This window comes from Argentina silus (assembly GCF_951799395.1).
Source record: "Argentina silus genome assembly, chromosome: 8".
In the NCBI taxonomy this organism is placed as follows: domain Eukaryota; kingdom Metazoa; phylum Chordata; class Actinopteri; order Argentiniformes; family Argentinidae; genus Argentina; species Argentina silus.
Window position 1 is genome coordinate 21071129 of NC_139662.1, and position 69656 is coordinate 21140784.

The window sequence follows — 69656 nt, forward strand, 5'->3', positions numbered from 1 at the left end:
AGCCACAATCTACCAAGACACACCAGCACACCCCGACAGCACTTCCCTTCCTTCCTTCTCAAGGTTCTTTTCCGCTCCTCAGACCCGATCAACTCCCACACTCCTCCTCACTCCAAAGGCCAGACATCCCTATTGATATCTGTCTCCCAGCTCAACCGAACACAATACTCTGTCCCGGACATTAACTCATCTCAGTCTGAACTTTAAAACCTTTCCAATCTCGCTAGACAGCGACGTCTTCATCCAGCTCTCTGGTAAATCCGGTAGAGTAAGAAGGATGATCTGTGCCCTCGCGGTCTCTACTGTAAACAATGGCTGTGTTGTCATCTCAGCAGACAACCGGCCAGGCAGATGTCGAAGTGTCACCACAACATGCCAATATTCAGACAGACTGACAATAGCGCAGAGAAATTACGACAAGCCTCCGATGAATACAACCTCATTAGTAAAGACACGGCCGGCCTGCTTCTGAGTGAAACTAATAGCCGCAACACAATGCGACGTGCCTTCATTTCACCCGGACGTAATGAGAACAACTTTATTAGCGCTGCTCGGGGGCGTGTCTCTGGGGAGTGACAGCCAACAGAGACGAAAGGCATTGTTCCCCGCTGATGGACTCATCAGGGCTGTCACCAATCACAGCCCATCACACCAGACAGGCCTTTGCTCGTCACAGTCCCTAGGGATTGGTTCAGAGGAAGGCTGCACTCTACACATCTACGAGCCTTTTACAGGTGTGTTGGTTTGTATCACTGGATACCTTTGAGACATACGTCCACCTTTAAAGAGAGTAATGGTGACATCCAGGGAGGCTACTTCAGGTTCAGTTTCCAATACTGCTTTTTTTTTTTTTCTGCTCACGAAACAAGATTCCATAAAGGTGGCTCTCAACTTTGTGATTCATAATTGCATTTTTCAGTCATTTGAAACACTGCAGGTTTTAGGACATCTCCCTGTTGAGATTCATTTCCAGCCGTCATGATTTGATTCACATGAGTGTCTCCATCGCCCGGAGTCTGCATCTCTCCAGGCTGTGTCCTGTTTTAGAGCACCGCTTCTGACAACTGATTGTTTCTCTTACTGGGCCGCTCAATGAGCCCGTGTGTGTTTTCTTCCCTACTCCGTGTGTGACGTAAAGCACAGCCACATCTCTCACCTGTTCATGTCCCTGGCGCGGTGTGTGGTGGGTTTGAGAGTGTGTTTTCCCGGTGTGAGCTCAGATCTCAGGACCGAGTCCTGCTCATCAGACCCCCCAGAGTCACCGCGTCTCCCATCGATCACCGGGGCAGGCATAACTAGCCGCTCGCGCTCCGGCCCACACAGACGCAATCAGGGAGCGCTTAGCATGCCTGCCTCCGGTCCGCCGTCTGATTGAGTAAAGAACAAAAAGGCTGCAGAGAGATGGATGAGAAAGAGGAGAGGAGAGAGGGAGGGAGATTATGAGAGAGTACAACTGTGAGGCGCAACTCATGATGAGATTATTGGTCGATGGATAGTATCGATGCAAAGGCCTGGGCATACTCAACAACAGTAACATTTTTATCATCCTAAAACTCTATGCAACATTTTAGTTCTTTGCACAACAGAGATTAGAGTGTGTCACAACTGTGGAGCTCAGCTGAATCTGTCTGTCACCTTCCTCTTCCCATTCAGCTGGTGTTGAGAGGCAGAGAAGAAATGAGGAAATGAGAGGAAGAGAGGCGTTAGAAGCCTACATGAGACACAGCAAACCCATCATGTGTGTGCGAGTGTGTGTTGTGTGAGAGAGACAGAGAGAGAGAGAGAGAGAGAGAGAGATAGAGAGATAAAGAGAGAGAGAGAGAGAGAGAGAGAGAGACAGAGAGAGAGAGAGAGAGAGAGAGAGAGAGAGAGAGAGAGAGAGAGAGAGATAATGAGTTTATATCCTCCTCTGGCTGGCTGGGTGCAGAGTTCAGAGTGTGACCAAAAAGGTTAGACAATTGTCCATAACAGGCTGACACAGCATGGCAGAGGGCAACCAACAAGGCTGAAAATGTTGCTGTTTTTCATCCTTGTTCTTTTCTTTGTTTTTGTATATGGGACTAGAAGGGTCTAGTCCTGCTGTGTGAGGCTGCGGGTTTCTTTACTCTCTTTACCTCTACTCTGTCAGGGGGTCCAGTTTGGTGGGAAGACTTGTTTGTCTGTATTTCTGTGGTCACAAGTGGGTGCTGTAGGTGTGTTTGTCTCTATGTGTACAGCCATAGAGGTGGGTGTGTTCAATTTGTTGGGTGGGTTTGTTTAGTTGTTAAAAGAGTCATTGAATGGTTCCCACAAAAAAAAAATGTGTATGAAATATACTACATTTAAAAAAATAAAAAAAAATAAAAAGAAGATTTTAAACAAGAACATAACAAATCGGAAGAAGAATCGGAAATGACAAATTCTGTAAAAATCCTCCTTCAGTGGAAGAGGGAGGAGGAAGAGGAGGATGAGAAGGAGGAGGAGGAGGATGTTTACCTGTTGTGATTAATGCCCTGCAGGCACATGGGATCTCCAGTATCCCGTTCCTCCCCAGTGAACTTCCTCTGGGCATATAGGGGGGCCGGGGTACAGCCACTGGGCTTATGGGAGGAGGGGGAGGCTGGGGTAGAGTCTCAGTGTCAGTGGGAAGCCTTCATGATCCAAGCCAGAGACGGATGTGTTTCAGCTTCTGGCCAAACGCTTCCCCTGTTTACCTCCCTTCATCTGCAACAGATTCAATGATTCACCCACGGTGGATCATCATCATCCTCCTCTCACACGCCTCCTACTCTCAGTGAGGACTACCAGCAGCTGAACACACGGTAGAGACGGTCCTGAACAAAACCACTGACCTTTCACAAATGGAACGGAGGAGATATTCTGAGGTTTATATGAACGTGGATGACGGGGAGCTGCGGGTTTGTTTCTCATAAAAAAACAGCCTGAGAGGTTGAGTGCTCTGCGTGCCATAAAGATAACCAGTGAGTCAAAAGGCATGAAGTCATAAAGCCCACAGACATACAATGAAGAGGAAGACAGGGGGGGGGCTTAGTGGCGTAGCACACGAATGCGCATACCACACAATTGCAATGTTCCTGGTTCGATTCCGACCCTCGGCACGTCTTGTATGTCATCCCTCCTCTCTCTCCCATCCTTCCTGTCAACATCCTTCCTCCACCATCTACTGCCTATCCCAATAAAGCTGAAATGTCCTAAAAGCATATTTAAAAATAGAGGAAGACAGAATAGACAAGACCTCATGTCTCCATTCATTCTTTTTCTCTGGCCAAGTAACTGTCTGATGCAGCACTAGATTGAAGCATTCGCCACCCTCCCTTTCTCACACACACACACAGACACACAGACAGACACACACACACACACACACACACACACACACACACACACACACACATACACACACAGACATACACACCCACACCCACACCCACACACACACACACACACACACACACACACACACACACACACACACACACACACACACACACACACACACCTCCTGGGGTTAGCTATGACACTCCAAAGGCTCTAAAAGGCCTCTCTGTCCGGGGAGGTCAACCAGGAGGTCACAGAGTTGCAGAGTCATGGGTATGCCTGACTGGCGGTCCTCTGGATGACGGAGTCATGACGGCCACTCTGAGTAGATTTGACCACAGGCACAGATCAGCTCACCATCCCTGAATCCTAACTTTAACCATCAGGGTGAAACCACGAAGCTGAGTGTCCGTGACTGGCTGTGCATCCTTCAGCTGGTTGTGATGTCATGGCTTTGCGCATTACCTCCAGCCTTACTTTATATTCAATCAACACTCATTCTTTCCTATAATCTCAGCAAGCTAAACCCTAACCCTAACCCTAACACCAGGTACACCACATATTAGACATTCTGCCCTCGGTCTAAAAACAAAATAAAACGTCTGAACTTTTTTTTCTCCAAGCGCATTAAGCTGTAAAAAAAAATATAAAAAAATAAAAAATCTCCCATTTGAAAAATCAGCATTTGACTCAGGCGTTGAGAGTGAAAGATCAGCTCAATCTCCCTCCATTACATGTGATCTCGGAGATTACCTGAGTGGAGGGAGGCAGAGGAGATGGAGAGAAGAGACAGAGAGAGAGATGATGGGTGAGCCATAGCTTGCGGTAGCGGTGCACTAATCACGGCCTCCGTCTAGAGAAACACACAGGAGGCTCTCGGGTTATTGAGAGATAATGGGATTCTCACAGAGTCGGGCCACACAGCTAAAGACAGAAATGAAATTTGAAAATAAATAATGCAAACCTCGTTTTTTTTCCACTCACTCTTTATCTCTCTGCGTGGGGATTCTAGTGCACCCTTGGGTGTAATGGAAGATGGAGAGGGATACCAAGTCCAGAAAGAGAGAGAATAACAGCTTTCAGAACGGCACCGGAGCACTGACTTACTTTGACCTCACAGCGAAGACCCGGGGTAAGAGTCTGACATTGTGTGGGCCCGCAAGGGAGTGAGAAGGCCTACCAGGCAAGCAACAGGACAGACAAACTATCACACAACAAAACATACAAGGAAACAGGATAGAGAAAACTAAGCAGATAACAGAAAGGATAACAGTACATTCCATCGCATTTGAGTCTCACCAGCAGTGAAGAAACACTGGACAGCTAAAAGCATTGTTGTGCTTTATCAGAGTTTTCATTTTTTTTGTTGAGACAGACTATTCCTCTCCTTCTGCCAGAGCTCCTTACTGAGTATGTGTGTGTGTGTGTGTGTGTGTGTGTGTGTGTGTGTGTGTGTGTGTGTGTGTGTGTGTGTGTGTGTGTGTGTGCCTATGAGTTACACCTGTGTGTTTCTATCTGTTCATGTGGATCAATGAGACCCCACATGCACCATGGGGGAGGTTTGGGGACACCGGGGACCAACTGTATCCCTGACATTTACCTCCATGCATCCTGCCTAAGAGCATGTCCTATATGACGTACATTTCCCCTGTCCCCCACCCCCCGTCCCCCGTCCCCCGTCCCCCACTCCTGGCACCCAGCAGAGCCTGATGCCCTGTAGGAGAGAGGCACCAGCACCCACATTTGACAGACAGGCCCACCCCTATGATGTCCTCTCAGAGCCCAGCCGTAAACCAAGGCCAGGATTCAAACAATCACAGATTAGACAGGCAGTGTGTTACAGCAGTTCAATGGTTTTAGGGACTGCTACTTCCTCCAAGACTAGACTAGACTTACTACGACTACAGGATTCTCCTCACACAAAGATGTGGACATTTTTCAAAATCGTGCGTGCATGCAGAAATACAACAGCTAATATCCGACACTGCAATTACCCTCCATTTGGGGGGGTTATATTATTATTATTAGGGATGATGTTGTTGTTTGGAACTAGGAACTGAATTTCGCCGCGAGGTGGCAGATTTCCAACACCCTGCTCCACCAACTGCCAAAGAGTTCCGGAACACTCACCACTTAGAGCGCAACGTGTTTTATGTGGTGTTCACCTAGCAACAATACTTTGATTGGCTACAAAATGAAGCATCATCACTGATGCATTTTTGGTGAATAAAGTCACCCCCGGCACTCTAGAATGTTGACAATTTGGGCGACTTTATTCACCCTCTGCACTGAATGAGTTAATAAACCAACATTATGAATAGATTAGATTTAGATACAGTACATCTATTTCACAATCGCACCATTAAGAGATGTAAAAAACAAAAACAAAAATTCAAAAGCTGCCCACTGAAAAACACGGAAAACAAAAGTTCGATAACACATCCTTAGGCAAGGCTGTGGGGACAACAACACAATGATTACAACTCTGGCAAACGCCCTCACTCACAGCCTCTGAACAGTCAATGGTCATTACCTTCAATTAGCCAGTGACTGCCATGGAGCAGAGCTCTTAGACCCGACTGTACAGAGAACACAACAGCCTGTAAACAGAAAACAACAGAGCCTTCCTGACTCACTCTGACCTCGGTGTCCAGAGAATGCCCCGTCACCAACCCCCCACCATGTCACCTCCGTGACCAAGGCCTGTACCCTTCACTCACACCCCAGCCACGATGACCCCTGTCAGGCCAGTGTCAGCGCAGAGGGAGAGGGGGGTGTCACTCCATTCACACACCCACTCATCCGTTTGGTTTGTGCTTGTTTATTTATGTCTCCGTGTTTGATGCTGTCTGCTTTCATCCTGTCTGCCTCTCAGTGGCCAGTCTTAAGCAACTTAGCAGAGAGAGCCTGCTGTCAGCTCATGTGCGTCTTTTTACTCTTATACCTCTGACTGCTTCAATTAGAGATGTCTGCTTCTCTCTATTCTTCTCTCCCTCTGTGAGTGGTGGGTTTCACCTGGCTGCCTGCTGTCTGTTCTCAACCTTACACTCACAGGCTAGACCTCAGTGAACTTTGGGGACACTTCTAGAACTTTGGGGACACCTCTCTTCTAGTCTCTTTGTTTGTGTGTTTGTTTGTTTTTCTCTTACGCTGGTTTAGTCTCAAAGAATTGGAGGGAATTGAGAGAAAACTCAGAACATGAACTTTGAGTAAAACTTTGTAACCCTTGGATCTGGTTTGGGGGGCTGGTGGTCTGTTTCTCTTGTTTCTTCCTCTGTAGGTGATATTTTACTGACACCATTACTGGAGCCGTGAGGAGTCTGGGGGCTGTACCGTACAACCTGAGGGGCTCATTAAGCACTGAGTCAGTGAGGGAAATGTCTCTTTCCTTGAATAGGCCTCAGGACGGAGCTGCGCTCAGAGGCTTTCCTCTGCCAGGATCACATGGGCCCCAGTAGTGAGCTGCACTTGATTTTTATGGACCACCACTGAGTGTCGAGGCTGCCAAAGCCTGATGATGTGTAGGCCCATACTGACAACACAAACATCAACAAAGCTGCGGAAATACTACTGACGAACAACTGAGAAAGGACTACAAATAACCACACAGGAATATACAGCATATAGGGCCACAAAGGCTGTTACAATTACAGTAGCAAAGTACAGTAGCCACACAGTACAGTAGCCACACAAATGAAATAGGCAAAGGTAATACAGTTTTGCTTGACTGTGACCCTAACTCTCTTGATTTAGTCTGTGTGATGAAAGACTTTATCGCGCCTAAAGACAATTAATAATGAATCAAAGGCAGGAAGAGCACTAAATAAACTGGATGGTGAGCAAGAGGAGCATCATTACTGTCTGCCTGCAGAGGGTGTATTTAGGGTGTCCTCTTCATCAGCACATACAGTAGACCTGCTCTCTAATTGTTATGATTGTCTGACTTTCAACAGCCCTGGCAACCAGCCTCCTTTGTATTGGAAGGGCCTGTGTGACGAGAGGGAAAAGGCAGCGCTTGTTTTAATAATAGCCTAGCACAGAGAAGCACCGAATAGGGGAACAGAACTAGGACAGAGCCACCAAAGCAGTGTCGTCACGAAAAAAAAACTGCAACTGCCAAAAACAATATGGAGGCCACGTACCGTAACATGAGGCTAGGACTAGAGAGGAACCATACTGCAACAAGGGACACAGTACATTGAGAGAAAACAGGTTAAACACTTTTACACATTAGAGGCTACTACCTCTTCCAAAAATAGCAGATTCAACGAAACCACGACGCTCTTTTCACAGACTTAATAGGTTAGCGCAGGTTAGCCTCTCACATTGCTGAAAAACCAACAAACGCGCACTTATTTTTCCTGAGTGCCGGTTGCATAATTAATTGGTCCCCGTGTGTATCTCTTTACACACAGCAATTACCGTTGGTGAAGCACATAGATGATGGAGGCAGTTGAGGCGCTTGCAGGTCAGACGTGCCTTGGTGTTAATTGTGCTACTGTCTCTGTCCCTGTTCCTTTACAGCCAAGTACTGTAGCCAGTAAGCACCAGCCATCTGGCCATCTACTAATGTTCCTTTGGATTAAGTGGGAATTGTTCTATCCCTGTTTCACTGCAGGGTTTGACTCTTATTCTGCCAAATGTCTGTGTGTGCTTTAACAAGGGGTAGTTGTAACCTGTGCAGTTCCACAAAGATTTGACTACTGTACAAGTCAGCCAGATGTGTCTCTGCTGTGTGTGTGTGTGTGTGTGTGTGTTAACTGGCGATTGCTTCCTGGTTTGTCAGAGAGCAGCCTGGTAGGACATGTACTGGATGGCTGTCCTCCCGTTGATCATGTGGATGATATGTTGAATGTCTGCTCAACACATAAATACACTCATGGTCATGTATAATATGAATGACTGGCACACAGAGAAACCTCTTCACAGTGTGGTATAAAAGACTACCACTGAGGTGGCCATGTGGTTTTCATATGGTAAGATAACAAGACATTATGATATGTTAGGACAATACACTTCAGGAGAACGGGGGAAGGGGGCACCAGAGGACTGAGGACAAGTTCATAAAGACTTTCATCATACAGTGGAGAGAAAACAATGAACAACCTATGACATAGATCCTCTGTGGCTCGGTCGGTAGAGCATGGCACTAACAATGCTTAGGTTGTGGGTTTGATTCCTGCTGGGACCATATATACTGAAATGTATGCACTCACTGCAATGTAAGTTGCTTTGGAAAAAATGTCAGCTATATGTATAAATAATAGTCATGTGCTAGATGACAATCTGTAACATGGGCCTACAGGTAACCAACCTAATTACTCTGCAGCCTACATGAAGCCTAATCACAACGCAGCAGAACCTAAACCTATTCAGCATAGTGTTGGTGTGTTTAACCGTTATGGTATATTGGGCATTGGCCGGTTTGAAGTATTGGACGTGACAGCACATTTAAAGTAGGTAATTATTCCATTACACGGTTAATTCACACCATCATCTCTTCGCTGCCTGAGACTGGTAGAATGGGGAGTTTGGCAAGAATTTAGAGTGATCTGACGTCGTATAATGAACTCTGCCTAGCCGCTTCGCAGATGAGGGGAATATTGTTTGCTCCCCGTTCCATTAGGGACCTGACGGAATCAGCGAGTCCATTAGAAAATGCGCGCGTGTGGCCTGTCCCTCGTGGGCTCACCTGGCGCCCACACCGGGCAGCTGGCTGTGAGCGAAGAAGCTGATACACAAGCTCCATAATTTGCTCTGAATCTGTTAGAATCAATATGGTTAGAAGAGGTTTTGATATCCTTTGCCTGCGCATTTATCCCTATTGAGTCACAGCCGCATAAAAAGAGATGAAGAGAGGAGAGAGGTTTATATATATATATATATATATATATATATATATATATATATATATATATATATATATATATATATATATATATATATATATATATATGTGCATGTCTACCTATTTTACTGATGAACTACAACTGTGTCTATGTTAGTTTGTCCTGGCACACAACATAATCGCTTACAAAGACGCAAGCATGGAGGCCATTGGACTAGAGAAAATATAGTGACACAAATTATTAATCCAGGCCATATAATCATTGGCATAGCATACATTTATCTAAAAAGGACAGGCTCATGTTGGACAGGCAACTGCTTGAATATAACTAAATAAACCTCCATTTTTTTGCCAATTGACAAATAAATCACGCACTACACACTAACACGATTAGGTCTTCAACATTTATGAATGAATCCTCTCTCACAGTCATCATCATTAGTTGCTTTCCCAGAGTAAGATGGTCGAGAGATTCGCTTACTGTCCAGGAGACGAACCGGACAGCGTCCTCTAGAGTTTAAATTACTTACATCGTATTGCGCACGAATCAACGGAGACGAGGAATCTTATGAAATTACTACGTCGTGGTTGGTGTGACGAGGGTAGCTGGTGACTATAAAAAGTGAGACGCAAAGTATCGGCACATACCTCTAAACTTGGCCTTAACGGGTCACCAACCGCTGCGAGAGGCAGATCATAACTTTTCTAGTTGGTCTGCAGCGATACGAGGCTATCAACGGTGCGGTGTCAAGAGTGACAACAGCCAGGTCACAGGTGAATCTACAGTAGGCTCATAAAGGGTAAGTGTGGCTCCCTTCAAATTGTTATATTACACCACGTGTCTCTGCATTTTGGGTTGGTCTTAATTAGAAAATGCTAATCTAAATCTAGTCAAATATACTTTACGGATTTGCGCACAAGTCACAAGATCCAACACAAGATCAAATTAGATAGAATGCCTGTAATGCCTATATGAATAAGTCATCATGCAGCCTACTAGCCTGTATTCGATATAAATTGGTACGTATTCCTTCTTTTCAGCTGATCTTGATCTCTCTTTTCTACTTATCGAAGGGAACAGCCAAGTTACCATGAAGTCCGCGTGCCTGATCATTCTGGCGTCTTTAACGGTCTGCAACTTGACGGTGTCTCGAGGACAGGGCATCCCCGCCGAGGATGAGACGGGGGACCGACCGACTCTCGACGACATCATACTCCAGAGAGCCGAGAGCCTCCTGATACGCTCAATTCTGAAAAAGCTAGAGGATGAAGATGGCCCGAACGGTGCGTAAAAAAAGATGTTTGGAACGATTTTGGCCGAGCCTAACACTGCCGTGTTTTTCCGTTTGATTATTTTATACAACTCATTACAGTTGCACACAACAACATACATTTAATTTACACATTAGTTGTTTTTAGAGTAGTCAAACTGCACGAAATATCGAAATAATTTAAACATATGTTTCAATGGATGTGCATAAAGACATCAGTAACAAGGTACAATTGACAACGTATCTGATGAGCAGTTCTGTGGATAATATTAGACTTGTCATTCCATGTTGTGCGCGTTATTTCTGTGAAGTGTCGAATGCTAACAGAGGCTTACCATGTTTTCATATTAATGATGTATTTTGAGAATGTAAATGTATGGGACACAAACAGGCTTCCTTAAATGTTTTAAAGAAAAATAATTTGGTGAGGACGGTAAGGATAGCGCGCGTAAAAGCGCACGCATCCACATATTTCCAAGATCATTCCAGTTGAAACTATTTAGTTCATGGCATACAATAATATAAATATAAACATGGAAGTAGGTTTAAACAAAGCTTTCACAAGTATAGGCTTTTAAAAGATTTGCTTCCCCATCTGAATACCTTTAGGCATGGCAGAATAAGTGTCGTCAAATAGACATTTGGCTGAATTGGCAGGAGTTGTCTGAGCATGTTATTTGATATCTTACAGAGGGACTACCCTCTCAACCAGAGTGGGTGATGAAAAGGCAGCACCCCGGTAAGAGATACCATGAGGATGTGGAGAAGCGGCAACACCCAGGGAGGCGTGAGGAGGACGAGGACGAAGACTACGCGGATGTCCAGAAGAGACAGCACCCAGGAAAACGCGAAGACGAGATGGACTCTTTTGTTGAGGTCCAGAGAAGGCAGCATCCTGGCAGGCGTTCGGTTCTGGATCAGATTACGGAGAACCCGGGACTCCTAAGCGAACTCTCCAAACGGCAGCATCCGGGCAAGCGCTACTTGATGATGTACAGCAAACGCCAGCATCCCGGTAAGCGCGACTTTGAGGACGAGGCTGACACAGGGGACCTCCAAGATTTGGAAAAGCGCCAGCACCCCGGCAAACGCTACTGGGATAACACGAGTCCGGATTTGGGCACCAACAGTCCGTGTGATGTGTTGGACCCTACGAGCTGCAGTAAGGCCAACCTGTTGCTCGAGTTTTTAGACAACGTGACCAAGAGTCGCGCTGAGGAGAAGAGACAGCACCCGGGCAAAAGGCTCACGGCTGAAGAGGATTTGACTGAACAGGAGTAATAGAGTGAGGGACCGATGTGTGTATGAATTACTGTATGTAAAGAATAAAATATATACATTGATATAATTTATCATTTCAAAACCGTTCATGAATGGATAGTATATGGCCCCCTCTATTGAGCCACAGTAGTTTATTTGGCTGCTTTTGTAACAAATCAGAAATTATCTTATTATTTTGAGACGTTTATGCGTAATTACGCACAGGGATACAGACGCTTAGTGTAGGCATTTTGAGTTAATAAATTGATCCTTTGCTGATGTTTATTTTCATGGGCTGCTCAGAAATATGCTGGCGAATCTGATAAAGGTTATGAGACCAACTAATAGATTGACACACTTTCGGGGGGAAAGCGTTTGTCTTCTACAGGTTGCCATTTCTTTCGCTTGAGAGAAGGCTCTTGCCAGTGAGACCACTCACTGTCTGGCCGTGGGTCGACCTGTTTTATAGTTATACGCCTAGACCAAACCTAACTGTAATTTTAAGATTCACCCCTATTATTAGCCTATCCCGATGTAAAATAGTACCCCCTGCGTGGGTCTATGGATTATTTTTCTATACGAAATTATTGCATGGTGTACAATTTTTAGTTATTGTTGTAAATTGTATGTTACCTTTGCCTTAAAGCTCATTATGTATCTACAATTCTGTTGTAAAATAAAACGCATTGGTACGGATGACTGGCGTGTAGATATGACATGAGATTATCCATGCAGAGAGAGCGATATTTGAATGCATGTAACCTTTCCTCATATCCTAATTGAATAGGTAAATTAAATGCTTTTACCCGATTCACTCTGTGATTCCCAGATTCAATGAGCCATCCCTGGGGGACACTAGCAACCAATGTATTCGGATTACAGTAACAAGGCAAAGCGTCATACTCTCCGTTAAATCAATGTCAGACAATCTGCGTGCGTCAGTTACCTTTCCTCCCACTTAATTGGCCTCGTACCATTAGTATCCTACACTTCCCCTGCACGCATTGAATTAAGAAGCAGGAATTCATCAAGACCCTCATTGTGAATGGCATGTTGGTTTAAACCACTCACGCAGGGTGCCTCAAACGCTCCAATGCTGTGCTCTCGATCTCGAGATGCTTTGGTAACATCTGAAATGGACGTAGCAACTCACGACCCACACAACCTCCCACAGTAGCCTAAGAGTGCCCAATTTAGTTGCTAAATCAAGCTAATGTGAGATTTATTTCGAGAGGCTTCCCTGTGCAACATATAGCAGCAATCTGCTGATATCTGCTGCTAATGTTGGGTGAGACTGTCTCCTACTTCCAAAGATCTTCCATCGCTAAACTTAAAGTATACCACTGTAGAGGAGCCATATTTGTACAAATACCAGAGGATAAGTCTCACTTATGCAAAAGAATAGAGAGTAAAATATTAAGCTCAATTCTGTAGACTTTGAGCAAGACACACACACTCCACACACTCCACACACTCCACACACTCCCCAACCCCCCCCCCCCCCCCCCCTCTCTATCCATTAGCCAGTTCTTTTAAACACAAAAACCCCTCATATTTATAACTGGCACGGCTAAAGCAGCTAATAAATAAGGTATAAGTGAATAAACAATGGGACTGGTTGGAGTAAAGCCGGGACAGAATTGAAAAACAACATGTGACCATAAAAGTGGCATGATGTGAAATTGTAAACAGCAATAAAAACTGTTCGCTTAAATCCATAAAAACATGTCACAACAGAACACTGCACTAAAATTGGACAGCCAGAGAAAGATTTTATCCTCTCCATTAAGCTTCAATAATGTTTTATTTTTGTATCGTTATATGAGATACCTTTAGTTGGTCAGTCAGTCATAGTGGATCAGCCATAGACAGAAGGACAGCAGATGGTTCTAAGGACACATAAATGAGGCTATTAATCACATTAACGTAAATCTGCCTGATAAAAACACACACACACACACACACACACACACACACACACACACACACACACACACACACACACACGCACACACGCTGAGTATCATTCTTTAAACCACTCTGTCTCTCTGTCACACACACGCACACATGCACGCACACACACACACACACACACACACACACATACACATTCACACACACACACACACACACACACACACACACACACACACACACACACACACACACACACACACACACACACACACACACACACACGCTGAGTATTTCATTACAAACTCTCCGCTCCACCTCACATAGTGGAGGGAGTGAATAACAGCAGCTGTTCAGTATTCTCATCATCACTATCAAGGCAGTCTCACTAGATAGGCTTTCTGTGTGGTCAATACTTAACTCTGTGTGTGTGTGTGTGTGTGTGTGTGTGTGTGTGTGTGTGTGTGTGTGTGTGTGTGTGTGTGTGTGTGTGTGTGTGTGTGTGTGTGTGTGTGTGTGTGTGTGTGTCAGGACTCAGTTGCAGGACTGCAAATTGCAGGACTGAATTCGGTGAAGTGTCCCGTTCATCTATAAGGCATCCCTTCTGCATTTTTCAAGGTTCTCATGCATCAGACTGAGTGGCATCGCTAAAACGCCAATACTGATTGTAACAGGTCGGTTATTATACGCTTCAGTCGTACCACCTCACAAGAAGCGCTAAGACAAACATGCTCACCCCCGTCAAATAAGATATTACCTGTTCATGACACATGGTACCTGGCTGTTTTCTAGTCGGCTGGAAAGCCGCAAGGAGAAGTACCTGGCTGCGTATTTCCCGATGAATGTGTTTTTATACTGTTTGTCCCTTCTCTCCTGCCATCTCTAGGACCGTATGCAAATCACATGACTAGGCAGGGCTGCTAACCTTTCACCCGTGGAGAGAGTGTTGCAGCTGGAGATTACGAGCTGTCAAAACAGTCGTACTGTCCTAAACTACACTGCCAACAGTTTCACATTGCGATTTGTAAGTGCAGAAATCTCTTATTTGATTGCTTGATCCTGGCCAATCTGTTTGGTGAGCGTAATCGCTGTAATGTTCAAGATTGGGCAAACGACAACACAAGCTAGCTGCTAGTTAGCTCGTTAGCATTTGCTAGCCACCCAGTTTCATTGTTTCTCTGGCTATGAATTGTTACATCCGTCTAGTTAGTGGTTAGCTAGATGGCTAGCTAGATCGACTCGTACCACTCAAATGTTCTGTCTTCTCAACCAGAGAGCTTGACACACCGCTTCTTATTCTAGTGGAGGCAACATCTGGAATATCCCAATTTGTACATAGCTGCCTTCAACAATGAATCATAACACGAATATCCTGTTCACTGATCTGATGATGTCCTCGTCATTTGACAGTTGTCATATTCTAATGGTTTTAAGTGTTGTCAGTCAGTAAGCCTTCCATATAAAAGTAATTTATTGTGCATGATGGTGGTACAGCCTATGTCTGGTTTGCAGCTGGGTTTGGCTGTGTACCATCTCGCTGCTCGTGTTACACACATTCACCCCTACTCATGGCACTGACCACCATCACCTTAACAGGCTACACCCTCAATTATCTCTGCCTTTTGCCTCTCAGGATTTCCCCTTATGCAATGGAGTGTGTAAGGGGTGGGCTGCACACCCAGTCATGTGTGGCATGAGACAGAGACATACCCTGGGTGTCCCTGCCACCGTCCTGCACCCCACCCCACCCCCACCATGGCCTCCAGCTACCCGCCCCCATTCGAGGGCACAGGGGAGGTTAAGGAGGGTTTCTTGTGCCCTCTGTGCCTGAAGGACCTGCAGTCCTTCTACCAGCTCCAGGACCACTATGAGGAGGAGCACTCTGGGGACGACCGCCATGTCAGGGGCCAGCTCAAGAGTGAGTCCACCCTATGGCGCTGGTCCAGTGCTTTTTAAGTGCTGGGACAGTACTTGGTCCAATACTTTCTATCATGTTAATTTTTAAATTGGTATTCTTTATTTTTATTGAAACATATATTTTCCAAGAATACAATTTCATTACATATATATATATATATATAACAACAAGCCTCTTCTCCTTCACTAAATGGTATATATATATTTTCCTTCCACCCTCCCTGGTGGTAATCACTTGTCTCCCATCCGCATGGCTGCAGGTCTGGTCCAGAAGGCCAAGAAAGCCAAAGACAAGCTGTTGAAGAGGGATGGAGAGGACAGGTCAGAGACGGCCAGCTATGAGTCCTTCTACTATGGCGGAGTGGACCCTTTCATGTGGGAGCCCCAGGAGCTGGGTGAGGCTGGGAGCCCAGGGGAAGCTGGGAGGGACAGGATAGTGGTGTTGTTTTTATTGTTATCTGCACCGACACAAAATCTACCCCTCTGATTTCTTTGTATGGTTATTGAGAGATACTTCTTGATAGGCCATTGAAAAAGGCAGTGTCTCAGTGCAGAGAAATGCAGTCCCAATATGTTTTGGATCACCTTGCATGGCCAAACGTCTGAGAGACGTCCTGCCTTTAGAATGATGGCCTCAGTCTCTTTAATCCTTCACTTCGTCTGACCTGTAGGAGCGACCAAGAGTCACCTGGACCTGTTCAAGAAGCACCGGGCTGCCAGGATCGACCACTATGTCATTGAGGTCAACAAGCTCATCATCAGACTGGAGAAGGTGAGCACAGGATACAGGATACTTGCTGCCTTCGTCATTTGTTTTGCTGTTGCTCCCAGGACACGACTCATCATGTTTACTGTACGCCATGTTTGTTTCCTTTCAGCTGACGTCTTTTGACAGGACTAGCTCAGATGCAGGCAAGATCAGAGGTGAGTTGGACGTGTAAGAATGGGTTAGACTCGTGTGTGTTTTGGTGCAGTGAATTGTACATTTAATTGCGTCACATTTTACCGCGTACATTTCTTCTAACCGAGTAAAGCTTGCTCTCCGAATCTTCTCTCTGTGGACTAAATCGCATCCCCTCTCTCCCTCTCTTTAGCAATAGAAAAATCTGTTGTGTCGTGGGTGAGTGATTCGGATGTCCCATTCTGTCCGGACTGTGGGAACAAGTTCAACATCCGGAACAGGCGACACCACTGCCGCCTCTGTGGGTCCATCATGTGCAAGAAGTGCATGGAGTTTGTCCCCCTTCCATTGGCCTGTGAGTTTAAACACACAAACTTGAAACGGACACGGTACAATCAGCTCGATACTCTCTGCAACTCGTATCCTTCCGTGTGGGATACCAACCCTGCTCTCTCTCTCTCTCTCTCTCTCTCCCTCTCTCTCTCTCTCTCTCTCTCCCCCCCACCGGTCCCCAGACAAGCTGACCAGCGGAACGCGGGAGGCTCTGTGTGTTCCAGGCAGCCCAGGCCAGTCCCAGTCCCCGCCAGCAGGGGGCAGTGGCAGCGCGCAGGGTTCCAGGAGAGGCAGCATCAGCAGCATCAGCAGTGTCACCTCCATGCTGGAGGAGAAGGACGACGACCGGATCCGCTGCTGTCGCCACTGCATGGACACGCTGCTGAAGAGGCAGCAGAAACTGGAGGAGATGGACCACGTGCCTGACATCGTCAAGCTGTATGAGGTACGTGCCTGACATCGTCAAGCTGTATGAGGTACAGTACCAGTCAAAAGTTTGGACACACCTTCTCATTCAATGGTTTTTCTTTATTTTTATTATTTTCTTTTTTGAAATATATATTAATTGTAGGTTAATATTGAAGACATCAAAACTATGAAGGAACACATATGGAATTATGTAGTAAACAATAAAAAGTGTTAAACAAACCAGAATATGTTGTATATTATAGATTCTTCAAAGTAGCCACCTTTTGCTTTGATGACAGCTTTGCACACTCTTGGCAAGTTTATGTCCGAACTTTTGACTGGTACTGTAAACACACACACACACACACACACACACACACACACACACACACACACACACACACACACACACACACACATACACACACACACATGCCTGACATCGTCAAGCTGTATGAGGTCGGTTAACCGAGTTGCTATGAGAGGTTACGCTCATTCTGTCTCTCTCTGTGGCGAGGTTTCCTTTCCTTCCTTTCCTTCCTTTCCTCACCCTTTCGTCTTTAGTGCACTTCGAATGGTTTACTCTGTGGTATCCTTCCTGTCATTCACTGGATTCTGCAGTGTATTTCCTGTCATTCATCATCATCACCATCTCTCTCTCTGTCTTCCTGCCAGAGGCTGAGACTGTGCATGGACAAGGTGGATGAGAGGGCTCCGGAGTACATACGAATGGCCGAATCTCTCAAGTAAGCCGCCCTTGCCAGAAAAGTATCTTAAGCAGTAGCGCTCGATGGTGGAACCAACTCAGATCTGGGAGAGGTGTTTTTAGTGATGTGGGGTTTGGTTGTCAAATGTTCCTAATGACCCTTGAACTTCCTCAGTGCTGGAGAGGCCACCTATAATCTGGACACTGCCGGTGGACTGAGATTGGAAGTCATGAAATACTACGAACTGATCGATGCACTGAGGTATGTGCCTGAGCTAACCAGTTTGAGTTTAACTGTACGATATTCACTCCTCGTAGAGCTTTAATTAGGGTCTACTGTATGACTTTCTAGTCCGAGTTGGACTGTACAGTAATCAGAGAAATGTAATCAAGCAATCCTTTTATTCCTGGAAGTAAGAGGATTTTAACACTGGGAATGAAGGAGGAGCCGCCCCCTTTTCCAAAGGCTCTTCAGCTGCAGAGGATGGTGCGATACACAGCCACAATGTTTGTACAGGTAAGACTCAGGGAGCACTGCACATACAGAGGGCACTTATTACTGTTCATCTGAATGATTTGAAAGAAAATGAGCTACATAACCCCTTCCCTTCTCTCTCTCTCTCTCTCCCCCTCTCTCCCCCTCCCTCCCTCCGACAGGAGAAGCTGTTGGGTCTGATGTCTCTGCCCACTAAGGATAAGTATGAGGAGCTGAAGGAGAAGAAGAAGCAGGAGCAGGAAAAGAGACTTCAGCAGGAGAGACTGGTGAGGAGACACACACACACACACACACACAGCATACTACAGCATATAACAGCTGCCTGTACAAGTTCAATCCAGTTTACAAAACCAGTATGAAAAACCACAATGTCCACACTCTCTAAGATTGTCCCTCTATCCTCCTGCCAGGCTTCTCAGGAGATCCTGAAGAAGAGGCAGGAGTCTGAGAAGAACCGTCCCCCTGCCAGCACTAACGGTGAGGCTCCCCTGCCCCCCAGGGCCCCCCGCATGACCAAGGCCGGGGGCTGGCTGCCCTCCTCAGATTCCCTCCACACACGTGGGGAGCTGGAGGATCCCCTGCTGCAGCAGATCGACAACATCCAGTCGTTCCTGCGGCAGGCGAGAGCGGCGGAGCGGGCGGACGAGGTGGCCATGCTCGAGGAGAACCTGAGGCAGCTGCAGGACGAGTACGACCAGCAGCAGACCAGCCTGGCCATCGCCCTCTCCCAGAGGCTGGCCCAGGAGGAGAGCCTGCAGCAGGAGGAGCTCCAACGCCTGGAGGAGAGAGAGAGGGGGGAGAGGGAGCACAGGGCCACGGCACCAAGCTCCACCCAGGCCAACCGCACCTACACCTGGGAGAGCTCACTGGACTTCAGCGAGGCAGGGAGCCTTCACGGCGAGGCTGAGGAGGAGGAGGATGAGGAGGAAGAGGAGCTGACCCCCAAGGCTGACGGAAGCCCCCCATCTGTGAAGGCTTTCCCTGCTCTGACGGGGGAGGAGGAGGAGTCGCCCCCGAGGCTGAGGCGGCTAGGGGGGCAGGTGACGCCCCCCGGTGGCGAGGCACAGAACAGCGCCTCCCTCAACCCCTTTGAGGAGGAAGACTCCACTCCTGTCGAGGAGGATACGTCCAATCCGTTCTTCGAGGAGATCCAGAAGGAGCACAAAGAGGAGGCCAACGGAAAGAAAGAGTACAACCCGTTTGAGGAAGAGGAGGAGGAGGGTGGGCAGGAAGGGCAGGAAGGGCAGGCCGGAGTGGCAGCTAGTAACCCTTTTGAAGAGGATGAGGATAACAATGAAGGTAACCCTTTCAAGGAGGCTTCTGGGACTCCCCCGGGGGCCTCGACCAATCCCTTTGAGGGGGAGGATGACAACGAGGCTATGCCAGATGTTGACATGATCGAAGAGGAGTTACTGCTGCAGCAGATTGATAACATTCGGGCGTATATCTTCGACGCAAAGCTCAACGGTCGTCTGGACGAGGTAGAGCTGCTGTCGGAGAACCTGAGAGAGCTACAGCGCACCCTGCAGGAACAGAAGAGAAAGACACACTGACGCCGTGCCCCGTCTCTATTTCTGTTTTTCAACACATCCACCCCATCATGTGATACCTACTACTACAGGGCTGTCAGGTAGTGCTTGAGGTTCCCTTTACATTGACACCAATGATACCATTGATTCTGGGTTGGGTCAGGTAAGGTGAGGTTAAAGTCCGGGTGGTTGCATCTCAATGGTCTGAAGTGGCTTCCTCTCCTTGTCTCCTCTCCTTATCTCCTCTCCCTTATTGACACGTATGGGAAAGAACTGCATAAAGGATAACGCTAATTCTTGGTTGGTTGACGGGCATCCACCATGTTTTTTTTTTTTTTTTTTTTTTTTTGCCAAAAACGTTAACCCTTACCTCCAGATAAGTGTAGATGAAGGAGATCAGATGAAGAGACAAAGCTTATTTTAAACTGTTTAGATGCACCTCATGACTGGGCAGTCTTGCACTAGATCAAGAGAGGTATTGATAAGTCTCTCATACTTACTAATTCAAACACTCTATGAAAGTGTCATTCAGGAGACTGTAGGACTGTTCTTTTTAAGTATAGATTGTTATGGAAAGAAGCACAAGGGCAGTGTACATAAATCATTGCTTCTAGTTTACACAGGGTTAGCCACAGTAGAGAGCATTCTAAAAAATGAGGCGTCTTTCGGGTGGGGCAGGGTTATTTGGGCTCTGGGAGTCTGGCCTAGGCCTTCAGTCAGATAGTGTACAGAGGATCAGGGTTGCATTCAAGATCGCAACGTTTTTAAAACGTTCTAATCTCGGAAGAGAGAATTCACTCTTGACAGATCACAATGAACAGTGTGTCAAGGAAATGTGTTGGCACTTGAATGCAGCCCTGAATACTAAGCATGTGTAACTTGTTTCTGCTACATTTCACCGGTCAAATCTCCCAAATGCATGTTTGAGTTTGTATGAGGGTTGGACTCATACCAAGTTGTTAGCACTTCATCTTGTCTCTGGCCTCTCTCCGTCAATGCTGGTGGGCAGAGATGGACCCTTTTAGAGAGAGAATGTTTATGAACAAAACATTAAGCCATGATGAGTCAAGCCAACAAAAAATGCTTTTAAAAAATCCCCCTTTTTTGCGAATTCTCCAGCTCCTGTTTGTAGTTTTTTTTTGTCCGATTGCAGTGTCACAGTGGATGAAGCACAGGATAGGTACATTAGCTTTCAGTGAATGTGCATGATTCATGTGTGTATGATGTTGTGAAGCACTGTCCAATGGTCCGAAGTAAGTAGGCTGGTCTCTCAACATAATGATGCGGGTCAGATCTGCACCGCATTGAACAAATACAACACGCTCTTTTCTTTCTACATCCTGTTTATCCTCTCATCTGCCGAGCCTGTAATCTGGGCAGTGGTGTCGTCATCGTTCAAGAGCTGCCTCATCCAATACATTCAGCGTGTATTTACTGGTTATGAAAGATCCAGCAAAGTCTCTCAGCACTTACCATGAACATACATGCCACTGTTGCCATGGGGATGTTTAGACTGTAGATTCACATAGGAAAATGTACCCAGAATGCTCTGGTTGGGGGTCTATAATGTTAAGTCTGTGATAATATCCTATCTGTCATTACATCAGCCTTCTACTCTACTACTACTAATCCATGCAGTCCACAGTAAAATCTGAGATGTAAGAGTTACTGTCTTCTTGTCCTCTCTTGATTAATCTCATGATTCCTTTTCTCATGGGTGAATGAAAATACTAACACTAATCCAATCCAGCGCTACCAAGTATTATTACTTATACTGTTTGCAAAGTCCAGTGTCTCCTGTAAAAAAAAAAATATGTTTTTATGTACTGGTTTCATTGCCATGCGGAATATACTTATTTTGTTGGAACAAAGCAGTATTTTGTGTTCACAGTAGATAATGCACCACTAATTTAGCTTTTACAGCTGAACACGGAATTGAGCATTTTGAAGCAACGTGAATGGAATGATCAATATTGTATTTGTGGCAAATGTGAATGAATTGTTGAGTAGCTTTTTGATAACGTTGCCTGTTCATCTTTAGTTCCATCAGGAGGCACCATCTCTCAGCACTATTAATAAAAAAGGAAGGAATATTGCAGGAAGTGTGTCCTTTTCATTCATCATGCCAGGATAGATTCTGGATGGGTGTGTGAGAGGTGGGTGGCGACAGAAATCACACACACACACACACACTCTCTACAATACACAATGTTACCTGTAGATTTAATGAATCTTGACAATTATAGATCAAAGATTTGATGTTCTGTCTTTGTGTCAACAGAATGACAGTATACAATGTACAACGACTTACTATCATTAGCAATGAAAAGAAAACAGACATTGGTTGACATTGTTTACGAGCGATAACATTGTGATTCACATCCATGTAAAAAAAAAACACCCATAGTATTCCCAGTGAAACATACGGTAATAATATAATAATTCAAGTCCATGATCGCAGCGTCTCCTCTCCCTGTTGGCTCAGTCTCAGTCCTGTGCGGCTGCCATCTGGGCACGGTATTTCCCTGTCATCTCCTTGGGCAACGGCGTGGTGCCAGGACAAGGGACCTGGCCCTCCACCTCACAAATACACTCCTTCAGGCAGTACTTCTTGGGCCCAAAGTTGGCAGGGTTAGCAGCCTCCATCCTGGCTAGAGCCTCAGCTTCCAGCACCTCACTGTGAGGGGAGAACGAATGACAGGGAGATGAATTGAGGGCGAGACCAAATAACTCAATACAGAACTTACCATACGTACACCAATCACAGATACACACAGGTGAGAGAGTAACATCTGACTGACACATCCTCCTTTGTTATTACAGCCAGGTTCTAGTTGCTTATCCACTGATATGACCTCTTGCCTGGGGGGGGGCGCACCAGTTTCTTGAAAAGCACACTGTATCGCAAATACAGATTAACTGATTGGTGGAAAAGTGCCATAAAACTCCCTGGAAGAAGAAGACTGGGTGGCAATGTGTTCTTTATCATGCAAACTCATCTGTTGTCGTACAAATCAAAAACCCAGGTCATATCCTCCGCTATAAAATGTAACCAAGCAATGGGGCTATACCGAGGTTGTCTGGTCTGAGATTTGGGTAAAAGAGGGTACTTACTTTGTCTTGCCAAGAATTGTCTTCACATGATGGGTGATTTCTTTATGGTCCTTACCCTCCATGTCCATCAACACCTGCTCACCATCATCTACATGGAAGACGATTATACCATCAACAGACCTCATAAGGAAAACATTACAGACTTGATAGTAACACATCACAATGGAATCAACCAGGTATTGGTTCACCATGGACATACATGTGATACAAAACGGTACAATAGCTCGTTAAACACTCACGTACCGAGGTAGAACTTGAGGAATGGTGATGGTGTCATGTTCTTGAACATCATGATTTGAACCCATGGATTTTTGTACTGGATTTGCGGGACGTTGAAGAACACAAACTTTCTACAAAACAGGGAAAAGTCTTCGTCATTATTGATGGCTGGACTGTAGTTCCCTCGGGCTCATTTAGTAACTGACCCCGGCTAAGTTTGAATACAATTGTAACAAATAATATGTTGTTGTTGAACTATTCACTACAGCTGTGCATGTACAGTATGACTTCATACAACATCAGCTAGTAGGCTAGCAGAAACTGACCTTGCTCCGTCACCGAGCTCTCCATGTGTGTTGTAATTTACTGTCATAATCTTCACTCTGTTTTTCAAGACGATGTCACCTTTCTGGAGATACTGCAGGGTTCGCCTAATGGGGAACCTTCCTTTCATAGGCATGTTTAACCTTTTATTTATTTACACGCTTATCATCTGGAAATGAGAGCACGGATGCACACAGCTCTCCAGTCAGGCGCGTCTTGGTGACGTCGTGTCTTTGCACTAATTGCACCACGGTAGTTGTAGTTTTTGTGTGTTTCATCGCAACTGATCAATATTGTTGTTTTCTTTTTCTGTGTCGCGTCTCACCATAACGTGTGGTAATATCGAGTGAAACTGATTCAGCAAAATGTGTGGCAAATATGAGGTACGCCATTCAAACCCCAGAATCTTATTTTCCTCATGGACAGATCTTGAAGTCTATACTGAGCAATAGGTCAATACAACTGTTCTATCTCTCTGTGTATAGGCATATGTAGAAAATTCAGAACCAAGACTAGAAGTCTATTCAGCACCCACATATCTTGAAAGAAAAATCACATATCATGAATGCATGAAGATTTGTTTATTTCAGTGGCAGCTGCCGTTTCTGCATTCTGAGAGGGAATGGTGTGATACAGGAATGTCAATCATTGATCCAATTGTTGCAGTTATCACTGTAAAGTACGTTATCCTATGAGGTAAAACGAATATGTAGGCCTACAACAACCAAAAATAAGAAAGTATGAGCCTCATATTCATGTTGGTGAGTGTGAATAGTAAAGGAAGTGCTTAGGCCAGGACACGCCCACACACACAATGTCAGAAACACTCTCACGTTTGACATTAAGAAATACTCATAATCACTTTACAAAATTGACACTTGTTTATGTACTGTATATAAAAAAAAACTATGAACAATTGAAACAAAAGGCAACACAAACCAGAAACATTCCTGTCCATAGGCCTCTCCCCCGGTCTTACATCCAATAACAACTTAATAGAAAACAGGGTATCTTGCATGAAACTGTCAGGGTGATAACATAGTTAAATCACAACATTAAAACATTAAACTCCACATTTTTCGTACTGCATTTAATAAAATGCATAAGGAATTGCATGCATAGCAATGTACTATACAAAAACAACAACAATGCTCCGTGTCTTCAGGGCAGACACTGACAAGAGTATAAAACTCTGGTTAAAAAAGGACATGCACTCATTTTATTGAAATTATATGAAGTACAAAGTTCAGTTCACATAAGAGTCATAAGAAACAGTCCTTGATGGTTTCAAACCCAGAGATTACAATTGTATACATTTCATTTCAGAGAACATACTAATTTAAGACTTTTCTGTATTTTCTACCTAAAACTACGATTAATTTATATTGTTGTTAATGGACAATGTACTGTATGAATATGTGCATGTGGTACTCTAGGAGAGTAGTATAGTACTTTAAGTACACTTAACATGGGACAATAAAATTTGTTCACAACAAATTTCTTCTTCTTTTTCTTATTTTTTTTTTACATTTCTTAAGCTACTCATATATCATATATATATAGCGTGCAAAAATACAAAAAAAGGGGAACACAAGAGCTGGTTTATAATAGAAACTAAATATGAGCTGATGCATGAAACTCAATGGTGTCCAACAACTGGCAGCAAAACAACAGAATCTTTCCATTGAGAGCTTGAAATGTTCATCCCCTTGAGGACACGACAACGGTGAAAACACACACATATAAATAACGCAGCAATTGTAAAGCATGACCGAGTGACGACTAAATCACAAGACAGACCGTGTTAACGCGCGGTATCAACGGGGCACAATAAACAATAAATAAACAGAAAAGACTAAAACAGACAAAATTGCATCATGTCCCACAAGGCTTGATTGTCGTGAGGCCAACAGGACGTGCGGTGTGGTGAATGCACAAACAACACTTGTGATACAGATAATGGTCTTAACGCATTCTCTGTGTAATCTATAAACTCTACCCTGCAACAGACAGCACATTCCATGGACATGGCTGGGGTCAATTCCATTTCAATTGCAATCGATTTAGGAAATGAGCGAAACTGAAAAGGTCTGATACTCATATATATGACATTTAGCTGACGCTTTTATCCAAAATGACTTACATTGCAGTGAGTGCATACATTTCAGCATATATGGTCCCAGCAGGAATCAAACCCACAACCTAAGCGTTGTTAGCGCCACGCTCTACCAACTGAGCCACAGAGGACCATACATTTGTATTTCCTGAATTCACTTGAAATGGAATTGATTCTAACGTCATGCAACGTCATGTGAGTACATCCAATATGTGTCCTGAATGGGATGGCCCAGTACAAAAATGGCTTGTCCGTAGCATTCTTAGTAGATTAAGGATCAAGGTTAGCTGCTATTGAACTGAGAACAAACATTTTTGCACCTGATTTAGAGGAATTGGTCTTCTTTTCAACCACAAAGGTTTAGAGACTAACAAAGCTTGAGGCATAAACTAACGTCCTTACATATTACAATATCCTTAATATTTTCACATTGCGAGAAGATGTTGGTTTGTGTACAACAGAAGCACAATTAACCTTTACACCAATTTAGGCATCAATCTACTCTTGTAATGACATTCAGGCGAGCGTTTCATTGTCAAACTATGTTGGCCAATAGATCAATACAGTTTGTTAAGATTAGAAGCCGAAGCAAGCGGTAACTGGATCGATATATTGATTTTCGAACATGAACGTACAGTAAGGCTTGCATAAGATAAAAGCCTCTTGAAAGGCTTGAGCGAATAGGTAAACTTGATATCAGAGACATTTGCTGAAGTGCTAATGCTATGGATAGAAGGCGGCAGCGTCGGCTACAGGGACTCCTTCCTCACCTGGGGTTAAGTGCTGACAATCACGGGACCTGGACAAGAGAGTCATCGTGCATCTCTTACTGAGGACATTCAAACCCTCGTCCGCAGGGTCTTCACAGTAACTTGCGACACATCACAACCTGGGAGCCACGCTCTCCGAAAGGGCCATGACTTTGCGTTATATGCAAAGACTGCTTGAAAAAACAAAATGTGTGTTTGCGAGGTTATGGACTGGGGGGTGGGAGGGGGGGGGGTTTCAGGAGCTGGAAGTCTAGAGATGTGGGGCGTAGCAGGGCCCTTTAAACAGAACAGCTCCGGGGTGGATGTTTGAGGGACTGGTTCCCTGCTGGCGGAGTGTCACGCTATGGAGCCAGTGAGCTGGCTGTTGTAGTCGGCGGTCTCCATCTTGAGGATGTAGGGGATGATGCTGTCGATTGGCACATTGCCAATCAGCCCGGTGAAGAAGAGCTCCTCCGTGATACTGGAGTTCATCAGACGCAGCGCCGGGAGACGCATCAGGATACGTGTCAATCTAAGGGGACCAATCAGACGAGAGAGGTTAACGACGCTGTCGGGAAAAATCACGGGTCGAAAACACGTTCCATTCCATTCCTTACAATGAGCCCGTCCTCCGATTTCTACCTCCACTGGCCTCCACTGATGGACGACCACAGAAACACAGATGAGGTACAGAGTGACACAAGATTCTGACAGCTAGACAGATACATGTACCTGTAGTTGTCATCAGGGTAGGTCTTCTGCACATAGTCCTGAAGCTCCATCTGGGCTTTCTCCTGGAACTTCTCTATCTGGCTGCAGCTGTTCAGGCCTGGGTGATCTGATCGTTGACATATACAAACATCTCTAACAATATGCTACAGCAAATGTGGGCATGTTATCATGGCCTTTGACTCAGTCAGGTATATTCTCAAATTTGACTTAACTCACTCAATGTACTATCCTTTTCAGACCTAATGTTACTCATAACCATTTACATTTACATTTATGGCATTTAGCAGACGCCTTTATCCAAAGCGACTTACAACAAATACATTTGTTTAAGTAAGTGAATCATCTATCCATCAGTCATCATAAAATAAAATAATCTATGCTCGGACCAGGGGCTATTGGCAGTTACAATGCTAGAAGAAAGGAAGATTTTCTATCTTTATTTCTTTTATTTTTGTTAATGTTATGATGTCACCCAGAACATACTCACCAGGGCTGAAGAGGACAATGGCCTTCAGGTAGGCGTACTCGTAGCTGTCGGCCTCCATCTTTGCCATGCTGTTACAGAACTCCTGCAGCTTCCAGATGTGTTCCATCACCAGTTTGACCCTCTCTCCTGACACCTTCTCTACAGTGTGGAACGAGATGCACAGTTCAGAGACGATAACGATCCCCTTCTTAGAACATAAAAGTTACAACTGACCTTCATGAAAACCGTTCTCTAAAACATGTGTGATTCGACGTTCTGAAGTGACAAATAAACTCCAAAGAATTTGGTGAGTTTAACCTCTTTAGCTGGACGGGCCCATAATTGGGCCCAAATTCTGCTTTAATTTGATTATTAATTTGATTATTGTTTACTTTATCACCTTGTTATGTGTAGTACGTTATTCTGAACTATAATCTGAGCATATCCTCACACAAGGTGTTACCTATAAAATGGCATCCTGCTTTTGCACCCGATCATCACATTTCTAATGTTATAAGCAGTTTAGTTTGGGTCTGGTTTTTAGGCAGAAATTAAGTCAAATAGGGCATTCAGCTTAAACATTAAAAGAAATGTCTGAAAAGTATGATCAAGTACGATTAAAATCCTCCGCTCGAGGCTCAGGCTATCTGGAGAGATGAGGCTTGGTGCCGTACCGTCCTGGATGCTGTTCTGAAGGTGGTTGATGATGGCAGCCAGGATGGTGGAGAGATTCATGACCTGAGCACACTGAGCCAGCCCCAGAGTGAACAGCTCATTCCAGCAGGCCCGCACCAGACTAGTGTTACACTCCTGACTGAGACACACACACACACACACGCAAACGCACACACAAACACACACACACACAAACACACACGCACGCAAACGCACACACAAACACACACGCGCACACACACACGCACGCGCGCACACACGCACACACACACGCACACATACACGCACACATACACACACACACACACGCATACATACACACACACACACACACGCACAGTTAATACCCTCAACAATAGAAAAGCACAAGCTGACAAAGTGACCCACCTACATATCACACATGGGGTACATAGTGCTGATTATAGTCCCTGCACTAAGAAACCACTATAATTGCAGTGCTCTCACCCAAGGGCTGAGAATGCAGTGATGGAGCGTGCCCAGTGCATGGACAGGAAGAGGAGGCGTGACGCTGACTCACAGATGTAGTGCACATTCAGATACTCAGGCATGGGGCTGGGCATAGTCAGCTACCATAGGAAAGAGGGTTGGGGGGGGTGGGGGGTTGGGGGGGGAGGGGGTTGGGAGGTGGGGGGGGAGGGGGTAATATGTGGGATGAAGAAAGGGAAGGGAATGTGAGGGAGAAACATTGGGAGAAAAACAGAACCCATGCTGAGTCCAGGTTTAGAATTCCACATGACGCACTGATCAACCATACGAGGAAACTAGAACATGCTATTGGCTTAGCCGACAGAAAGAGAAACGCTTCACCCACCCTGAAATGGAAATGATATGTCTGCAGTTTGCAGGGCGAAATACCTTGAAGCTGACGTGTGTGTCTGTGAGCAGCGGCCCCTCCACCTCGATGATGGGGGTCACCTGGTCTCGGCTGATCACCTGGATCGTGGCTCCGCCCACACAATCCCCTCCCTCCCCCAGGTTCTGCCCCGCCCCCGTGTCTGATGGGTTCAGGGCTTTGGCCAGGGTGTCAAAGGCACTGCACATAACACACACACACACACACACACACGCACACACACACGCACACACACACACACACACACACACACACACACACACACACGGGCGCACACACACACACGGGCACACACACACACACGCACACACACACACACAGATGACGAGAGCACAGAAACACTTACACATATGTACGTACACGCACACACACACACGCACACACACACACACACACACACACACACACACACACACACACACACACACGCGCACACACACACACACACACACACACACAGATGACGAGAGCACAGAAACACTTACACATATGTACGTACACGCACACACACACACACACACACACACACACACACACACACACACACGGGCGCACACACACACACGGGCACACACACACACACGCACACACACACACACAGATGACGAGAGCACAGAAACACTTACACATATGTACGTACACGCACACACACACACGCACACACACACACACACACACACACACACACACACACGCGCACACACACACACACACACACACACACAGATGACGAGAGCACAGAAACACTTACACATATGTACGTACACGCACACACACACACACACACACAGATGTATCACAAAAATAAATAATGAAATGTCACACAAACTTAAACATACAAACTCAGGATCTTCACACACTACCGTGTTATCTCGCTGGCAGACTGCTCCTCCTGCTGGCTGTCTGAGGTATCACCACTGATCAGAGACTCACTGAGGGTTTCGTTCAGGCTGGCGAGTGACGTCACCACATTGGCCAGCGTCCCCAAGTCCCCCTGCCCCGAGTCCTGGAGAGGACACAACCGGCGAGGACAACCGGTGGGCCATCAATTGAATAATAACACAACCATTCCATCTGATCCACAAAGCAGTGGATGAAGGTATTGTTGATGTTTATATGTGATTTATTACATTCTATTGTTGATGTTTATATGTGATTTATTACATTCTATTGATTATGTTTATATGTGATCTATTACATTCTATTGATGATGATAATTGATGTTGGAGAGCTGCTCTGCCTCATGTTGTCGTTGTGTTCTTGTATTCAATGTAATGACAAATAAACGAGACTTTTGACTTTTTGTTTTTTAAACTTTTGAATAAAACAAAAAGAGGTTGATGAGTTTTTACCTTAGAGTCTGTGGCCAGCAGCAGGGTCCCGTCCGCCTGGATGAGAGGCTGCTGGATGTTCACCAGCATCCCTGGATCCAGCAGGCTGGACCTGCACACAATACACACCACCAATCAGGGCCTTACGTCTAACCCACAGGACCAATCAAAGCCTGGATTCTAACCCACAGGACCAATCAAAGCCTAGACTCTAACCCACAGGACCAATCAAAGCCTAGACTCTAACCCACAGGACCAATCAAAGCCTACACTTTAATCCACAGTAACAATCAAAGCCTAGACTAATCCACAGGACCAATCAAAGCCTAGACTCTAACCCACAGGACCAATCAAAGCCTAGACTCTAACCCACAGGACCAATCAAAGCCTACACTTTAATCCACAGTAACAATCAAAGCCTAGACTAATCCACAGGACCAATCAAAGCCTAGACTCTAACCCACAGGACCAATCAAAGCCTAGACTCTAACCCACAGGACCAATCAAAGCCTACACTTTAATCCACAGTAACAATCAAAGCCTAGACTAATCCACAGGACCAATCAAAGCCTAGACTCTAACCCACAGGACCAATCAAAGCCTAGACTCTAACCCACAGGACCAATCAGAAGGGAACTAACAGGGTAGGCACAGTAAAAGACAGATTTGAGGTTTTAAGTGAACGCCAACTAGCCTCTCACTGTACCTAGAGCCGTCTCTGTCTGTTATGAAGGTTGGCATGGCGATGAGCGGGCTGCGCAGGTCTTTCCTGATGTAGATCTTCTCGGTGGAGGCAGCACAGTTGGCAGGTTTCTCTCTGGGCTGGTCGATGGGCTTCCTCTCACTCTGCACAGCTGAGGGGGCATTCACACACCGTTCAGAACAGAAGCACCTTTCAGAAACACCACCATGTCACAACATCTGTATGGGTTACTGCGGAGAGATGGACCCCTGGGCCAGGACGCACTTAAAAAAAAGAGATGAAAATCTCAATGTAACTTTTCCGGTTAAATAAAATCACTTGAAAAAAAAATTGTTGGAAAACATTTACAAACTGAAATCAAAAACGTAACGTTTTCAAATGAACTATTTTAAGGTGGTTCCTTCTTAGTGTTCTTCGCTCCAGCTCTGTGCTTTTGACATGCGGGTGCAGTTGTGACAGGCAAGGTGCACTACTTGTAATCGACACACATACTATACACAGGAACCATGTGAGTAGATGTGTGTCAGTGGGGGCGCTCAGTGGCGTAGCACACTAAGGCGCATACCATATCATCGCAAGGTCCCTGGTTCGATTCCGGCCCTCGACATATCCTGCATGTCATCCCTCCTCTCTCTCTCTCACCCATCCTTCCTGTCAATCTCTACTCTCTCTATCCCAATGAAGATGTGTGTCAGTGAGTGTGCGCATGTGGGTTCACACGTGTCACACGTGTGGTCCTGTGACAGTGCGAGACTCACAGTCCATTTTCATGCCCATCTCCAGGCACTTGGTCAGACGACAGAACTGACAGCGGTTGCGGTGGTGCTTGTTGACGACACAGTCCTGGTTGCTGCGGCAACTGTAGCTCAGGTTCTTCCTCACGCTCCTCTTGAAGAAGCCTTTACAGCCCTCACAGCTGACAGCTCCATAGTGGCGCCCTGGACACAGAGAGGGAGGGGACAGTGGGTTTGACGTGTGTGTGTGTGTGTGTGTGTGTGTGCATACATACATGCATGCGTGTGTGTATGTGTGTGTGTTTTATTTTTTTACATTCATGGCATTTAGCAGACGCCTTTATCCAAAGCGACTTACAACAACGTGTGTGTGTGTGTGTGTGTATACATTCGTGTGTGTGTGTGTGTGTACCTGAAGCCTTGTCTCCACACACGACACAGTACTCAACAGGCTGAGGCCGGCCCACGTCCCCTGCCTTGGCCAGTAACCGCTCCACTGATGCTGCATCTGTTACAATCTGGAACACAAGCGGGACAACTCATGGTTGACCATCGATGGTGGCTGTTCAGAAACTCTAGCACCACGACTGACCTTTAGTTTAGAGGTACAGTACATGGTGTTACGGGTGCAGAGAGTTCTGTACCTGTATCCTGCCTGGCATCAGGCTGTCTGCGGTGGTGAAGATGAGCTGCTTGGTGCCCTGGTTCTCCGGGGAGGCCAGGATCACTTTGCCTGTGCCTGAGCTGTCGGCCGCAGCCAGGATGAACTGCTGCTTGGGGGCGCTGGAGGGGTCCATTGACGTGACGATCTGGATCTTCTGCCCCGTCTGCTGGTCTGTTACAATCTGAGGGGAAAGGGAGAGATGGGATTCCGCACAAAAGCCTCCCTATCACCAAGCTATTACCAACCAAGTTATTACAAGTTACAAGTTATTATAACCAAGTTATTACTTTCAGTGTAACAGAACTGCTGGTGGGTTGGTTTCTTACGTGCGGGATAGGTGCAGAATGAAAAGCAGACAAGTTTTTTAAATGAAAAACAGCAAAATGTTGCTGTGGATTTAATAAAAATCATAAATGGGGAAGAGGTCGAAAGGTCAGCAGATTAAAATGACGCTTCGGGATAATGTGCATAATTTAAGTCTGCCTTTTTTAAATGTAGTGCTAATGAGCAGAGACGGGTCCCTGTCGTGTGCCCGTGGGGCCCGTGGGGCCAGTGGGGTGCGTATGCCCAATGCCATAGGCACTCAAAATCAAAAGATACATTTAATGCTGTAATAGTAATGCTGTATCAAACGTTAGCGCTGATAATCTAGGGATTCTGTGGCTGAATGAGGTAACTGATTCAATTCATAGACCGTATTTGTGCAAACTATACAAAGAGCATCTGGACCCAAAATGACCCCACATTTTTTTATTTTTTTTAAATGTTGTGCTGCTGATTGAAAACAGTGCTGCTGATTGACTAATGGGGCGTAATGACGCCAGGCTCCAGGAGAGGGAGCATTTTCCCCATAAGCAGCCTCTCTGTGGCCCCTTGCCTGGGGTTCACCCCCTGGCTGTGTCTCATCAGTGACTTCCACTCTTACATCCACACATCCTCATTCATAAACGTAATTGCTTTGCCTAGTTCCATATATAAATCCAAAACAGTCACTGAAACTTCAAACACAGTGTTTAATGGGCTTTGGTGTAAGTGCCAATATGGTGCTAGGCTGCAGTACATAGTATGCTACCAATAGGTGGCAGTAGCTCTGTGTTGTCTCATGTATCAGTGATGTGGGGTAAAGTTACCTGGATGCGCTGCGGTGTGACTGTGGACTCAGTGGAGACGATCTGAAAGCGTTGGGGAGAGCCGCTCATCGCTGAGTCTGAAGGAGACGTCTGTCCCTGGAATCCACAACACAAACACATGAAAACAATCGTATTGAACTATGATCTGTGCTAGTATACAGACAAACGCACAGTAATGCAGTCTAACATAACCAACGTACCTACCAAAACACACACACACACACACACACACACACACACACACACACACTAGAACAAATACACAAGCACTGCGAATAGCATACAGACATACACACTGTACACACGCAGTACAATAGTTCCAATACAGACACACGTCACATGCAACACTTACTTCAGACGCACACTCACACACACAAGCAGGAGAAGCAGGACAGCCCACACAGACAGACGAGGAGCAGCTTCACTGTGCCCTCAGCATGACCCCTCTCCTCTGAAGGTTAAGAGTGGCCTCGGTCTCCACGGTAACCAAGGAGACAGCATCGACCAGCCCTGGCCACAGAGCCCAGCTGCATATCGCCTTTGTCTCACGAAGTGAATCATCTTTCAATGGGGACTTTGGAATGGGTCAGGGTCATGGTCCCCTTACACAAACACACACACTGTACACACACTGTACACACACTGTACACACTGTACACACACACAGATGCATAGGCATGCACACTCTCTCTCACTCTGAAAACGCTTGTATGTTCTCTCCCCCCTCCCCACACACACACACACACACACACACACACACACACACACACACACACACACACACACACACACACACACACACACACACACACACACAGTCTGTCTATGTGGAGTTGAGTGTGTCACTCACCTCTGCCACCTGCTCAGAGGCCACTATCTGCTGAGCAAGCGCCTCCACATTGGTCGTCATGGTGATGTAAGGTCATTAGCGGAGCCTGTTTGGAGGGAAGCCAAATACGTCCATCAACTGGAGAGGAAGGGACGTGCCCAGAGCGCTGGAGGGGCAGGTTGTTGGCAGTTCCATGAGCATGCAGCATTAGGATCAGTTGGGATCAAGGTTCATTTTAGCAACAAATATATAACATATGTAAAGATGTAAAAGTGTCCTTCCTTTTTTTTTTTTTTTTTTTTATATATTATTCTCCTTATCCAACTCAGCACCGAGGACAGCTCCCAAAGCACTTCCCTGTCGTTAATTGTGTCTATTTCTTTAATCTAATCCTTTATTCACCCAGGTTAGTCTCATTGAGATCAAATCTATTCTTCAAGAGACATGGAAATAGAAATTGTACCCAAATCGGTGTCGCATTGAATCCAGCCTTACATGCCACTATTCCATGCTGGAAAACCCTCCGAATAGCATGTTTGTGTTGGGAGACGACAGATATCCTCACTGTCATTAAGAGTATCCTGTCCGGCTGTATAACCGCCTGCTACGGAAGCTGCACCGCCCTCGCCCGTAAGGCCCTGCAGAGGGTGGTGAACTTCACTTCACCATCACGGCCCGTGAGCTCCCAGCCATACAGGACATCTACTCTGGGAGGTGCCTGGGATCATCAAGGACCAGGACCAGGACCAGGACCAGGACCAGGACCAGGACCAGGACCACCACCTTCTTTTCCCGCTTTTCCCAGATATGGTATTCTATTTTTATGCTCCCTTCTCATGGTGATATGAATAACCTCTTCCCATTCTTTGTGCCCCCTCAGTCAAAGATGCACTAATCAATGACCTCCTCCCAAGTCTCCATCCTTGAGTAGCCTACACATAGGTCAGAGGCAATCTTCTGTTTCTTACTTAACAAAGGGATGGATAGTTTCGGAGTCAAATAAATGATTAATCAGGTTTCAAATCACAAATCAAATGTTTACTACTTCTTTACAGAATAATTTGTACTATTCCATAACACTGTCAATAACAATGTAGCTGAAATCTAGAGAAGTAAATAATAGTGTATTTTGCCACAGGTCATACTGTGTGCTAACTGTGGGCAATTTTAACATTCAGGGAAGAAAATGATCTATTCATGCTTTGCCCATTGATAACGTAGGGGCTTTGACCCGCAGTGATGCCTGTCATTGGCTGAAGGATGAAGTAATCGCCTTAGTGCCATTCGCTTATTGGCCAACAACTGATCTGTCAGTGCTTTCTACCGATGGGCAAAATGGAGAACCTGGCAGCTTGCCAACCATACGGCGGGCAGCCATTCATTTATAATGTTTAAAAAATAAATACATATCGGGAGCTGAGATGCTCGTGATTGCATCGCGTTTATTCAGTCCGAAAAAAATAAAATCACGTAAATCTACGGTTCCGCCTAACTGTTTCTGCATGCCGTCCCCTCTAATCATACCACCCCTCTTCCCTGGGAGGCAAAGGTAAAAGGGTCGAGTTCAACTGCGCGATAAACCTCTTTGCGATGGATAAACCGGCTGGCTAACGTTAGCAAGCTATCGTAGATGGGCGGCAGTGCACTGTCGACCGCAGTTCCACTTTCGCTCTCGATTTCTATTTCCATCCGATTATATTTCAAAGCTAAGGTGGAAAGCAGAATGTGCATTTCTCGAAGCTGTTGCTTCTGCATCTACATATAAAGAGATACTTCATCGTGGAGAGCATGACATCTCTGCCCCAGGTTTGATAAACCTCCCTGGCCGACAGTCGCTGAGTGGAGGAGAGCCCGCTGGAAGCACCAGCCAGGCAGTCAGCGTCAGCAAGCCTGACATTACCCCCTTTTTTCTCTTGACTGTCTCCATTAGCTTTTTACGGCTTATAAACGGAACAAAGACTTACCTGTGAGATCAACGATGCCAGATTTGGGGGTCTTCTATAATTTAAAAAATATTTGTTTTTGTTTTTCTCCTGTGAAAGGTCATAGTTCGTGACCCCGTTCCGCCAGCGTGCTGTGATTTTTTTCTCTTCCTCCTCCTCGCCTTCTCTCCTCCTCGCGCACAGCCGACGCGAGCCAGACAGCGGTGACGTCAGCCTGTCTGCCCTCTTCAGATGGGGAGCTCATTGGCAGACTTTGGCGTCAATATTATGTCCTTAATGAATTAACGCGCACTATGAATTGGTTCGATTTAGGTAACAGATATTGGTTTATTGTTAAAGCGACTGCAATAATATTTGAAGGAGAGAGCTGATTATTATAGGTAGCATGCATTCAAAATGTCTTCTCGTCTAGTTTACATCTCTACCTGTATTGAATCTGCATCAGATCTGAATCATAGTTCATTAATGGTAAATTGTGTTGCTAAACAGATGTTGTATTTGAAGGCATTTCTGTTATTAACTCTGTATAAATGTTGTATTCACTGTCAGTGGTTAAACACCTTTTTCTGCACACTCTATATTGTTTAGTTCATGGGTAAACTATTGCACTGTAGTGTCTGTTTATACTCTCTTTGTAATTGTGGATGTCTCTTCTGATGAAAATAAAATGAAACCATCACACCCATAATACCATACCATAACACTCAGAAGCCAGTAGCATCCGACCCATCTAACATAACTTAAGCTACTCTAAAAATGTATTTAACTAGATTACTAAATGAAAGAATAAATTGAATTACACTGAAGCTACCCTTGAGAGAAACATAGTTTGTCAAACTAAAGCTACTTTCACTACATAGAAACTACTTCAACCAACACATGATAGTCAGTGACTGAAAGATGATCAGTCCCATGTGACAGAAAGCATGCGATTGAAATGCTCTGAAATAATTGGGGGGGAGAAAAATGTAGAGGAGGAGCAAAGTGGGGAGACTGCAGGCAGTGAAGTAAGAAACAGTAGGGAAATCGAAGTTCCAGGGCTGGAATAGCTTAATTCCAACCATCTGTTTTGTTTTCTTTTGGAAAAATGTAATGAGTAGTGACAGTAGCTTACTACACCACAGTACTAGACACACTACTAGGATTTAAATTGAGTTTAACTACCACCAAGCTACTGTAAAATGCAATTAAACTGATAGTTGAACTACATGTAGTGGAACTACTGCCCAACACTGGTCTTATTATATTATGTCTAACAGATGCTTTCAATTGCCATAGTCATGTTAATGGTTGCGCTCCTCTGGTCACAGTGAGGAGTTCCCCTGCAGACCTGGGGTGTGCGCCCCCTTAAATCTTCCCAGTCTGTTGAAGCTGTCTTGGCGGTAGGTTGCAGAAGTTGCAAAGCACTACGAATATATTCGTTTTTCATACCTAAATGGTGTCAATGACAACGTTCTCTCACAATAATACTGTAGCGAACGGCGGGGCAGAGCAGCTTGCCTTAAGCGGGTATCGAACTCGCAACCTTCCGCTTACAAACCGGCCGCGCTAGCCACAACACCAAGAGAGTTAACTCACTTGGCGGAGCTGCTAACGGGCCTTACACAGGGTCGTTACAATACATTGTAAGGGGCAAATTAATTTGTGTTATTGCTATGGCTGTTGTTTTAAAAAAAATCTATATCTATATCTATATATATTTTTATTACGTTGTACAGATGTTGTCTAGCTAGCCTCATGAAGCTAGCTGTTTTACCTCAGACCCTGCAGCTATAGCTGCCGTTATTGTCCGCTAGCGCGCATTCTGTCCTGTCATTGATGTCAACTGAGAGGTCATCAATACAAAGTACGGACAGCAATTCAGCTCCCATCACACACCCTCTTATTGCACTATAATGCACTTCAGATACAATTCAGAGGCATCGTGGGTTGTAAGTTGGATTGGTGTGTTAGTAAGGTGTTTTAGACATATTTTCAGAATGAATGCGGTCCTAAAGTGATGAGCAAAATACGTTTCCCTATCTAAGAAGGGGGACTAAATGAAATTCAAACTGTCTTGGGGAATTGACCACAGCCAAGGACCGTGGGAGGTCATTAATTTGTATATTGAGTATACCTTTAAAGATCAAAGGAAACAGCTAATTGTTCTGCAGATAATGTCACATTTGGTACGGTAATTGTACTTGTCCTGCATCCAATTGATGGTGAGAGGAGCACATACATTGAAACAGACTAAAGAGCTAAAAAATGAATTAGATTCAATCACATTAAGTAAGTGTATAGGCTACAATGTGTCATGCACACAAGTATTGGACGAACACAAATACATTATGTCATTCATCACAGTCGTGCTCCACATGCTGAGATGGATGACAAACACTTACTGCGGAAGTCCACCAGAGGTCATTATGATACCATGAACATGGTCATGTAAAATATGCTGTCAGGTTTAACATGATCTGATTTCTAAGCACAAACAATTTCAGAGGAGGACCACTGCAATCACGTACTTCATCAGGAGTGACCTAAACGCATTTTAATTTACGGAGCCATTTTTTCATTTCAAAATGTGCATCTTTTGACAAAGAGCATGCATGGCGCATCCGGAGGAGACGACATGTCTCTTTAAGAAGGCATATGCACCTCATGCACAATGAGGAAGATAACGGAACCATAAGTAAGAAGTGCTGACAATATCATCATCATTACATTCAAGGTTTACTGTGAGTAGACTAATATATTTATTTCATATAGCCTATAATGAGATTATGTTAACCTCTTGGCTATTGGTATTGCATTGTAAAACGGAAATTGTATCCGAGAAATGTATCTGTCGGCATTTCCTTTTATCACAAGAGATGAGCGGTGGCGCATTATGCCTATTTTTGTGGCCACTGGCCAATAATGTGTGTATCCAAACACTACAATTCTTCGAATGTGTGCGTCTTCTCTAGAAGTGGAGCGGTTGTACTTACGTTGTCTGTCATTTGAGTGGTTGGGAGCGGTTTTATTGCTGATATTGAAAATTGATTAAATATGAGCGAACTGTCCATCACGATCGAGGATTATTACTGTTAGAGACATTTTAGAAATCGTATAAACTTCAGAACGGTTTAATCTGCTATAAATTAGAAGCAAATAAACACCGCTCTATTTATCGGATGTAATGTCTATCGGTGGCGGGACCTCTGCGGGGGGGTTTCCAGAAAAAAAAACTAGTTTCACTAACTCATTTGCGGACAACAGCGACAGATGACTTTGACAGTCGCACTTGTTTTGTAGAATAAGGCCACTGACAGCTTCGGGCTAAATGTCAACCTACTGTGTTTCCCCCTTTTAATGCGCAGCTGCATGGTTCCATTGCACAGAGAGAGACCAGTCGTCCTGCACGGAGTGAGAGCGCAGCAGCACCGCGGACACAACTGCCCAGCCTGGAGTGGCTGTAGTGGAGGTTATCCTCCACTCCACAGCGACCGACCAACCGACAGTCCGAATACGAGATAACTGAATGAGCAAAACAAGATCATAATAACAAGGGAATAATTCAAAGAGTGCCAAGGAGCTTATTAAGTGAGAAAGGAACAGAGGATTAGATAAAAGGGTGAGTTGTGGAGTTCTCTGATTGCTGCAGCGTGGAGGTGGTAGGGACGTCATGGTTGGGCGAGGGCTGTGGGTTTGTAAACCCCGCATTGGGAAGCGCGGGGGTAGGTTTGGCGTTGTCCCCACTCTCTGCATGGTGATAGTGAGCGCCGCCCTGTTGGCGCTGCTCTTCGTGGACTCCATTGAGTCGTGGGCCACGTCCATGAACATGAACACAGTTGTGGAGGCGCAGGGTGGGATCATACCCCCCCAGAGCATCCCCTCAACAAAGCCTGAGGAATACCTCCTCATGCCCAGCCCCCTCGTCTGCCAGCGTGCCAAGCCCTACCTCATCGCGATGGTGACCACCTCCCCAGCCAATCAGAGGGCTCGTCAGGCCATCCGGGACACCTGGGGCGGGGAAGTAGAGGTCAGGGGTCATCGGGTCATGACCTTGTTCATTGTGGGAGTGGCCTCTGATCCTGGACTAGCCAAGCTCTTGATAGAGGAGGCACGTGAGCGAGGGGACTTGATCCAGGGTCGCTTCCTGGACACCTACTCCAACCTCACCCTGAAGACCCTCGCCATGCTGGGCTGGGCCCGCCGCTTCTGCCCCCAGGCCCACTTTCTGGTCAAAGTGGACGACGACGTCCTGTTCAACCCCAGTGCCCTCCTGCGCTACCTGAACAAGAGCCGTAGCGTCCACGAACAAGGGGACCTGTACCTGGGGAGGGTCCATCTCCACGTGGCTCCAGATCGCGACCCAGACAGCAAGCACTACCTCCCTGCAGGGGCCTACCCTCCCTCCGTCTTCCCAGACTACTGCAGTGGCACAACCTACGTCTTATCCCGCTCCGCCTTGCTCAAGATCTCCCTGACGGCCGCTGCTTCACCCCTCTCCACCCCTCTGCCCCCCGAGGATGTGTTTGTGGGTCTGTGTGCACGCATGGCTGGGGTGCTGCCCTCCCACTGCCCGCTGTTCTCAGGCGGCCCTGTGGTTCCCTACGGGCGCTGCTGCTACCAGGCGATGGTGTCCATCCACCACGTCTCACCCAGGGAGATGCTCCGGTTCTGGGCTGACGTCCACTCCCCTCCCCTGTGCTCCTGGCTGGGCCAGCGCGTGTCCCTGGGGGTCTGCAAAGTCAGAGCCATGCTGGGAACTGTCCTCGGGATGGAGCCCGGGATGTGAGGGTGTTCCACTCTCCTCGAAAGGAAAGACCACAGTATTATGGGGCTGTATGTCTCCGTCACGCTTTACTCCTATGAAAACCACAAACACTCTGTATACTCTGTATGTGGAATCACCGTGTACTATGAAAATGTACTATTATTTTTATTGATTGATTTGAGAAATACTTGAATGTATTTTTTTTTTTTTTTTTTGCTGATGATACCAACGTGGGCATTTTTGTCTAAGTTAAAAGCAAATTACTCAGTGGATGAAGGAACATGTGAAAAGACTGGTTCGGTGGAAGTGTCATGTGTATATAACGTTCGACACGTACTGTAGATGTGTCGTTACTGACCAGCAGACACAAACACATACAGCACTGTGATATTTGCATGCCACAGCCAAATGCTTGCTCAAAGACTAGGTAGCTAAATTACGGACAGGACTCACACGAGCCTAAGCTTCCTGCCTGGGTAAACACAAACCTTTTTCACTGAATATATGAGGGATTCTCTGTAAAAATGCAAGAAAAACATCTGCCTCCACTTTCTGATATGGTGCTGTAGAATCAGAAGTGTTGTTCCTCGCCACACTCCACCTAATCAGACTCACTCCAGATAATCAGACTCACTCCACCTGATCAGACTCACTCCAGATAATCAGACTCACTCCAGATAATCAGACTCACTCCAGATAATCAGACTCACTCCAGATAATCAGACTCACTCCACCTGATCAGACTCACTCCAGATAATCAGACTCACTCCAGATAATCAGACTCACTCCAGATAATCAGACTCACTCCACCTGATCAGACTCACTCCACCTGATCAGAATCACTCCACCTGATCAGACTCACTCCAGATAATCAGACTCACTCCACCTGATCAGACTCACTCCAGATAATCAGACTCACTCCAGATAATCAGACTACTGTAATTATTTACCTAAAAGTCACTCACTTACGTCTAAAGGTCAGACCATAATATATACGCCATTTAGCTGACACTTTTATCCAAAGCGACTTACATTGCAGTGAGTGCATACATTTCAGTATGTATGGTCCCAGCAGGAGTCAACACAACAGCACTGAGCCACAGAGTATTGAGGTACCAGACATGAGGGATGACGCCATATACAATGTTACAATGTTACAATGTTACGTTTGTGATTCAGAGTTCTAATGAGGATGTGTAGGGAGATGTGCCATATGTCCAGCAGAGAAATAAGGGCTGGAGACAGAGATGTATGATTGGTTGTGTGTCCTAGGGGAGAGATCTGTTACAGTCAGCCTGTCACTCCTAGAGTTTCACCTGTTATGTTCAGTCATCAGTATTCCACCAGACATGAAATAAAACAGAGAAATCGCCACAGACAAACACAGACTGGCAGTATGTTTTAGGCAGGGGCCGCCACAGGGAGATCTTGAGCAAGGTGGAGCAATAAGGTGTATGCTGTGCCTCTGCAGTAGTCTGGGAAGACGGAGGGAGGGTAGGCCCCTGCAGGGGGGTAGAGCTTGCCGTTGGGGTCGCGGTCTGGAGCCACGTGGATGGACCAGAGCCAGACCACAATTAACTAAGCAATGACAAAACCATTTGTGCCATACATTTCAGTATATATGGTCCCGGAGGGAATCAAACCCACAACCTACGCATTGTTAGCGCCATGCTCTACCAACTGAGCCACAGCGGACCACTGACTAATAACTCTCTCCCCCAAAACCAGCAGAGACTGGCCATCTTTGGTCTCTCTCCCTCCAGTTCCTCTCTCTTCAGTTCCCATTTCTACTGGCTCTACCTGCCACTCCATCTGGCCCCCAAGGCTACCGGTTCTACTGCCCGGACTGCATTGTTTCAGTCAGGCTTCCACAGTTCCACCACCACATCTCAGTCCGCAGCTCAGGGCAGAGTGGGTCACGTTGGGCTGTTTCTATTCCTTCTCTCTAACCCCTCCACTATCTCTTCCTTCTCATTATCTCTTCTCTTCACAAATGATGGAGCGATGTCTACAGTCCCCATCTTCATACCACTGGGCTGGCTTATAATATGGTCCTCTGTGGCTCAGTTGGTAGAGCATGGTGTTAACAATGCCAAGGTTGTGGGTTTGATTCCCTCTGGGACTGTATGTATGCACTCACTGCAATGTAAGTCGCTTTGGATAAAACTGTCAGCTATAATAGCTTCATACACACACCTATGTAAACCAGTAGGCTAGATTGTTGTTAATGGAAAAGAACACAATGACTCGGAAAAGACTTTAAAATTCTGGGAAAGAGCTTGTCATGTCAGGACATTCTATTCCGATGATTTCGCAACTTGTGGAAGAATCTTAGCATCAACGTATTTAGTTCTCTCAACATGTCAGGTGGTCTCTTAACATCAGCATGTTTTTATAAAGCAGATTCAGACATTCAGAAAGCAGTCAAAGGTGAAGTGATGGTTTAATATTGGGAAAAGGTAGTGGTGTTAGTTGCTGAGAAAAGTCCAGACGCTGATGGTCTCTATCCAGTTCATTCAGGGTTATTCTTTCATCAACTGAAGATAGAAGTTGAATCCAACTTCTGTCTTTAGCGCAAACATGCGTTAGCAACACTACAATAACTATAATAATCAGGCGATACTTAGTTCCAAGGTGTTGTCATTTTGGGATTGTGACAGATATTTTTATTTCACAAATAACATATTTATATAAAACATTTGAAGTAACATTACTTCACTGGTCTGAAACACATCCACCATTTTAGCAGTCACAACAGAGATTCAAAGGTCATATTTAATTGGAACTCCACAACCAGAAAAAAGCCTGTCCAACTTTCTCTTTTTGTTTGTTCAGCCTGACCTAGTCTCTGTTTGAATACATGATCCGATCTATGAATCACTTTAACCTCCAAACATCCGATCACAAACAGGTCCTTATCACGAAAATAAAGATGAGATAATCTACTGTGTACAGTGCCGAACTCAGGCCAATCCAATAATGTGAACCAGCAGTGATTCTGCATTTGGCTGCTCAGGCCAGCCAAAGAGCTTGATGAGGCAGATCTGAGGCTCAGAATAAGTCCTTTATTCAAAGGCCAGTCCCATAGAGAGCGCACACACAGTGGTCCCTCTTGTCCTACTTCTTGAATCTGTCCAGAGCCGACTTCTGTCCAGCTAAAGCCTTCTGTTTATTGTCCTTCTCTTTCTTCTCCTTTTCTATTTTCATCCTGTCCTCCACCGTTTGCCTGATCACATCCTGAGGAGAGAAAAGCCGCAGTGTTTTTTAGAGAGGAGCAGAGACAAGAGTGTGGAAAAGCATCCTGGGAAATGTACATGTTAATAAAATATTCTAACAGAGTGAAACCGCACTGTCTTTCTCTGAATACTATAACTTACCCTCTGGTCTTCATGCGCCACCTGCTTCTTTCGCTTTTCAACCTTTCCGCTTGAACTCCGACCTTTGGTCTTTAACCTTGGCTTAAACTTCTCCTTGGCCAGTGGGTCATAGCCCTGAGAACAAACCACACGACAACATTTAAATTCAGGATGTTAACACTTCATTAAAACAATTTTAATAAAACATGGTCATTCAAATCAGCTAAAATATTTAAATCAATATTCTCATCATGTAAAAACCCACTGCACCCATTGCTTCTTGGCTGAGTTAACGGAGGCCAGTTCTTGTTGGATTATGGTATAAGGCAGGATAGTGACTAGCAAAATGTTTGTGTTTATATGATTGGGAAGCACTGCTTCCTGGTACTGACCAGTACTTGAACCGTGTCCTGGTGCCTCTGCTCAAAGGTGGCGTGGTCAACCTGGCTCAGCTTGCCGGGGTCCAGACCTATGAGCTCCGGCTGGATCTTCTCCAGCAGGGCCTTGACCTCCCACTCCTGCCTCTGCTTTGCACTGCGGTACGGGTTAGCATCCAGACCGTCAAAGTTGGGCTCTCCAGCACCTACCAGGGCAGAGAGAAGGCAGAGAGAACATGGGAGTCAGGCACACTGCAGAGCGAAAGAAAAATATTCTTTCAAGGTGGCGTGTGAGGCTCTGTTCACCATCATCCTTTGACAGGTCCCAGCCACAGAAAGACTGCCAATTGCCCAGCACAGTCAGACCGTACCATTTCTGCACAATATGATAAAGGTTCAGTTGAAAACATGCTTATGCATTTTATGTATTTATTACTACAATAAATACATAAATATTAATAATAGCTGTAGTGTCTGCAGCGGCCTCAAAGAGAAAGTAAGACAGATCGTAGACTCTGTATCAGCTGGGTATTGATATCAAATATCCTATGGCCTGAATGACTCATAGCACCTCCTGCGGTCTCCTAAATACTCAGATTAACGAGACGAGTTATACCTCTTTTATGGAGGTATAACTTTACCTCCATTATACCAAAATAAACAGTCCTGTTAATACAGTACATTGAGGAGGCGATGTACTATATTAATGAGTGCATGGTAAAACAAAAGAAGTGTTGCCAAAATGAAGGCGCAAACGCACACGCGCGCACACACATACACACACACTCACATACACACATACACACATACACACACTCACACTCAGACACACACACACACACACGAACAGCTTTTTCGTGCCATCTGGAGCCATAAGCTTTCACGTCTCATTTTGTGTCTGAAATAGGTTGTATTTTACAGTGGTTACAATGCTGGTTTTATTTTGGTGTCATTGGCAGCTTCGCCCGCTTGTTTTTGCGATGTCATATCAGCGAGAGTATACCTTTAAAGTATGCTTTTTTAGTTTTTTTTTTTAAACTAGTGTTGAACAGTCATAAAAATGGAATGCTTTGTGAGTTAAGCCTTGTTGTTGTGACTGGCATAACTGTGATTGTTTTTCCAGACAACAATATGTCATCTTAACCCTTCTGAGCCACCTTCTGAAACATCAGAAACATTCCAGCTTAGAGTAAGGAAATGTTTTCATCATGAGATCATGAGAGTTTAAAAGACTAACTACTGTATCCACTATACAGTATGTGAAACCTTTTACCCCTTTACAGGATAGAATTGACAGAACAGAAGTTGTTGACAGACTGTCATTGTGGCTCATAACCAAATCTTGTAGCAACACCTAGGCTTACAGAGATACAGTACCAGTCAAAAGTTTGGACACAAACTTGCCAAGAGTGTGTAAAGCTGTCATCAAAGCAAAAGGTGGCTACTTTGAAGAATCTAAAATATAAAACACATTCTGGTTTGTTTAACACTTTTTAGTTTACTCCATAATTCCGTATGTGTTCCTTCATAGTTTTGATGTCTTCAATATTAATCTACAATGTAGAAAATAATAAAAAATAAAGAAAAACCATTGAATGAGAAGATGTGTCCAAACTTTTGACTGGTACTGTAAGTGCATCTGCGACTTGATCGTCACTCTGCACATTCTACAGAAAGGTCAGTGTTGCATTCTGCTACACAATGAGGTCTGCTGTTCTCCCAGTGGCTTCATCACAGTAATCAGCGGTTTGCTGGTGCTATTCCTCGTGATCTTGTTGGTAGTCATCCATACTTTCAACGGTCTGAAAGTTTTGAAGTCGAACAGAATTTACAAATATAACTACGGTTCTACAAATACCTGGAAGACAGTCAGTTCTTCCTGTCCACTCACACCTCAAAAGCGTGTGGGCATGTGAGAACGGCTTCCAAATGCGTTCTGTAGATCAAAAGCTAGGCATCGCTAGTTTGAGGACATTACCCTGAGTGACATATTGGGGGTAGTCACATGGTTTTGACAACTACAAGGAGCTTTATGGAGGAGTGAGCAGACCGTTCCCAAATTATCTACTGTCTGGTTTGTTTACATCCATAAATGTCCACGCTAGCACACACATCTATTACTTGTGTTTACCAACATGAATGTTAAAGCTTAGACGTGCCTTCATTGCTGGCTGGGAGGCACCAACCACGATGGACGTTGTAGGATTTCATCATGTCTACCTACCGTACAATCACTCACTCAACATCACGCACGCAAATAAAACGTTAGACTGTGTAATTACAAAGGGTGTGTGTGTGTGTGTGTAATTACAAAGGTATGTGAGAAAGTGTGTGTGCGTGTATGTGTGTGCGTGTGTGTGTGCGTGCGTGTGTGTGTGTATGCATTCTGACCTGGTACGACCATGCTGGTGAAGCCCTCTCCGTGGCCCACCCCGAGGACGTCTTCATACGGGCAGAAGTGTAGCCCCGACACCGCCCCGCTCACCCTGTGAGCCATGTAGGGCTTTGTCACTGGGGCTCCCCATACGTCCCTGTACACCTGGGGACGTCACCATGACCACACACAGCATGAGCAGAGGCAGCGGCACAGAAACACACTCAGCACCATTTAAACCAGTGTATACGTGGGGAGAACCACTCTGCTTTACTTCCTCATTTCTGTCCGGATGAATTTGGTTTCAACTGTAATTAATTGCCCCGGTCAATTACCCTGAATGTTGTTTTGGGGGCATTTGTGTTCCTCTCCTCAGAGACATCAGTCCATAAGTTTAATATTGACACCCGCAGTCTTAACCAAGACATTTACATTTACATTTATGGCATTTAGCAGACGCCTTTATCCAAAGTGACTTCCAACAAATATATTTGTTTAAGTAAGTGAATCATCGATCCATCAGTCATCATAAAAAAAAGTAATCTATGGTAGGACCAGGGGCTATTGGCAGTCACAATGCCAGAAGAAGGAAGAATTTTTTATTTATTTTATTTTATTTATTTACAGGAGAAAAACTTGCACAGGGGAGTAGTGGGGATGAAGAGGTCTTTAGGAGGGACAGTTAAGATGTAGCCTGATGAGATGGGTCTTCAATCTATGGCAGAAGATAGGTAGACTGACCTGGACTATGTCTCCCGTGGCAGCGGACAGCAAACCCCTCTGGCTCAGGGACAGACAGGAAGCTCCCGCTGGCAGGAAGTACGACTGCAGGGGCTTGAAGGCTCTGAGGTCATGCACCTTCAGTTTCTTGTCCATGCCGGAGGTCACCATGTACCTGCAGAGACATCAGACATGTGTCACAGGAGCGCCCCCTGCTGGACATCCAACTGAAGACAAGAATACAGCTGTTTGCTGACACTGCAGTTAAACATCACTAATGCTGTCCCATGGGTATGAATTTCATATTGGACGTCAAAAATAGCATTTACCAACAACATTGTAGCGGTACGTCAACCTTTTAATCCGTTCATCAAAGACAGTCTTATGACTTCCCTTACTCAACGCATATCTGGTGAAATGAATTAATTAGACGAAATCTCTTCCCCGTGAAAACACCCGTCCCTTTATGACGTGGCGGCTGCGTGTTCTGGGGGAGTGTGACTCACGTGCCAGTCTTGTCCACAGCGAGCGAGCGCACTCCGCCCTGGTGACACAGCATCTTGACGAGGGGCTCCCTCTGATTGGGCGACCAGAGGGTGACGGTTCCGTTGGCGTGGCCCAGGTGGATCACGGCGTTGTGAGGGTTCTGGGCCATCACGTCCAGGCGGCCGGCCTTGGTGCAGATGGCTTCCACCTCTTTACCCACAGACACATCCAGGTACTGCAGGAAGCCTTTGGCACTCTGGGTATAAGGGGGAGAAGGAGAAAGAATTGTGATCTTGGTATACAGAATAGTTACACATGTATAACATACTTTTTTTTATTATTGAAAAGTTGTCATTTAAAGAAGATTAACGATCAAGTCTCCCACAACATGCATATACATGTAAACTCAACATACATGTATATGTACAAGACATACAGTCAAAAGTTTGGATACACCTTGCCAAGAGTGGGGCAAAGCTGTCATCAAAGCAAAAAGTGGCTACTTTGAAGAATCTAAAATATAAAACATAATCTGGTTTGTTTAACACTTTTTTGTTTACTACATAATTCCATATGTGTTCCTTCATAGTTTTGATGTCTTCAATATTAATCTACAATGTAGAAAACAATAAAGAATAAAGAAAAATCATTGAATGAGAAGGTGTGTCCAAACTTTTGACTGGTAACTGTACACACACACACACACACACACACACACACACACACACACACACACACACACAGTACTGGGCTGTGGTTCTAGAGACTTGGCGCTTCTCTCCTGAAGTCGTTCTACTGTATGCAGTGTTTATGACTATGAGGTGGCAGTTTCCACATCAGTAAGACGTGAAAGCAGAAGTGTGAAAAGTGTGTGGGCTCAACATACATGTATATGTACAAGACACACCCACACAAAAACACACTAGACGTCTGTGGCCCGAGACGGTGTCAAGAGGATAACAGTGGTAGTGTACATACGGCTGTAGCCAGCAGGAAGTGGTAGGGCAGGAACTCCATGCGGAGCACGTCATTGAACTTGCGGATGCAGTGGAGCTCGATGCCTTTGGAGTCATAGATGTACAGCCACTTCTTCTGAGCCACTGCAAACATAGCCTCACTGTGGAGCCACCTAGAGGTTGGAGAGAGAAATGCAGATTAGGACGGTTCAGGAAGAAAGTCAGTAAGCTGTAGTAAGTAAACGTGTTTCCAGGGCACTGGCTCACTTGATGTCATTGACTGTCTCCATCACATTCATCTCACACATCAGCTGTTTGGACTGCCAGTCCAGGCAGGTCACGTGACCTCTCCTCCCACCAAGCACTAGGTGACTGAAGCAGAGAGGAAGACAACAACATCAGACCACATCTCAAGACCAAAACAAACACTCACAATGTAACACTCACACCAAGAGTGAGACATGTACAAACGTACAACTGCAACGCATCCCTTGTGACCAGCTCTGACAAGATAAGTCATATATATATATATGCCATTTAGCTGACGCTTTTATCCAAAATGACTTACATTGCAGTGAGTGCATACATTTCAGTATATATGGTCCCAGCGGGAATCAAACCTACGACCTAAGCGCTGTTAGCGCTATGCTCTACCAACTGAACCACAAGTCACATACTGCACAAAATATCAGCCCAGCATTCACTCACTCTCCTCTCAAACACAAGTATGAGGTGACACTGACCGTCCAGTCTTGCTGTAATCCAATCGATATGGGCCAAACTGAGACAGGGTCAGGTTGAAATACTGAAGAGAAAGAGGGAGGAAGAGAGTAGCTGTAGCTATGGTTACATCATCACAAAAAAGAAGACAGTAGAAATCTGAATCATATCTGCACTTGTAACAACTTCCAATCAACACACTGCAATCCAGTTGCACCTGCTAGTCTTCAGACAGTGCCTCACCTTAGCCCCAGATGTAATATCCACAGCATCGGCTATGTCCTCCTGTGAGATGGTGCATGTGTCCTCATCCTCATCTCCCTCCAGGAACCTAAGAGCAGAGAGAAGAGAGAGAGAGGGGGGGGGGGGGCAGATAGTTACACAAAGATAGATCTTTAAATCATCTTAAAAGGCATCCTCTACTCCTCTCCTCTCTCCCTAAGCTGCGTATGATGGCATGTTGCTTTCACCCATCCCATGTTCTCAGATGACTGCAGAAAGCGGAGGATGAAAAGCTAAATCCACTCTCAGATGCATAAGCAGCGTTGTTACTTAATCCCTATACCATCGGTCCCAGACTGGATGAGTGGTTTTTCCCATGTAGGTTAGGCATGGGTTTACAAGGGATCTCAATCTCCGACTAAAACAGTAATTACCCCGCGTCCTCCGGGAGCAGGAGGTCGTATCGCGCCGCTTTTTTCTGAGCCATGTCCGAGGCTGCTTCTGTACGGTACACGACATCTCTGAGCTTATACTGCGGCCTGGGAGGCTGGAGAGAAGAGATGACACAGAGGAAGAAAGAAGGAGGGGGAGAGAGAGAGAGAGAGAGAGGGTTGGGGGAGAGAGAAAGAGAGAGAGAAAGAAAAGAGAGAGGGTTGGGGGAGAGAGAAAGAGAGAGAAAGAAGAGAGAGAGAGAGAGAGGGTGGGGGAGAGAGAAAGAAAGAGAGAGTGGGGGGGAGAGAAAGAGAGAGAGAGAGGGTTGGGGGAGAGAGAAAGAGAGAGAAAGAAGAGAGAGAGAGAGAGAGGGTGGGGGAGAGAGAAAGAAAGAGAGAGAGTGGGGGGGGAGAGAAAGAGAGAGAGAGAGGGTGGGGGGAGAGAGAGAGAGAGAGAAGGCAAATGATGAGCACACACAATATTGGATTTTAACTCATATGGTCTGTTCCTGTCAGTTCATACAGTCTTACTACCGTTTCACTATTCAGCCAAAGTCCTTTGATAAACTGCCCTCACCAGTTCGCCCTTCTCTCCTCTCTGGAACTTCTTCAGCTTCTCCTCTGGGACTGGGGCTGAGCCCGGGAATGGGTCTGATTTCTGTGGGAGATCAAACAGCAATCAGGTGAGATGTGGAACCAGGCTGTGTGATATTGGTTTATGATAACATTACCCAAAAGCACAGATTTACCTCTGGGTGGTAAACATTTGCAATCTGCAACCGGATAGTATGACATCCAAAAACAAGACAGAAACAAAGCCATGCTTTGTGGCATCTCCATGTCCCCACTCTGGGCAAATGTGTTGGTCACTTACCCCTGATAGGACCTTCTTTCCTCCTCCTCCTCGATGTTTCTTCTTCTTTCCTCCTTCTGTTCTTTTCCCTTTCTGTTCATTCGTGTCTCCTTCATTCTGATCTCTCTTTCCCTCCTTCTCCTCTGTGTCCTGCCAGTATCTCTTTGGAGGCTGGTGTCACAAAACAAACAGATTCACAACGTGTGATGATGGAAGAACACATTCATTGGTGCAGCCATGGCCGTTTGGACCTACGTTTATTGCATACAATGTCACGGTTGGAATTTCAACATACATTTCATCCCACGTATCTCTATTTAAACTGCCTTCGGGATGATATGTTAATGTGACGTTATCGCTCGACTCAGTAACTAAACTAAGGGCCGGTTTCACAGACAAGGCTTAAGCCTAGTCCTGGACTAATTCACAATTTCAATGGCAAATTGCCACTGAGGATGCTTTTTAGTCTAGGACTAGGTTTAAGACTTGTCTGTGAAATCGGCCCGAAGTGTTCTAGCTCGCTACGTAACTAGCTACCGAAACTGTGCAGCAGGGTTCTCCCGTGTCGCTAATCAATGCGATGTTAACGTGTGTGAACGATCACTGGGTTTAAGCATAGCAAGGAGAACAACGTCTTAAGTCAAAGACCCGGTGGTGCTATTCTACTTTTCAAAGTATTTTCGTAATTTCTGAGGTTTACCCTTTTCTTTTTCCCCACGTGTGTAGTTTTCAACGTTGTGTCTTCGGACGCCGCCATGTTTGTTGTGTATGTGTATGGATTAAGTTCCGGATACGTCATCCAGTTCCATGAACCCTTTCCAGACCCTCGGACTCTCTCTGCCCCCCGTCACAGACACCGCTCAGCGGTTCAGCCAGAGACACTGGATATGCTCTATCACCTAGGCCTTCAAAATACTCTATTATGTTGATTAAAGTAATTCAATCTGCTTTTCAAAATCCACATCGTTGATTCCCCCAAGTCATGGGAAATTAATGCAACAATTGAAATTCCAAAGAAATGGTTAATAATGTCCCAGTAGCCTCCACACCAACGGCGCAGCCAAGCTGCAACACTCTGCTGAAGGCTAGCGATGCAAAGCGATCAGTTGAATTAGCACTCTGACAACTGATTTCTAAGGCTTATGAAAAAATAAAGCCAAGTCAGATCATTTTTTATTTCATAACTGACTGAAATATGTTTTGAAATGTATGAAATTAAAGTAATTTCATTTGTGAAATTGTATTTTATTTCATGTTTTTTTTTCTTTTAATTCAAGTAAATGTCATTCTGTCATATGACGATGAATTCTTTCACATGATATGAATGAGCGTGCATGTCATACACGCTGACACTGCAGATCAGCAGATTTATGTTCCTCGCGTGAGAGCAGGGGAAGACTCCCTCGTGCACTTTGCTCCACCTTCTAACTCTCTGTCACGCATACACCACTGTGTCAGACACGCTTTCAGTTTGTGTCATGAATATTGTCGCTATTAATGCACGCTCTTGCATTCCTTGTCTTCCTCTAATTCCCAATGCATATTGTAAGAACACACATACAATCATTCTAACAAATCCTGTATCTGCCGTTCAGCTAATAGATTTGCACACAGCTATGGAGAGTGATTAAGTATGTCAACTATGTGTAATTAAGTGCTTTTTCAAAAGGCGCCAAGAATGTGTCCCAGTGAAATGAGAGAGAGGCCCGAGGGGGCATTAGAGGGGGAGCACAAGGGGATGGATGGAGGGGGAGCCTGAATATTACACTACAGCAAAGTTGATGTTCTCTCCATTGTTCCTCCCCTAACCCTAACCCTAGCCCTAACCCTAACCCTAACACTAACCCTATCCCTAACCCTAACCCTAACGCTAACCCTAACCCTAATGCTGACCCTAACCCTAACTCTAACTCTAACCCTAACCCTAACGCTAACCCTCTAACCCCCTAACCCTAACCCTAACTCTAACCCTAAACCCTAACCCTAACCCTAACCCTAAACCCTAACCCTAACCCTAACCCCTAACGCTGACACATTCTCTCTTCTATCTCCTGTTGTTGTCCTGTTGTTGTCCTGTAATGTTATCATCAGAGGCATGGAAGAGGCGCTGCAGAGGCAGAACTTCAGACTGTGATTTAGAGACACTTTAAGAGAAGGGATTCAACACAAGTGTTGAGGCAAATGTTCAGAGTCAGACCCATGCATACTTTCTGAGAATCGCTCAGGGGATCGTTCCTGCTGCAGTTGAAATCTACTCATATCTGCTGGCCTAAACAAATAGAGCGGGACTGGAAAGAATGGAGAATTCGGGGGAAGCGGTGTTTCCTGGAAAGTGTTGACCCGACACATTGCTCTGTTTCAAAAGAGCCTAAAAAATTCTGATCTCTGGTACGAAAACCAGTTGTTCCTGGTCATGCAGGTTTGTTGTGGCCTAGTTACTTACAGTTCGCTTAAGCACTTTACCCCTTTTGATATAAATCTTCTAAGGGGAGAAAGTACACGCATACCTTTGCACTCATGCACACCTTTGAAGAATGTAGAATTAGGGTTAGTGTAACAGGGGGATTGTGTAACAGGGGGATAAGAGAGGAAGGATACGGTGGGGGTGGCCTGATACAATACAGCCGTCACTACACTAGGACTGCAGTAACCAGAGAGAGGGGGAGAAGGGAGAGAGAGGTTGTCCCGTGTATCTGTAGGACTGCAGTAACCAGAGAGAGAGAGGTTGTCCCGTGGATCTGTAGGACTGCAGTAACCAGAGAGAGAGAGGTTGTCCCGTGTATCTGTAGGACTGCAGTAACCAGAGAGAGAGAGGTTGTCCCGTGGATCTGTAGGACTGCAGTAACCAGAGAGAGAGAGGTTGTCCCGTGTATCTGTGCAAGTAGACGTAAGGAAGGAGGAGAGATCCAAAGTAAACAAGAAACAGAAAGAACAAAACAGAGAGAGAGGGAAAAGAAAGGACAAGAAAGTGACGGCAGAGACGAAGGTGAAGAACTGAGAGTCACAAAGGAGGAGAGAACTGAAATCCACTGCAACAGGATAACGTGAGTCTGCTGTTACTCTCGGTTGGAACCATTTTCTATGACATGGATTATGATTTGTACAATGTATACAATGTAATTAAATGCAGTTTGGTATGACTTAACCTTACCTTTTGTGCAATTTAAATTCCAGTCTCCAGCTGTCTCTGGTTGTCTCTTGTCTTCTCCTGTTGGACAGCTCTACGGGTTACAGTAACTACAGCAATGAGTAACGATGATGTAATACTCATTTGTCTTATTGTTATTTGTAACATCTTGATTTAGTAAGTTGGCTCCTTCTGGCATGTGTCTGTGATCCTCAGTGCAATTATGGTCTGGCTACTGTATTTCAGGAACACCCGCGACCGGAGTTGTTTGACTTCCAAGGGGTCCCTATGGTCCACTATTTCACTGACAACTGGGAGAAGATAAAAAACTTCCAGGCCAGGCCAGATGACATCCTCATTGCCACATACCCAAAAGCAGGTCTGTGTGTATGTGTGTGTGTGTGTGTGTGTGTGTGTGTGTGTGTGTGTGTGTGTGTGTGTGTGTGTGTGTGTGTGTGTGTGTGTTGGCGGGGAAGGCTTCCTTTGTATGAATCAACATGACTGGCCGAATGTTAAACTTCTCTCCATTCGTTCCAGGAACCACATGGGTCTCCTACATCCTGGACCTTCTTTACTTTGGCCAGACTGCTCCTGAGCGTCAGACCTCAATCCCCATCTATGAGAGAGTGCCCTTCCTGGAGATCGCTATCCCTATTATTGACACAGGTAAGGGTACAAGCATTACGGTGCAGAGACAATACTTACGCATAGGAAATGAGTCTACTGTATGCATCACTAACTAGTTGGTAGTGCCTAACTAACTAACTAGTTGACACAGTGCCCTTTGATCATTATTAACATTATTTTTTTCAGTGGGGCAGTCCCACTCTGATATATTTATTTTCATTTTATTGGATAGAGATAGTGGAGAAAGACAGGAAAGGGTATGTCAGCAGGACATGGGCTGGATTCGAATCCATGCTGACATGGGAATGTGTGTGCACTGTAGGCCGTGGTGCTAGACCACTGGAACACCCCAGGCCAACTGCCTTTTGAGCACTATTGTAAGATGTTAACTCATGCAAAACAATCCCTCATCCACATTCACTCCTTAATGACATGTTGGAGCTTAGACATGACTAAGCATGGACGTGACGTAATTCACCTTCACACACTAACCCTAACCCTAACCCTAACCCTAACCCGAACCCTAACCCTTAGGCACATGTCTTAGACATGACTAAAGATTGATGTGAAGTAATTCACCTTTACACACTAACCCTAACCCTAACCCTAACCCTAACCCTTAGGCACATGTCTTAGACATGACTAAAGATTGACGTGAAGTAATTCACCTTTACACACTAACCCTAACCCTAACCCTAACCCGAACCCTAACCCTTAGGCACATGTCTTAGACATGACTAAAGATTGACGTGAAGTAATTCACCTTTACACACTAACCCTAACCCTAACCCTAACCCTTAGGCACATGTCTTAGACATGACTAAAGATTGACGTGAAGTAATTCACCTTTACACACTAACCCTAACCCTAACCCTAACCCTAACCCGAACCCTAACCCTTAGGCACATGTCTTAGACATGACTAAAGATTGACGTAAAGTAATTCACCTTTACACGCTAACCCTAACCCTAACCCTAACCCGAACCCTAACCCTTATCTCATCAAACTGATTTTCTGAAGGTAACACTGGATGATCACCCTTCCATACTTACAGGAACAGAGCTGGCAGACAAGATGACCACCTCTCCTCGCCTCATTAAGACTCACCTGCCAGTCCAGTTAGTACCCAAGTCCTTCTGGGAGCAGAACTGCAGGGTACAGTATGTGCAGCTCCCTGTCTCTCTGCTTGTGTGTGTTGGCTGCATTGGTGCTTCCCCAAGCCTGACCAGAGAGAAATATAGGTAGGGGAATAGTCTTAGTAAGGAGGTTGTTTTCATTTGCTCCATGTGCTCCTTCATTAGCTCTATTTACATTAACCTGAGGATTTCTGTGATTGATTTACAGACCTAGAGTGCCCAGTAGGGGGTAGCATGGTGTTTCCTTACTGTTTTAGGCTGCAGCAAAGTCCAGCAGAGCAAAGACTTTGAAATTGCTTATGTCATGTGGACTGTGCAGAAACAGTTCTTTGAAAAACATTTTTTGTTGCCCTCATTTTGTCTCCTTTTCCGATCTCTTTCAAGTTGTGACATTGTGTTCCACGTGGATTCCGTACTCTTCTTTCTTTTTAAATGAAGTGTTTCTTTCTATACAGACATTATATGGTCAACAATGCCCCCCCCCCCTTCTCTCTCTCTCTCTGCAGGTAGTTTATGTGGCCCGTAATGCCAAGGACAATGCGGTGTCTTATTTCCACTTCAACCGTATGAACAAGGCCCAGCCTGAGCCGGGAGATTGGAGCAACTTCTTACAGGATTTCATGGACGGAAAGAGTGAGTGAACAGGAGAAAGGAGTGAGTGAATGAGTGTGAGTGAATCAGAGAATAAAAGAGTGAATGAGTTTGTGAGTGAGTCATAGTGTGAGGTAGTGAATAACAGTTATCAATGCTAATGATGCTCTGTGATCCTGGTTAACCTGAAATTATCCATCTCCATCCCCACCTCCAATGTCCAACCCTAACCCTAACTCTAACCCATGTGGAAATGGTTGGTGTTCTCAGTGGTGTTTGGGCCCTGGTATGACCATGTGACTGGCTGGTGGGAGAAGAAACAGAACCACTCTAAATTCCTCTACCTCTTCTACGAGGATCTGATTGAGGTGAGTAACTGTTACTGGCAGGGTTTGAACTGGAGACTTCTCACACTGAGGTAAACCGTTATACCAAGAGGACAACCTCTTGGTACTGTACAAGAGCTATATCTGGGCTTAGAAGTCACAGGTAGGGCTACCTCATCCCAAGAGCGTGATTCCAAATCACCACCACTACATAACCATGTTGAGAAGATGACATTATCCCTTGACAGAGCCTTGTATTAGCCTTTAGCAATGAGATGGTTCTATGTGTGTGTGTGTGTGTGTGTGTGTGTGTGTGTGTGTGTGTGTGTGTGTGTGTGTGCGTGTGTGTGTGTGTGTTCCTGCAGGACACTGGCCGAGAGCTGGACCGGCTGTGCTCCTTCCTGGGTTTATCTCCCTCAGCGGAGGAGAAGGAGAGAGTGAGGGGAGGAGTGCAGTTTGACAACATGAAGAAGAACAACATGGCCAACTACTCCACCATCTCAGTCATGGACTTCAAGATCTCTCCCTTCATGAGAAAAGGTCAATTACAAGAGAGATGAGGAATAATAATGGAGGTATAGAAGTAGAGGGGGGCGCTCGGTGGCGTGGGGTCGCGGGGTCCCTGGTTTGATTCCGGCCGTCGGCGTGTCTTGCGTGTCGTCCCTCCTCTCTCTCACCTGTCCTTCCTGTCGGTCTCTGCTGTCTCTGTCCCAGTGAAGCGGAAATGCCCTAAAAATATATTTAAAAAAATAAAAAAAATAATTAGAGGGACTCTTTAACAGTTGCATTCTGTGACCCTCCCACCCTCACCGATGCCCACTTTTTCACTGCTCTCATCTATTGTGTTTGTAGGAAAGGTTGGTGATTGGAAGAACCACTTCACAGTGGCGCAGAATGAGCAGTTTGATGAAGACTATCCGAAGAAGATGAAAAATGACACCCTACGATTCCGTACTGAAGTGTAGAGTTATGGTCCAGCTCTGCTTGGGCGCCATGGTAGCCCTTTGGTCCTGGAAGAAAATAAAAGGAATCTTACAGTGCCCTGTTAACTGAACTCATGGTGCTGAATTACACATTAAGATCATATCCAAGAATAATTGGTCAATATATATATATTGATGTTCTATTTTCCTACTTTTGAACCATTTAATTGTATTCTTGTACTCTCTGTCTTTGACTAAACAATCTGTGGTCTGTATACATATATGTTCAAGGACAGTAAAAAGCACTGAATTCACACTTTCCTCTAATTTGCTGTGGTTTTGTTTTAACACACACACACACACACACACACACACACACACACACACACACACACACACACACACACACCCTTTATTTTGCTGAGTTGTAATACCATATCATAATCTGATACCGACTTAACCAAGGAGCAGTGCATTGCTCATATTTGGCTGTGGGTGTGACTGTTGATCAAGGGTTTAAGCACTAGGTGAAAGTTCTGTGTATAGCCTACTCCCTGTCCCCCATTCACTGCACAGATACACACACAGCTTGACTCAGGAAAGACACAGATCATTGCTGCTGGCTACACAAGTGGGCTACACAACAGGTTGACTCGGCTGTCGTTTGAGATCATTAACAACAACTGGACTTTACAAACTAGTACTACCAACCCCAGGACACTACCCATTTGTTACAAGGTGAGCCAGTGTTTGTGTGCATGCCTGTGTGTGCACACATGTGTGTAAGTGTGTGTTTTTCCATGCTCAACATGTTTTGAAAGGTGGTGGAAGATGTTGGGTCAGAGATGTATAATTTAATTAATCAGTTCAGTGTGACCAGTCTGTCCATCCCCCTAGTGGTGTGCTATGGTTATGTAAGAACTCATGGGTGATATACAATAGCCTGACACATGAGATGACGTGGGAGAAGGAATGTAGAAAGCCCCTCAGCCTGTAGAGCCAAAACAAATCAGATTATGGGTTCTCAAGAGGGGGAGGGGGGGGGGGGGGGGGCAGTGTGAGAGACCCTTGGAGTCATTTTGAATGCAACTACTGCATTCAGCCTGTGTGTCTTTCAAACAGAGCAGGGTAAGCCAGATTCACTTTGTGTTACAATCACAGTTTTTAGTGAAGGAGAAAATAGTCTTTATACATGTTGATTCTCCCATTAGCGTCCCCTGTGGTAGTATCTTCCCCCTGATGTCCATTGTACTCCTGCTTTCACCGAAATTATTACGTTATGCAACAATTGAGAGAACCATGACTTTTACTTTGTTTTCTAGTGAACCACACAGCAGGCCTATAACAACTGCGTTTTCAACAGTTCATGTTTTAACAAAGACAATACAGCACACTCCTTGTTTACACATCCGTTGGTACATATTGTAGGGAGCACATTTTCTCTCCACATACGAATATGGGAAGCAGTGAGATCTGAAAAGGACTTTACTCAAATTTCACACCATAGAATGCTCACAGCGTAATGCTTTAGGCTCTTGAAAAAATACATTTGTCTCTCATTCTTCCAGATGGAACTACCACCTCGGCCCAAACTGATTGACTTCCACGGAGTCTCCATGACCAACTATTTCACAGACAACTGGGAAAATGTACAGAACTTCAAAGCCAGACCAGATGATATTCTCCTAGCTACCTACCCCAAAGCAGGTCTGTATGTGTGTGTGTGTGTGTGTGTGTGTGTGTGTGTGTGTGTGTGTGTGTGTGTGTGTGTGTGTGTGTGCGTGTGTGTGTGCGTGCGTGCGTGCGTGCGTGCGTGCGTGCGTGCGTGCGTGCGTGCGTGCGTGCGTGCGTGTGTGTGTGTGTTTGTGCATGTGTGTGTGTATGCGTGTGTGCATGTGTTTGTGGTTCAAATAATTTACACTGAACTGCTGTAATGCTCTATTCATTTAATCTGCATGATTGGGAGATGTGTAGTGTGTATGAGGCAAACTATATGTTGATGTTTTAGCATAGTGTTGGAGGCAGTGAATGACTGTGTATCTATCCTCACTCTACCTCTCACTCAGGAACCACATGGGTCTCCCACATGCTGGACCTCCTTTACTCTGGCCAGACGTCTCCTGAGCGTCAGACCTCAACCCCAATCCACGGGAAAGTGCCCTTCCTGGAGATGCACATTCCTGGTATCCAGTCAGGTAGAGAACATTCATGTGGTAACCTTGAATCTGTCTCCTGGAGACACCCCTCAGTCAACAATTATCCTACAGTCGTCAAAACTGTTCAACTATTTTAGTCACCGTGAAATACAGCATCGCTATCATAATCAAATATAATCATAATCATAATCAAATAGGCCATTGGTGACAGATGGAGCGATCATAACATAACATTGTATTGTGTCTCTCAGGAGTGGAAGAGTTAGACAAGATGTCCACCTCTCCTCGCCTCATTAAGACTCACCTGCCAATCCAGTTCGTACCCAAGTCCTTCTGGGAGCAGAACTGCAGGGTACAGTTGTGTAACTTCCTATATGATAATGATACAATGACTCTGTAGATATCTCTTTCTTGAAAGACATTATATAGTCAGCAATGCTCCTCTCTCTCTCTCTCTCTCTCTCTCTCTCTCTCTCTGTGTGTCTCTCTCTCTCTTTCCCTCTATCTCTCTCTCTCTCTCTCTCAGGTAGTGTATGTGGCCCGTAATGCCAAGGACAATGCAGTGTCTTATTTCCACTTTGACCGTATGAACAAGGCCCAGCCTGAGCCGGGAGATTGGAGCAGCTTCTTACAGAGATTCATGGAGGGAAAGAGTGAGTGAACAGGAGAAAGGAGTGAGTGAATGAGTCATAGTGTGAGGTAGTGAATAACAGTTATCAATGCTAATGATGCTCTGTGATCCTGGTTAACCTGAAATTATCCATTTATCTCCACCTCCAATGTCCAACCCTAACCCTAACTCTAACCCATGGAAATGGTTGGTGTTCTCAGTGGTGTTTGGGCCCTGGTATGACCATGTGACTGGCTGGTGGGAGAAGAAACAGAACCACTCTAAACTCCTCTACCTCTTCTACGAGGATCTGATTGAGGTGAGTAACTGTTACTGGCAGGGTTTGAACTGGAGACTTCTCACAATGAGGTAAACCGTTATACCAAGAGGACAACCTCTTGGTACTGTACAAGAGCTATATCTGGGCTTAGAAGTCACAGGTGTGTGTGTGTGTGTGTGTGTGTGTGTGTGTGTGTGTGTGTGTGTGTGTGTGTGTGTGTGTGTGTGTGTGTGTGTGTGTGTGTGTGTGTGTGTGTGTGTGTGTGTGTGTGTGTGTGTGTGTGTGTGTGTGTGTGTGTGTGTGTGTGTGTTCCTGCAGGACACTGGCCGAGAGCTGGACCAGCTGTGCTCCTTCCTGGGTTTATCTCCCTCAGCGGAGGAGAAGGAGAGAGTGAGGGGAGGAGTGCAGTTTGACAACATGAAGAAGAACAGCATGGCCAACTACTCCACCATCTCAGTCATGGACTTCAAGATCTCTCCCTTCATGAGAAAAGGTGAATTACTAGAGAGATGAGGAATCATAATGGAGGTATTGAAGTAGAGGGACTCTCTAACAGTTACATTCTGTGACCCTCCCACCCTCACCGATGCCCACTTTTTCACTGCTCTCATCTATTGTGTTTGTAGGAAAGGTTGGTGATTGGAAGAACCACTTCACAGTGGCGCAGAATGAGCAGTTTGATGAAGACTATCCGAAGAAGATGAAAAATGCCACCCTACGATTCCGTACTGAAGTGTAGAGTTATGGTCCAGCTCTGCTTGGGCGCCATGGTAGCCCTTTGGTCCTGGAAGAAAATAAAAGGACAGCGGCGACTTCTGTGTTGGAAAAGGAATCTTTTACTTGGTGTAACCGGCAGCAGAGCAGTCCATGCTCTGGGTCCAGTCGTGTGGTCTGAGTCAAGAACTGAGTTTTTCCCCAGTATACAAAGCCTGTATGTTAATTGTTTGATAGTTCTTATCTTCTAACACATGGCCACCTGTGAACTCGGAGAGACAGAGACACAGACCCTCACACAATTCATGACCAACACCCAATTCTGAGTCTCCTCACAGTCTGAATCTTACAGTGGCCTGTTAACTGGACTCATGGTGCCGAATTTCACATTGTGAGAAATCTATTGCAGAAAAAGAGAATATTACATGACTGATATCATTTACCAAGATTTATCACAACTAATATATATGTGTGAATAGATAGGAGCATGTTTAAGATCATATCCAAGAATAAATTATCTATATAACAGCAATTGTTCTATTTTCCTACTTTTGAACCATTTAATTTTATTCTTGTATTGTCTGTATTTTGACTAAATAATCTGTGGTCTGTATACATGTATGTTCAAAGACAGTAGAAAAGCATTGAATTGACTTTCCTCTGATTTGCTGTGATTTTATTTCACACACACACACACACACACACACACACACACACACACACACACACACACACACACACACACACACACACACACACACACACACACTCTCAAGCATACTCTCACTTACAAACTACATTCTCTACTTTGCTGTGAGACATCATACAGTAATCTCACTATGTGACCTTAGTGATAATAAGTGTTAATTAAGTGTTAATTAAGTGTTAATTGCCTGACTTAAGGTGACCCTGGATCTGACCTGCTGTATGAACCTTAACCAGTGAAGTCTAACATCAGTAGGCGTGGTGCGTAGTTAATATTTGCAATGGTTGTGGACGTGATTGTTGAACAAGGATTTAAACATTCGGTCAAAGTTCTATGTATAGCCTACCTCATCCACAGGTACACACATATCTTGACTCAGGAAAGACACAGACCGGTGCTGCTGGAGAGTGGACTGATCATTACAGTAATAAGAACTGGACATTACAACACTAGTACGACCAACCCCAGAACACTACCCATTTGTTACAAGGTGAGCCAGTGTGCGTGTGTTGTGCATGCCTGCGTGTGTGTGTGTGTGTGTGTGTGTGTGTGTGTGTGTGTGTGTGTGTGTGTGTGTGTGTGTGTGTGTGTGTGTGTGTGTGTGTGTGTGTGTGTGTGTGTTGATGGGTGATATGCAGTAGACAGGGCTATTCAATTGGCGGCCCACGGGTATCCTATCAAGTTAGACCGGCCCTTATATACATTTTTAACGTTAACAAACATCTGCGCCCGTGAGGCCATCGGAGAGGCGTGTCCACGTGAGAGACTTGTATAGTGAAGCGTGAGGGCACGCTCTCCCGAACGGAGGGGATAGTGTAACGACCCTGTGTAAGGCCCGTTAGCAGCTCCGCCAAGGGAGTTAACTCTCTTGGTGTTGTGGCTAGCGCGGCCGGTTTGTAAGCGGAAGGTTGCGAGTTCGATACCCGCTTAAGGCAAGCTACTCTACCCCGCCGTTCGTTACAGATCTGAATCTATGCGAAAATGTCCCTTTCAGCACTCAAGAAACGAAAAGTCGATGATGAAAATCGTCAATACAAAACCAAAAAAATGTTCTGTGTTCATATGTAAATGAGAAAAGTGTTCTTGAAAAGAAAGACAACTATGCACTTATACAGGCCTAATAATAAGAACTTAATTTAAAGGAATGTATTGTATTGGGCATAATTAAAGGTACTTTTATATGTTTTACACGTGTATACAACTATTGGGAAGAATAGCGTAATAGTGAAAAATGTCTGGCCGCCCTGCAAATAACACTTTCAAAATCTGACCCCCTTAAAAATACAGTCGAATAGCTTTGCAATAGACTGACACATGAGATGACGTAGAGAAATGCAGAAGGCGGGACAGTGTGACAGACCCTTGTCATTTCCAGTGCAAAACTACTGTCGAGCATTTAGCCCGTGTGTCTGTCAAAGGGAGCAGGGTAAACCAAATGAATTGTCTGTTACAGTCACTGTTTTTAGTTTATATAGAGAATAGTCTTCATGCCTGTGTTTCTCGCTTTACTGCTGTACTGTATGCTTTAGTCTTTATTTGTTGTGCTTTTTGCAACAGTTGAGCATTTGTCTCTCATTCTTCCAGATGGAACTACCACCTCGGCCCAAACTGATTGACTTCCACGGAGTCTCCATGATCAACTATTTCACAGACAACTGGGAAAATGTACAGAACTTCAAAGCCAGACCAGATGATATTCTCATTGCTACCTACCCCAAAGCAGGTCTGTGTGTGTGTGTGTGCGTGCGTGTCTGTGTGTGTGTCTGTGTCTGTATGTGTGTGTGTGTGTGTGTGTGTGTGTGTGTGTGTGTGTGTGTGTGTGTGTGTGTGTGTGTGTGTGTGTGCAGGGATGTATGTCTGTATGTATGTATGTATGTATGTATATATGCATGTATGTGCCTGTATGTGTGTGTGTGTGGTTCAGTAATTTACAGTGTGCTACTGTAATGCTCTATTCATTTAATTTGTGTTGATTGGGCCTGCATAGTGTGTATAAGCCAGGCAATGGGTATGTTGATGTTTTTAGCATAGTGTTGGAGGCTGAATGACTATGTATCTATCCTCACTCTACCTCTCACTCAGGAACCACATGGGTCTCCTACATGCTGGACCTTCTTTACTTTGGCCAGACATCTCCTGAGCGTCAGACCTCAATCCCCATCACTGAGACAGTGCCCTTCCTGGAGGCTTACTTTCCTCCTACCACTTCAGGTTAGAATAGCAATATGGAAACCTCTTCTTGAGACACACCTCAGACAACAATGATCCTACTGTCATCAAAGCTGTTCAACTATTTTAGTCAAAAGCAGCATCACCATCATAATCTGCTATCAACTAGGCCATTGGTGACAGTGGAAGTGATCCTAATATAACATTCTATTGTGTCTCTCAGGAGTGGAATTGTCAGACAAGATGACCACCTCTCCTCGCCTCATTAAGACTCACCTGCCAGTCCAGTTTGTGCCCAAGTCCTTCTGGGAGCAGAACTGCAGGGTACAGTACAATATAATACATGTAACTTCATATGAAGACAGAGAGTCAATGACTCTGTAGATCTCTCTTTCTCGACAGACTTGATATGGTCAGCAATGCTCCTCTTCTTGCTCTCTCTCTCTCTCTCTCTCTCTCTCTCTCTCTCTCTCTCTCTCTCTCTCTCTCTCTCTCTCTCTCAGGTAGTGTATGTGGCCCGTAATGCCAAGGACAATGCAGTGTCTTTTTTCCACTTTGACCGTATGAACCAGGGCCAGCCTGAGCCGGGAGACTGGAGCAGCTTCTTACAGAGATTCATGGAGGGAAAGAGTGAGTGAACGGGAGAAATGAGAGGAAAGGTTTACACAGGAGGACAGGAAGTGAAGGATGGACGGACGGATGGATGGGTTAGGGTTAGGGCTGCAACTAACGATTATTTTCTTATCGATTAATCTGTAGATTGTTTTATCGATTAGTCTGAACGATTAATTAACCCCAAAAAACATGCTTTTGAACGCAATGACATTGATTTATATAAATGCAATATTTATATTAAAATTGGACTAATAAAGTTTTGTATTTTGAATTGGTAGGAAGGGCAGGGAGGAGGGGTGAAATAATCTGTTTTCCTCTTACGGTACAGAATCAGAATCAGAATTCTGATTCTATCATAATCTGTATTCCTCTTTCGGTACAGCATGCCGTCTTTAGACATAGAAGTCATTTGTCTTCCGTTATCTTGATGAAACTGTACTGTAGCTTTTTCTACCCTCCCTCAGTGGTGTTTGGCTCCTGGTATGACCATGTGACTGGCTGGTGGGAGAAGAAACAGAACCACTCTAAACTCCTCTACCTCTTCTACGAGGATATGGTTGAGGTGAGAAACCTAATGACATCATGTGTGAGATTGTGATGGTTCGATATGTCATTGTGTTCGTCACAGCTGTGGTTCCACCAAAAGCTTCTGGAACTTTCCTGTAACCCACCGAATAAACGAAAGCAATTGTGCTGTCTGAGTAGTGGGACCCAGTATCTACTGTCAGGAATCTGCCACCACCCATCAGTGGGATCCAGGTCACTTCTTGGGAAACACGAGAATGTAGTGTTAACATGAGTCAGTGCAGTACTCTATGGGAATACAGTGTGTGTGTGTGTGTGTGTGTGTGTGTGTGTGTGCGTGCGTGCGTGCGTGTGTGTGTGTGTGTGTGTTCCTGCAGGACACTGGCCGAGAGCTGGACCAGCTGTGCTCCTTCCTGGGTTTATCTCCCTCAGCGGAGGAGAAGGAGAGAGTGAGGGGAGGAGTGCAGTTTGACAACATGAAGAAGAACAGCATGGCCAACTACTCTACTAGCACTATGATGGACTTTAAAATATCTCCCTTCATGCGCAAAGGTAGTGGGTCTCTGTGTGTGTGTGTGTGTGTGTGTGTGTGTGTGTGTGTGTGTGTGTGTGTGTGTGTGTGTGTGTGTGTGTGTGTGTGTGTGTGTGTGCGTGTGTGTGTGTGTGTGTGAGGGTGAGACAGAGAGAGAGAGACAGAGAGAGATCTTTTCTCAAGACCTGTCTGTCTTTCTATCTTTCCAGGAAAGGTTGGGGACTGGAAGAACCATTTCACCGTGGCCCAGAGTGAACAGTTTGATGAAGACTATGAGAAGAAGATGAAAACAACTCAAGAACCTCACTTTCGCACAACAATTTAGGGTTGCCTGTATCATACTGATCTGAACGATGAGACAATATATACATATAATATAAACAATAAATAAACAACAACAAATAACAGTAAAGGAATTTTCAGATTTCGTATATATATTTATTTGAAACCAGATATGAGGCTGCAGCACAAAATTACAACTTTAATGAAGAAATGAATGAAATGAGGATGTTGGAAAGCTCTAATACTGTACTGTACCTCTGCACTGTGCACAACTGAGAGGGAGGAGGGAGGGACAGGTTGATATACTGTGGCACATACTGCACTGCATTGGTGGAGGAAACAACACAAACATCCCCACAACTGTCAATCACCGATGAAGGTCCCACCACCATCATGGAGTGAATGGGGACACGGTAAGTAGCCTAGCGGTACACTGAAATCTGACGGGATCATTGGAATGTAGACAACACCACAACCCCATTGTACTGCACTGTCAATACGAAACAAGTCAAGCATTTTACATCACAGGGAGGGACCGCGCGGGCCCTGAGGGGAACAGGAAACAGCTGGTCCTGTGACTCTCGGAAAATCAGGAACTGAGGATGGACCCCCCCCCCCCCCGGGCTTGGTTCAGGATCACTCAACAGTTTCAAACAGTTTCACAAATCTGTATGGAACATCTGAGACAGTGCCGTTGTCACTTCCTTGTGTCTGCACAACATGAGAATAAGTTAAGGTGTTGTAGAACGTTGCTACTGTCGCACCTCCAGATACTGTTTTGAAACATCTCTCAACGTTACAATCCTGAACGGAGCTCAGAAAAGGTTTATTCCCACCTTTACCAGTCATCACACTCATCAGAGATGTCTCTTGAACGCTTCAAACACATCAGCAAGAACACCTTAGATTGTCTTTCACAGTAAATACCTTTAGTTTTTTAATGCACTTTTATTTACAAACATCAAAAAATAACAGTATTTACACTATTTCTTATTTTACATAATATATTTGTATGACATTTTCCTCTTGTGTAGTAAAAATACTTCAGTATTCAGGCTAAGACCTCTGTAGAATACTACAGGAGTGCGGAGGTTTAGAGTCATATTGTAATAGGCCTGCGTTGTGAGGTGCAGCACTGCCAAGCTGTGTAGCGTTCAGTAAAGCTAGAGATAACAAACGTTTATGGTGAGCATTTATATATACCGCAACTAATAGAATGGTGGGTATGTCTATCATATCTTCAGTGACATTGTGTGCTGTTTAACAAATGCAGTCCTAGGCTTTGACGGTGCGTGACGATCAAATAAGAAAAAGCCTCATCCTACTACACCAGAATCAGCAGGCGAGATGGAGCAGCGCCATTTTCTAACGGAAATGTCTTGGACCATTTTAGCTCCAGCCCGAGGCCTCAGCCACAGTTTCACAGGTCAATGAGCTTCTTGGTGTCAGCTGCATCTCCAGGGGGTGTTCTTCTGTTCCCTTCTTATGCAATAAGCCTCACATTGACATGCAAAACAGGACCGGACTGCAGAAGCAAGTTATGAGCCGATCATCAGTAATCCTGTTAACTGTTCACGGACCGCTATGACGGCTAAGAAGCTACGGAAAGAGCTTCGTCATCAGATAACGTGTTGCAGTAAAGGTATCTCTGAACACAACGTGATATCAACCACCACAGTTGGCTGTTGTATATGGCACATATCTTTAAAACACATAAAAAAGTACAGTAATGCATTGAGTTTGAAATATCACGGACAGCAAATTAACTACTATCAAAGCGAATGAATAGTCGGTATATTCATGTAAAGACATTTTCACAGGGAGAACAAAGGGCTTTCCAAGGTACAGTAGGAGCCGTATTCATCCACATCCACCAAACACGGCCTAACCGCTAAGCAGGTACAAGCGGACTGGAATGACCTAAACTCAGTGGCTTTATTCAAGGTAACACTGTCACAGTGTCAACATGAATCCTGTGCCAAGCAATTGTTCAGTTCTCACAATACCACATAAATGGTAGTGTTCCAGAGAGTGTGTTTGAAATGAAGCCGGTAGGCCAAAGGTACTTCTAGGTGCTTCTAGGGAGTGTGTTGTTGTGTTGTTGACACCTGTGCTCTGTGCCCTAGTCTCAAAGTGACGCAAGACACAGTGTACCTGTACCATGAGCACGAACTTTGAACCCTGTAAAGTAAACACTGTGCAGTACCCAATCTAGGGCAACTGTATCACTCAGGGCCAGGGGAAAGGGAAGCCTTCATGTTTTCACCCTCATCTTCTCAAAATAATTCCTCATGCTTGTCCTAGAAGTTCTCATGTGGTCGTGGAGTGAAAGTCAGTTGGTCTGTCTGTTTGAATTTAGGTCGGTGTGAGTTTGTTTGGTAATGGTTTCGCTTGGGGCTTGGTCATTGGTCCTGATGTCCTGGGTTGGAATTGAGAGTTCAGAGGTCAATAATCTCACTGCTCACGCTGGCCGAGTCGTCCTGTCGGCAAACCTCCAGATAGCTCCTCCCTGGCCCCCTCCCCGCCCTCCCCCGCTCCCTCTCTGAGTCTGGGGTGAGGAACGGCCTGGTGTCATCCCCTCCGTCATCCCC

At 45.2% G+C, this 69656-nt stretch overlaps 10 protein-coding genes across 11 annotated transcripts in view; 6 read left to right on the forward strand and 4 right to left on the reverse strand.

The window, feature by feature from the left end:
* Positions 1–10257: 10257 nt before the first annotated feature.
* Positions 10258–11718, forward strand: trh (thyrotropin-releasing hormone; the record flags this gene model as incomplete). The annotated part of the gene is made up of 2 exons (XM_083675173.1): positions 10258–10450; positions 11129–11718. The coding sequence occupies 2 exons, from the start codon at positions 10258–10260 to the stop codon at positions 11716–11718; spliced, it is 783 nt and encodes a 260-aa protein (XP_083531299.1).
* A 3532-nt stretch (positions 11719–15250) lies between these two features.
* On the forward strand, positions 15251–20265 carry rbsn (rabenosyn, RAB effector). Its single transcript, XM_083674636.1, is given in 12 exon segments — positions 15251–15352; positions 15355–15529; positions 15789–15923; positions 16200–16300; positions 16407–16452; positions 16623–16784; positions 16945–17207; positions 17846–17916; positions 18052–18138; positions 18291–18393; positions 18534–18638; positions 18783–20265. Coding segments are annotated over 12 exon segments (2448 nt in total). The 5' UTR covers positions 15251–15295; the 3' UTR covers positions 19926–20265.
* A 1840-nt stretch (positions 20266–22105) lies between these two features.
* mrps25 (mitochondrial ribosomal protein S25) lies at positions 22106–23767 on the reverse strand. The gene is made up of 4 exons (XM_083674592.1): positions 23561–23767; positions 23259–23365; positions 23016–23103; positions 22106–22578 (listed from the first exon to the last, which is right to left on the reverse strand). Exons 1-4 carry the CDS (start codon positions 23692–23694, stop codon positions 22389–22391), a joined length of 519 nt encoding a protein of 172 aa, XP_083530718.1. The 5' UTR covers positions 23695–23767; the 3' UTR covers positions 22106–22388.
* A 368-nt stretch (positions 23768–24135) lies between these two features.
* Positions 24136–36655, reverse strand: nr2c2 (nuclear receptor subfamily 2, group C, member 2). The gene is made up of 15 exons (XM_083675388.1): positions 36526–36655; positions 34583–34667; positions 33733–33828; positions 32583–32783; positions 32351–32456; positions 31963–32142; positions 31208–31355; positions 30523–30613; positions 30034–30176; positions 29173–29350; positions 28762–28883; positions 28296–28435; positions 27643–27780; positions 27156–27261; positions 24136–26955 (listed from the first exon to the last, which is right to left on the reverse strand). Exons 2-15 carry the CDS (start codon positions 34640–34642, stop codon positions 26781–26783), a joined length of 1884 nt encoding a protein of 627 aa, XP_083531514.1. The 5' UTR covers positions 34643–34667; positions 36526–36655; the 3' UTR covers positions 24136–26780.
* A 3312-nt stretch (positions 36656–39967) lies between these two features.
* Positions 39968–41368, forward strand: b3galt4 (UDP-Gal:betaGlcNAc beta 1,3-galactosyltransferase, polypeptide 4). The gene has a single exon (XM_083676150.1). It carries the CDS (start codon positions 40157–40159, stop codon positions 41270–41272), a length of 1116 nt encoding a protein of 371 aa, XP_083532276.1. The 5' UTR covers positions 39968–40156; the 3' UTR covers positions 41273–41368.
* A 2364-nt stretch (positions 41369–43732) lies between these two features.
* On the reverse strand, positions 43733–52508 carry wdr46 (WD repeat domain 46). The gene is made up of 14 exons (XM_083675072.1): positions 52447–52508; positions 51768–51917; positions 51471–51551; positions 50897–51009; positions 50484–50571; positions 50264–50325; positions 49788–49892; positions 49543–49693; positions 48585–48820; positions 48100–48253; positions 47376–47523; positions 45000–45190; positions 44629–44742; positions 43733–44488 (listed from the first exon to the last, which is right to left on the reverse strand). Exons 1-14 carry the CDS (start codon positions 52501–52503, stop codon positions 44369–44371), a joined length of 1770 nt encoding a protein of 589 aa, XP_083531198.1. The 5' UTR covers positions 52504–52508; the 3' UTR covers positions 43733–44368.
* A 2148-nt stretch (positions 52509–54656) lies between these two features.
* LOC310808355 (cytosolic sulfotransferase 3-like) lies at positions 54657–58682 on the forward strand. Its single transcript, XM_083675209.1, has 9 exons — positions 54657–54790; positions 54921–55006; positions 55120–55252; positions 55411–55539; positions 56555–56655; positions 57143–57269; positions 57498–57595; positions 57919–58093; positions 58406–58682. Exons 2-9 carry the CDS (start codon positions 54992–54994, stop codon positions 58516–58518), a joined length of 891 nt encoding a protein of 296 aa, XP_083531335.1. The 5' UTR covers positions 54657–54790; positions 54921–54991; the 3' UTR covers positions 58519–58682.
* Positions 58683–59122: 440 nt separating this feature from the next.
* On the forward strand, positions 59123–62364 carry LOC310808357 (cytosolic sulfotransferase 3-like). The gene is made up of 8 exons (XM_083675212.1): positions 59123–59214; positions 60045–60183; positions 60543–60671; positions 60884–60984; positions 61159–61285; positions 61464–61561; positions 61841–62015; positions 62149–62364. Exons 2-8 carry the CDS (start codon positions 60045–60047, stop codon positions 62259–62261), a joined length of 882 nt encoding a protein of 293 aa, XP_083531338.1. The 5' UTR covers positions 59123–59214; the 3' UTR covers positions 62262–62364.
* A 994-nt stretch (positions 62365–63358) lies between these two features.
* LOC310808356 (cytosolic sulfotransferase 3-like) lies at positions 63359–67132 on the forward strand. 2 transcript variants are annotated; one of them, XM_083675210.1, is made up of 8 exons: positions 63359–63432; positions 64527–64665; positions 65025–65153; positions 65335–65435; positions 65615–65741; positions 66191–66288; positions 66629–66803; positions 66993–67132. In XM_083675210.1, the coding sequence occupies exons 2-8, from the start codon at positions 64527–64529 to the stop codon at positions 67106–67108; spliced, it is 885 nt and encodes a 294-aa protein (XP_083531336.1). In that variant the 5' UTR covers positions 63359–63432; the 3' UTR covers positions 67109–67132. The 2 variants fall into 2 exon arrangements, with proteins under 2 accessions (XP_083531336.1, XP_083531337.1); XM_083675211.1 differs by lacking the exon at positions 63359–63432 and adding an exon at positions 64305–64368.
* A 109-nt stretch (positions 67133–67241) lies between these two features.
* Positions 67242–69656, reverse strand: part of LOC310808620 (uncharacterized protein) — a 16982-nt gene continuing 14567 nt past the window's right edge. The window contains exon 4 of the mRNA XM_083675619.1: positions 67242–69656. This exon is cut by the window's right edge and continues 1928 nt beyond it. Within this exon, the coding sequence (XP_083531745.1) occupies positions 69504–69656 (153 nt within the window). The 3' untranslated portion in view covers positions 67242–69503.

Bases quoted from the DNA above. Each gene is read 5' to 3' on its own strand.
- LOC310808356 (XM_083675210.1), top strand. From the start codon at position 64,527: ATGGAACTACCACCTCGGCCCAAACTGATTGACTTCCACGGAGTCTCC. The intron at 65,436-65,614 runs GTACAGTACAAT...TCTCTCTCTCAG, and splicing joins TCTGGGAGCAGAACTGCAGG to GTAGTGTATGTGGCCCGTAA. The intron at 66,289-66,628 runs GTGAGAAACCTA...GTGTTCCTGCAG, and splicing joins TCTACGAGGATATGGTTGAG to GACACTGGCCGAGAGCTGGA.
- mrps25 (XM_083674592.1), bottom strand. From the start codon at position 23,694: ATGCCTATGAAAGGAAGGTTCCCCATTAGGCGAACCCTGCAGTATCTC. The intron at 23,366-23,560 runs GTCAGTTTCTGC...CCTGTTTTGTAG, and splicing joins GAGCTCGGTGACGGAGCAAG to AAAGTTTGTGTTCTTCAACG. The intron at 23,104-23,258 runs GTACGTGAGTGT...TCTTCCATGTAG, and splicing joins ATTCCTCAAGTTCTACCTCG to ATGATGGTGAGCAGGTGTTG.
- wdr46 (XM_083675072.1), bottom strand. From the start codon at position 52,503: ATGGCGGCGTCCGAAGACACAACGTTGAAAACTACACACGTGGGGAAA. The intron at 49,694-49,787 runs GTGAGCCAGTGC...TCCAACCTCTAG, and splicing joins GAGACAGTCAATGACATCAA to GTGGCTCCACAGTGAGGCTA. The intron at 44,489-44,628 runs GTAAGTTATAGT...TTCTCTCCTCAG, and splicing joins TGGCGCATGAAGACCAGAGG to GATGTGATCAGGCAAACGGT.
- LOC310808357 (XM_083675212.1), top strand. From the start codon at position 60,045: ATGGAACTACCACCTCGGCCCAAACTGATTGACTTCCACGGAGTCTCC. The intron at 60,985-61,158 runs GTACAGTTGTGT...TCTCTCTCTCAG, and splicing joins TCTGGGAGCAGAACTGCAGG to GTAGTGTATGTGGCCCGTAA. The intron at 62,016-62,148 runs GTGAATTACTAG...TTGTGTTTGTAG, and splicing joins CTCTCCCTTCATGAGAAAAG to GAAAGGTTGGTGATTGGAAG.
- nr2c2 (XM_083675388.1), bottom strand. From the start codon at position 34,642: ATGACGACCAATGTGGAGGCGCTTGCTCAGCAGATAGTGGCCTCTGAG. The intron at 28,884-29,172 runs GTATTTCGCCCT...TTCCTATGGTAG, and splicing joins ACACACACGTCAGCTTCAAG to CTGACTATGCCCAGCCCCAT. The intron at 28,436-28,761 runs GTGAGAGCACTG...TGTGTGTCTCAG, and splicing joins ACTGCATTCTCAGCCCTTGG to TCAGGAGTGTAACACTAGTC.
- b3galt4 (XM_083676150.1), top strand. From the start codon at position 40,157: ATGGTTGGGCGAGGGCTGTGGGTTTGTAAACCCCGCATTGGGAAGCGC.
- LOC310808355 (XM_083675209.1), top strand. The intron at 55,253-55,410 runs GTCTGTGTGTAT...CATTCGTTCCAG, and splicing joins TGCCACATACCCAAAAGCAG to GAACCACATGGGTCTCCTAC. The intron at 56,656-57,142 runs GTACAGTATGTG...CTCTCTCTGCAG, and splicing joins TCTGGGAGCAGAACTGCAGG to GTAGTTTATGTGGCCCGTAA.